Source organism: Cupressus sempervirens, chromosome 3 (genome assembly GCF_028749045.1).
Source record: "Cupressus sempervirens isolate cs-2001-9-10 chromosome 3, ASM2874904v1, whole genome shotgun sequence".
Classification (NCBI taxonomy): Eukaryota; Viridiplantae; Streptophyta; class Pinopsida; order Cupressales; family Cupressaceae; genus Cupressus; species Cupressus sempervirens.
The window spans coordinates 869,854,316-869,926,404 of record NC_143120.1 but is presented as its reverse complement, the minus strand read 5'-3'; the positions used below and the strand labels follow the sequence as shown (position 1 = coordinate 869,926,404).

Below are 72,089 nucleotides of genomic sequence, written 5' to 3'. Positions count from 1 at the left end.
GCCTATCATGAAATCCTTATGACCAATCACTAAATCCATAGCCATAACACAACCACAAGAGGAAATAAAACCCTCCATATCACTTTTTAAAAAAAAAGCTACATCTATTGCTTTTAGAAGAGGCTCAAAATCATGGCAAAAGGCTTACCCATAAATGCCATTTTTTCCAAGATTCATGAATTTTCCATTTAATAGAAGTTCTACAGGATAAATATATAGAAATGACAATAGAACTTAAAGAAAATTTTATTTGCAAAGATCCCAGATACAACCACACAAAAGTCATGACATGGGATTCAAATATTGAAAAATGAATTTGTAAAGAAAGTGCACTTTATCTATCAAAATGCATACCATTTTGTCAATGAGAAAGCTATAGTAGAGGAAAATCAAGAACCAACAACTAAACATGAGTAGAGGAAAACCAACAAAAAAATGCGAGCATAGGAAAACCAACAAGAAAACGTGAGTAGGGGCAACAAATGAATATGTTTGTAGAGCAACATGATGAACCAATTAGGTCAAGCAAACATCATTTAAAAAAAAAATCAATTAATTATCCAATGCTCATTTTTGTCAAATTGGAGTTAGAATGGGAATTTGATCAATTCCACCTATTTACATGGAAGATCATATTCTTGTTTTGGGGGGTAAATGGGGATACCAAATTCTATTTTTTCTAGATTCCAATTATGATTTTGTGCCCCCAAAAATTGGATTAGAAAATTTTCCAAATTACAAATGCTAATTCTCGTCCAATTTTAACAACAAAATGAGCCCTTATATACAAGAATGCTTCTATAGATAGGTGTATATGTTTAGTGTGTGTGATAGCATTTGGGTTAGTTGGTCTCTTAGTGTTTCACATGTGGGTTAGCTATGGTAAAAACTACCACCTTAATATCTTTTCTATGCATTTGTCATGCCTAGGGTTATATGAGGAATTGAGTGCTCACCTATGCTTAGTCCCTTACATTCTTCTTTTTCTCATAACTTGGGTGACTATTATGATATACAACTAACCTATGGTTATAACTTCTTTCTTTGCAGTTGCATTCATGGTGGGCCCCGTGTTATAAGCATCCAACACAATATTCTTTTTTTTTTGCATCTATTGCACCCAGTGTTATATGAGGAATTGAGTTTTCACTTGTGTGTATGCCTTAAAAGGGAAGATATTTTTCTTTTTTTGATAACTTAGGAAAATAGAGACAATATTCAACAAACAAGATACTAATGAAATGATCTTTTTGTCAACTTCACGTTGGTGCAAAAATCTTTTAGTAATTTTTTGTTACATGTTATTTTTTGCACTTTGAAGATAAATCTTGGTTTGTGTGATATCATTTTGTTCATCTCAAATTATGATCTAAGAAGTGTATCACTAATGTAACCATGAGTCTTTTAATTTATTTAGAGAACGGGAAACATAAGAAATTGAGTAATCTAATTCTTGCTCATCTTAGTGAGCAATATCTATTTCCCTATTTGTATAATAAAGTTTCATGTCCTTGTGATGTTTTGGGGGCATGAATTTGGAAAAGGCTTCATGCTATGGTTTATTATGTCATTTTTGAACATGTTGGTGATGATTTATGGAGTCACTTGTTGACATTTGGGACCTCCACATTTTTCAGCAGTGCATTTGAGAAGTATATGGAGATCGCATTTTTTTTCCATCTCTTATTACTCCTCTTTCCAATTCCAACACTCGTCCTTATGTTTTAGAAGTGATAACCCATGACTGTGATCCTTCAAAGGAGATTGCATATGCTTCAAAGGTTCTTGATTCTTTAGTGAAATACACATTCATTTTTTGTTGATGATTCTAATGAGTCAATACAAGAGATTGTTGGAAAGATAAGGTATGCTAGATTACTGAGAGGGGAGGGGTGAATCAAGAACCAATAAAACTTTAACTCACTTCACCAATTAATCATTCATATATTATTTTGATCTAATTGCATGCATGAAAGAATGAAAGCAATAAAACATTCATAACACTTTGACACAAGATATGGTGACCCAAAAGCTTTCCAAATAGAAAGTAAAACTAGGGTGAGAATGATACTCACAAGCTTTAATACTGCAATATAAAGTTAACTTGTTAAGGCTTACAATTGATCACTTCTGGTGATCTGCTATATTAGGAGCAATAAGGACTATGAGGTCCACCTTGTTAAAGGATTTACAAACATACAATGAAGTATGCACTCGATTAAGAGATTTAGCAAAAGACTGTTAAGTCCACGTGGTTAAAGGATTTGACTGATGCACCTATTAGGATGAATCAATGGTTGATCTCTAATTTGCTAAATGAGATTCCTTGTATTGCAATGATCACCTAGCTGTGATAGATAAATCTTTGATGTCCCTTATACTACTTGTAGCATTCTTTAATTTGCACTCATACACTTCTTATTCTATTCTTCTTCACATTATTATTTGGATATGATACAATGCATTACATATGTACCAATCCAATTCATTACCTTTTAGAGTCGAGTACTATACCAAATTCATCATAATTCACAAAGTCAGCCTAACTATTGCAACTCGGATTTTGAAGAAAAACTTGGTGATGTTTTGATACTCGACAAACACTATCAATGCTTGGAAAACTTTGGCACTTAGTTGAAGTCGAAGCTCAATCCATATTGATCACTTTCAAGTAGCTCAAACTCAATCAACACTGTGTGACTTGGTGAACACTGAGAAACTCGATAGCAACTGAATCACTCAGTTGACATTGCATGACTCAGTCAACACTAGATTCACCATGTTAACATTGTGAGCTCAGTTAACACTAGAATCTTCATCACTTCTACTAGATAGCTTGGTAGACACTATTGCGCCTGGGCTATACTTCAAACTGTCTTTGATGCTCAGTAGATACTGTGTAGCTCTGTATGAATTGCAAACTAACTGTTTAGCTTGGTAGCAACTAAGACACTTAGTTAACACTGTTGGATGAATGATAAGCTCGGTAGCAACTATAGAGCTCGATAGCAATGTAACCATTTGACTAAGTGTTGAGTCACTAATAGACAAATTGACCTTAATGTCAACAATCTCCCCCTTCGGCATTACTAACAAAAACACTTATCATACCAAAATTTGAATTCTCAAAATTACAAGTCAAAAGTTTCTTTATCAACATTCTATGTCTTCAACTAGGTTTTGACTTCCTGCTATTGTAGCTCAGTAAAATACTCTGTTTTTCTAATTTTTTCAAAATTACTTTTGTAAAGATATTTTCTGCTTATGTACATGTATTTGCATATTACTATAGTACTCCCCCATACATATAACTCTCCTATATACATACATCCAGAGTATAGTATTCTTCTCCTCCTTTATCAATAATATTCTATATAGATAATATTCTTATCTTCTTCCCCTTTGCATATTTACTTCTCCCCCTTTTTGACATAAATGCCAAAGGTCTATAATATCTACAAGTTAATACCAAAATGTGACAAGAAATCAGAATGTACCTTCAAGATTATTACCATGGCCTTGTCCCAATTTTCTTGCAATACCTTACTTGCATGTAAGGCTATATGTACTTCTGCTGAAAATTCCATCATGTGGTCAACTATGGAGAAGTTGTTATCATGGATGAGAGTCTTAGCATGTTCAATGTGATTTTGTAGTGCATCCATGTTTGGAAGAATCATGCCCTAAATTTCTACAAGTGTGGCCCTAATTCTAGCTTCTTCCCTCAATATTTGTCAGATATCTAATCCTTGTAAAGTGTGCAAAACTATAACTCAGATCAAGTAACAGCTGGTGTGCACTTCCCTTCATATCCTCATCTATCTTGGACAATTTATCCTTGATCTCCTTTGTGAAGATAGATGTGTCATTTAGTTTGACAAATAAGGAAACAATATTACTGACAGATGTTTCCAATGTAGCAAGAATGTTAGATAGTTCTATGTGATCTATAACAATCTTTAGTGCTACTTGCTCCAACACTCTATTTTCAAATTTCCTTTTAGCTTTTTGCAACACTTTTTCCTATCCATTCAATTCTTCTTTGTACTTATGGACAATATCAGCCAACTGATCCAAAATAGGTTGTTTGCTATCAACCTCAATATTCAGGGCATCAACAAATATGCTCTTTATGTCCTCAAGGACTTGATTTTTCTTCTTCTACTCTTCTTTAATCTTTTATTGCTTAGCTCTTTTCTTCAAAAGTTCTCCTAGGGTATCCATTTCATTAGGAGTGAGGTTAGAGATATCCCAATTTAGAATAACAATGTCCTCATCCAGATCAATTGCTTCCTCTTTACCCTTTTCTTTTGAAATTATTGATGAAATAGTTTCTTTTACTTTATTTAAAACTTCGGTGCTCAGTTGAGACTGATTCTCAATTGCCATTGCACTAGCTATGGATACCCTCAATATTGAAACAATTGTAGAAATAGATGGAATAGAAATAAATGTAGAAATAGAACTAACAACGGGAATACCTTGATGTTACTCGATCAAGCCTGATGTTGGAAGAACTAGTTACTTGGCAGATGAAGTGCTAGGCACTCCAATCAATGAAACACTCAGCAGTATAGATTCAAACATTGGTTGTGTGCTTGGTGTAGTAGTTTTGACCTCAACCAATTTGTTAAAAGCCTTCTTTGAGCCTGATTTCACTAAGGCTTTGCTTGGAGAGTGAGGAAATGAAGTCATAACTAATGTTGTAATTTTATCTACATCAGTTTCTTCAATGCTCTAAATTTATGGAAGACTTTCCTCAGTGACTTCCTAACCTTCCTCATCATCAATATCAACATCATCTATCTCATTATCCTTTATTTCTATTTCTTCTGCATCCTCATCTTCGCCATATTTTTCATCAACATGCACAACAAAGTCACTAGGTTTGTGCAACCTATAGATGTTTTTCCATGTGGTAGTAGTAGATTGCACCACATATTCAATGTCTTTAAGCAATATAAAACATGTGTTGAATTTGAGAGTGAGCTTCTTCCTATTCTTCTTCAATGATTCCTTCACTTCTTTCTCACTAAGACTCGACATAAGCTATCTCAAAGTTTTTTCATAGATGTTCTTAGCAATCTTCATTGCACTGTCCCATCTAGATTTAACTACTTTCAAAAGTTCATCAAAAATTTGTTGTGAAAGCTCATAAGGTGAGTATTTCTACTTACTGAATTTTGCCATAAGGTATCCTCAATTTTCTTTTTCTCTTCTTCACTTCTAGTCTCATACTTAAGAGACTTAAAACATGCCATGCCTGCTCCTTCTTCCATCTTTTTCAATTTTTCTTAAAGTGTAGGTGCAGGCTTTTTAAAGATAATTTGTTCAACTTCATCTTCACCCAACTTCAACTTCTTCTTAGACTTTGTTGTTATTCTTGTAAACATTGTAGGGGAGGACTTAGCAGGTTTGGTTATAATAAACTTCCCCTTCTTCTTGGGAGGCTCTTCTTTCTCAGATTCAATTTCCTCTGCTTCATCTTCTACATTATCTCCTTTACCCTCGATAATCATAAGAGGAGAACTTGATGACTTGGTATTCTTGATTATCTTCTCTATACTCTTCCTTCATATGTTCACTGCTTGAGGTAGCTTTATCTCAAGCTCAATTCTGGCCTTGGCTTCATCATATGCTCCAAAATAAGTGACTTTAGGATCTACATGCTCATTCAGTAGAGCTTCAACGATATCCTTAGTGTCATCAATGTTAACCTCATATTCCAAAGGCTTAACCCATACCACTCTAGGTTTGCCTGCTTGAATGTAAACCTTGTCACAGTCAACCATGAAATAAATATCTTGTTCATAATCTTCCACAAGCTTCCTGGGTATCCTAAATCTACTCTTCATTCTGTCCTTTAAAGTTTCAAAATAGTTGCCCATAATACTGCTAAAATTCTCACCCATTTATGCTATGAATTCATTTATTTGATATAGTATTGGAATGCCTTTCCTCCATACTACAAATCCTTTAGAAGGGAAAAACTTATGAATGTAGTAAAATAGACATGTCAAGAGAGAACCAAATTTACATAGATTGTTCTTTGACACTCATATGCTTTCCATGTTCTTTTTGAGTTGAATCATGAACAACTTGGCAAGGTCAAAAGATAGATTGTTCTTCACAACCTTGTAAGCCAGGTCAACTACTTCACATGACACATTGTTCAACCTACTTCAACCTACTTGAGCTATAGATTTTATGAGCAATTACATGGATCCTAAACTTCAACTCCATGTTTGTCACACCACTTAGCTTCATGCCTCTTCCGTCCCATTTGACAAGAGTTCACTTTGTTAATTCTGCCTGACCTAGGGTTTTAGTGGTCTTTTCTTTATTCAACATGGGCAATCCGGTGATCTTATGTATCATCTTTTTGGTTATTGGAATAGGATGATCTAGCCATAATTTTTCATTGTGAACACATCTCAGGATAAATTTGATCCATTTCACTTGAAAATCCTTTGGCACATGTAGTATATGTGTCAAACTCTGTCTCCAAATATTTGTGCTCAAGTTTGAGAATGCCATCCACACAAAGTTCATTATACGCCTCATTCATCTCTAGCTTTCCAAGCTCTTGGATAGAACAGTAGTAGAAAAAATGAATGTCATGGACAAGAAGTACCTTAGGTGAAATTTGTAATTATGCTCCAATGGGGTCCAATGTCTCTGCAATTGCTAGACTTAGTTTGAATGTGGGAGCCTTGCAATCCACTCCATGAACTAACATTTCTGAACCTTTCTTGACTTTGCTACTTGAAGATGCCATCGCTTGGTAGGGTTTTGAATATGGGAGAATCTTCAACAACAATTGCTTAGATCTCTTGGAGGCTCTGAATTCACTCTTCATTCTATGCTCTATAAAATTTGCAATGAAATAATACAATTGATTTCTTCCTTTTAATGAAATTATTCTTTTCGATCGCCATTAATGCTTTGTACATATACTCACTTGGTGATAGATTGTCCTCCACTTAGTTTGGTCTTTAATGCTCGGAAGACACCTTCAACTGTAATGTCCCCTCTTTAGTTCGACATGACATTGATCATGGATTTTGCCTATTCCAGACTCTCGTAGGCAAATGGTGTGGAGAGAGAGTCAATTCTGCGGATCAGATGGTCATATCTTGCTCTTGAAGAAGTGTTAAGAGGTTATATTTTATTATTATGTGTTATTGGGGCCTACATGTTATAATTTTAAGTTGAGTTGCACTTTTTATTTTATAAAATTACTTAATTATAAAAAGTGCATTATAATGAGATTTTATAAAGGATGTTTCTAGAAGTTCTAGCAACTTCTTAGAAAAGTGAATAAATAGAGGGCTGGGCCTCTCATTTTGGACATGCTTGGATTTGAGATTTCTTCTACTTCTTCCATTTTTGGAGCAAATTTGTAGTCTCTTGGGTCTGCAAATTATTATTTGATCTTTGGGAACAAATTACTCCCTTGGATTGGCGACTTTGAGGGTGTGAAATATCACCTGAATTGTTGCATTTGAGGAGTTGGTAATTCAACCATCTCTTTTGGACTTCATTGAGATTCAGTTATAAGGGTTTACTTTGGTTGGAATAAGGGTTTCAGTTGTGCCCTAGCATTTGTGGATTGATTGACAGGGTTTGAAGACACAATTGTGCATTATTTTCAGACTGCCAGTCCAGGGTTTGGACCCGCGTTTTTGCTCATAACTCCTAATTGGCTTGACGGATGAATTTCATATTTTAGGGGGTTATTCAACAACCCTAGGCGCCCAAATTTATTGCTTTTGGAGTGACAAAAAAATGCTGCAATATTTTTATCTAGCAGCTGTACCAGGCCATACCCTGTCAGTTGGGCAGCAGCAGCAATTTTGTGAGTCGGTTTGGGGCAGATTGTGAGGTCTTCGTGTGGCATTAATTTAGCATTCATATTCGGCAAAATTGGAGCTATTCTAGGTGCACAAACTGAAGTTTTGATTGCCAAAATATTGCATGTTATGGATTAGAACAGTTAGCACTGTCATTGCATAAATAGTTATTTCCAGTCATTAATCACTGTTGTAAAAGTTTCGTCATTTGCATTCCAAATCTGAACTGGGTTATTGTTCATGTCATAACATTGCATTGTCAAGAGCTTGATGTATTAGAAGTGCATAGTTGTGACAATCTCTCATTGTAATCAGTTCTATTTGCTGTCATAAAAATTAGAATTGCATTGGACTTCATATTTGAGTTTCATATTGTCATCTATCTCTTAGATTGGTAGTGTTATAATCTGGAATTGTTGTTCATACATTATTGGCATCATATATTGAGGTTTCATTGTACAACAATTAGTAATATTGCAGCCTTATTCGGTTACATGCCAACTGTTTGACAAAATTCCTAAGTCCAGTTTGAGGGTTCCAGTGGCCTTTATAGTAAGGGTCATTACAGTGGTATCAGAGCTATAAGTCCTGCCATCCTGTGGAGGTCTTATAGGGAATTTGGAATAGTTGGATAGAAGGGAAAGTTTTTGACGAAATGTCAAAACACTAAAATCAGAACATTTATGTTTGAGCATGCGACAGAGGCTTTATAATTTCCGCAATACCAAAGCAAGACAAGATAGGATTTCAGACCTGCAGAGCGAACAGTCTAGCTCATCTGTATAGGTGGACATAGAATCCAGTTATACAGACACAGGGGAGGTATTCTTTGATCAAGACTACAACTACAATATGGATAGAGGTGGGAATGCCAGTCCAGATCAGCGAGAGGAAAGATTTTTACAGTTATTAGACACCTTGGCACAGGGACAACGATTAGCCGAACAAAGAGCACAGGAACAGAATCAGAGAATGGAGCTTATGATGCAGATGATGGCTCGTCAAATGGGGTTGAATGCTAACATAGGTGGAGGAAATAATCAGAATGGTAACAATCAGAATGGGAATAATCAGGATGGGATACATAATGGAGGCGAACAAATTGGGAACAATTTCGGTCATGCACCCCAGCAAGCTAGGACAGTGAGTTCAAGACCTATGATTCCCACGTTCCTTCCTAGAGCTCCAGAGTAGCCAGTACCAGAACCCCAGATCACTGACATATAGGATCAGCTGAGGAGAGATTGGGAAGCAGGAGGTCCAGATTTTACAGCTGCAATCACCTTTAGAGAGTATATGGATGTGCAGATGAAGCATATGCCCCGTGGACATGATAGGACTTAGAGCTATGAGCTACGAAAGAAAGTAGGGAAACTCTAGTTACCTTATTATGATGGCTCGGGGAAGTCTACAGCAAGAGCTTGGGTTCAAAAACTTGACACATACTTTCAATTGAACCCTATGTCTGAGGAAGAAGCTATTAAGTATGCAACAATTCACCTGGATGGGTTAGCACACGAGTGGTGGCATCATGGTATGATCACTATGGGTCATGCACACATTACCTCATATGTGGAGTTTACGGAGAGACTGATTGAACGTTTTGATAAGAAGGATCCAGAACTCCATTTCAAGGAGTTAGCTCAGATTAAACAATGGGGATCATTGGAAACATACATTTCAAAATTTTAGAAACTTGCAATGTTAGTAACAGATGTATCTGAACGGTGGCTACTGGTTTTATTTATGGATGGGCTAGTTGATCCGTTGAGAGGGTGGATTAAAGCTCTCAACCCTCCCACTTTGCAGGAAGCCATTAAGAAAGCTCGTGACATGGATTCCTCTTCAGCTTCTAAAAATAAATTCCAGGCAAAGAGTTTCCCTTCAGGAAAAGATAGGGATAGGAAACCCTTTCATAGAGAGGCACAACTACCTAAGGAAGAAAGTAAGAGGTTGGACAAGGAGACACTTAATGACTTGCGTAGGAAGAAGCTATGCTTCTATTGCAAAGGCCCGTATGAGTATGGCCATCACTGTCCTATGAGGCCAAAAGGGAAGACCAACCGAGCAATGTGGGCTTATTACGAAGGCTCAGATTCAGATAGTTCAGAACATCATGATGAGGATCCTGATGAAGCAGAGGGAGAGCAGGAGATAGACAGTGCAGGGCAACAGCAGGGAACAGAGCTACATTTACAGGAAGCACGATTGTCTAGTATCTAGAGAGAGGGATCTTTCAGACTTCGGGGAGTTTTGGCTGGGCAGAAGGTTATTACATTATTGGACACAGGTGCAACACATAATTTCATTGATGCACGATTCGTGGAGAAGTGTGGACTCATTACAGAGGAGTTCGTGGGACTAAGAGTCAAGGTAGCTGATGGATACACTCTTTGTTGTGACAGGATGGTACGAGACCTACCTTTGCGCCTGAACAACTATGAGTTTAAGGTAGACTATCATGTGGTCAACATGGGTGACATGGATATAGTACTTGGAATACAATGGCTACATTCATTGAAGGTGGTTACCCTGAGACTAGAGGATATGGAGATACAATTCGAAGTGAATGGTAGGACTCATGTGATTAAGGCTATCTGTAATGGACACTTCAGGACTATCTCATTTAGGCAGCTGGAGAGATTAACTAGGCATAATGATATAGAGTGGGCAGTAGTTTGTACTTTGACACCTACACAGGAGGAGCAACATAAGATGGAATATCATCCTGATATTCAGAAATTGAGGATTAAGTACGAAAAGGTATTCAGTGAGATTCCACCAGGCAGGCCACCGAACAGAGGCATTGAGCATATTATTGAGCTAGAGGAAGGTGCTAAGCCTATCATGATCACACCATATCGACACCCAAAGTGACTCAAGGATGAGATCGAAAGGACCATCGAGGAGTTGCTAGCTATGGGGCACATCCGACCAAGTAAGTCACCTTTTGCATCTTCTGTTGTTTTGGTAAAAAAGAAGGATGGAACTCTTCGGATGTGTGTTGATTACAGGGAATTAAATAAGAGAACCATTAAGAATAGGTATCCCATTCCTCGCATTGATGAGTTGATAGATGAATTGCATGGGGCTTGTTATTTCACGAAAATTGATTTGAGATTAGGATATCACCAAATCAGAGTCCGTGAACGGGATATTGAGAAAACTGCTTTCAGATGTCATTGTGGGCACTTTGAGTTTGTAGTCATGCCTTTCAGCCTGACCAATGCACCTGTCACTTTCCAGTCCACTATGAATAGAGTTTTCCACCATCAGTTGAGGAAATTCGTGCTGGTGTTTTTTTATGACATTTTGATCTATAGCCGATCATGGCAGGAGCATCTAGAGCATTTGGAGACAGTGTTGAGCATTTTACAAAAGGAGTCCTTGTATGCAAAAGAGTCCAAATGTGACTTAGGGATGACCGAGGTGTTATATTTGGGACACATTATTAGTGCAGATGGAGTGCGGATGGATCCTGAAAAGATTCGCGCTATTGTTGATTGGCCTCCACCAGAGAACCTTACACAGTTGAGGGGGTTCCTTGGTTTATGTGGTTTCTATCGTAGGTTTGTCAGTGGCTACTCACGACATGCAACTCCCATGACAAATCTACTGAAAAAAGGGGAATTTGTGTGGACTCAAAAGGCACAGGACTGTTTTATGAGATTTAAGGAGATAATGACTACGTGCCCAGTTCTAGCATTACCTGATTTCACGAAGCCATTTGAGCTTCAATGTGATGCATCTGGAGAGGGAGTAGGTGCTGTACTTATGCAGAATAAGCACCCCATAGCTTATGAGAGCAGGAAGCTCAGAGGCCCCGAGCGTTCATTCAGTATATATGATAAGGAGATGTTGGCCATCATGCATGCTTTGGCCAAATTCAGACAATATCTTGTGGGTAGCAAGTTTTGTATTAAAACTGATCATAACAGTTTGAGGCATTTCTTGGGACAGCGGGACCTGAATGATCGCCAGCAAAAGTAGGTAAGTAAGTTGCAGGCATATGATTTTGACATCTCATATGTCAAGGGAACTCAGAATGTTGTTGCAGATGCTCTTTCTCGAAGGCCACACCTCACTCTTATGGTTCAGATATCAGAGGATTGGCGACACTTGATTATAGCAGAGTATGCCAGGGATACATGGGCCTCCGATATAGTGGAGGGAACAGTGATTGATACCAGATACACACTTGTAGATGATTTAATCATTTACAAGAATAGGATTTACCTAGTCCCAGGATCGAAGGTTAAGCAACTGATTTTGAGAGCATTTCACGACTCACCGACAGCAGGCCATCCCGGGTACTTCAAGACTTACAGGTCAGTTCGAGAGTGGTTCACTTGGAAGGGGCTGAAAGCTGATGTTTTGCAGTACGTTCGAGAGTGTCTTGTTTGCCAGCAAAACAAATAAGAACACACCTATCCGGCAGGGTTCCTACAGCCACTTCCGATCCCTGACAGGAAGTGGGAGTGCATCTCCATGGACTTTATCACAGGTTTGCCCAAGGTACAAGGACGGGATTGTATTTATGTGGTGGTAGATAGATTAACAAAATATGCTCATTTCTTTCCTATCACCACTACCCACTCAGCAGCTCAGGTGGCAGAGGTTTTCTTTCGGGAGGTTTTCAAATTGCACGGATTGCCTCAAAACATTGTGAGTGACAGGGATAGCCGTTTCATGAGTCATTTTTGGTAGGAGGTATTCCGGTTATGTGGCACGGAGCTTACACCCAGCACTAGCTATCACCCACAAACCGATGGTCAGACGAAGATTGTGAACAAATGGGTGGAAGGGTATTTAAGGAATTATGTGGCAGCTCAGCAGCGAGCCTGGGTCAGATGGATATATCTCTGCGAGTATTGTTACAATACTACATATCACATCACTATACAGATGACACCCTTCATGGCACTTTACGGTTATGAAGCACCTAGTTTCTTGGATTTGTTGTTGGGCGACAACCGGGTACCCAGTGCAGGAGAATTATTATAGGAGAGTAAGGATATAGTTGCTACTCTCAAAGATAATATTGCGAGAGCTCAGAACCAGCAGAAGCAGTATGCAGACCAAAAGAGGACTGAGCGTAGTTTTGAGGTGGATGATATGGTTTACCTCATGTTGCAGCCATACATGCAATCTACTCTTAAGAAGAGTGGTGCAGAGAAACTCAAGCCATGCTATTACGGACCATTCAGGGTTATCAGGCGAATTGGTGAGGTGGCTTATGAGTTGGAGCTTCCGGCAGACAGCAGGGTGCACAATGTGTTTCATGTGTCCCGCCTCAAGAAGGCGTTGGGTCAGAATGTGGTGCCTTCCGCAGTATTACCTCCTTTAGACGATGAGGGAAAATTGATTTTAGTGCCAGAATCCATCCTGGAGAGTAGAGAAAAGCAGCTTCGCAGAAGAGTGATCAGAGAATACTTGGTTAAGTGGAAAGATCTACCTGTTGAGGATGCTACTTGGGAGGGGGAAGCTATTTTGCAGCACCCGGCGTTGAGATTGCTTGAGGCCAAGCAATTTCAGGAGGGGCGGACTGTAATGTCCCCTCTTTAGTTCGACATGACATTGATCATGGATTTTGCCTATTCTAGACTCTCGTAGGCAAATGGTGTGGAGAGAGAGTCTATTCTGCGGATCAGATGGTCATATCTTGCTCTTGGAGAAGTGTTAAGAGGTCATATTTTATTATTATGTGTTATTGGGGCCTACATGTTATAATTTTAAGTTGAGTTGCACTTTTTATTTTATAAAATTACTTAATTATAAAAAGTGCATTATAATGAGATTTTATAAAGGATGTTTCTAGAAGTTCTAGAAAAAGTGCATTATAATGAGATTTTATAAAGGATGTTTCTAGAAGTTCTAGCAAATTCTTAGAAAAGTGAATAAATAGAGGGCTGGGCCTCTCATTTTGGACATGCTTGGATTTGAGATTTCTTCTACTTCTTCCATTTGTGGAGCAAATTTGTAGTCTCTTGGGTCTGCAAATTATTATTTGATCTTTGGGAATGAATCACTCCCTTGGATTGGCGACTTTGAGGGTGTGAAATATCACCTAAATTGTTGCATTTGAGGAGTTGGTAATTCAGCCATCTCATTTGGACTTCATTGAGATTCAGTTATAATGGTTTACTTTGGTTGGAATAAGGGTTTCAGTTGTGCCCTAGCATTTGTGGATTGATTAACAGGGTTTGAAGACACAATTGTGCATTATTTTCAGACTGCCAGTCCAAGGTTTGGACCCGCGTTTTTGCTCATAACTCCTAATTGGCTTGACGGATGAATTTCATATTTTAGGGGGTTATTCAGCAACCCTAGGCGCCCAGATTTATTGCTTTTGGAGTGACAAAAAAATGCTGCAATATTTTTATCTAGCAACCGTACCAGGCCGTACCTGTACGGCCCTGTCAGTTGGGCAGTAGCAGCAATTTTGTGAGTCGGTTTGGGGCAGATTGTGAGGTCTTCGTGTGGCATTAATTCAGCATTCATATCCGGCAAAATTGGAGCTATTCCAGGTGCACAAACTGAAGTTTTGATTGCCAAAAAATTGCATGTTATGGATTAGAACAGTCAGCACTGTCATTGCATAAATAGTTATTTCCATTCATTAATCACTGTTGTAAAAGTTTCGTCATTTGCATTCCAAATCTAAACTGGGTTATTGTTCATGTCATAACATTGCATTGTCAAGAGCTTGATGTATTAGAAGTGCATAGTTGTGACAGTCTCTCATTGTAATCAGTTCTATTTGCTGTCATAAAAATCAGAATTGCATTGGACTTCATATTTGAGTTTCATATTGTCATCTATCTCTTAGATTGGTAGTGTTATAATCTGGAATTGTTGTTCATACATTATTGGCATCATATATTGAGGTTTCGTTGTACAACAATTAGTAATATTGCAGCCTTATTCGGTTACATGCCAACTGTTTGACAAAATTCCTAAGTCCAGTTTGAGGGTTCCAGTGGCCTTTATAGTAAGGGTCATTACATCAACTAAGTAAGGTCTTCTAAGTTAGTAGGAACTACCAACTTGACATTTGCATCCTTAATAGATATGCAACTTAACCTTTCCAAGTAAGGTCTCGTGACCCAACCTTGCTTAGTAAGGTCTTGAGTTTCCATCATTACTTGGTGATCCTTTTGCATCTTGAATGTTGATATGGATCTTTTTGCTTGCTAGCTGGAACTGATGTTAGGTGACTTCTTTTGAATCATAGTTCCAATGATCTCCATAGGGAACTAACTTGAAATGGTTGGGCCACCCAACTCATTGATGTAGGTGTCAATAATTTCAAGACTTTGGCTTGCATTCTCTAGAGATTTCTACACCCATTGATGCCTCGTCTATTATATGCTATTGTCAGCTTTGGCTTTCTTTTCATCTTCAATTCTTCCAGTGTTCATACAATTCTTGGCAAGATGTCCACATTCTATACAAATAAAACATCTCTTTGTAGTATTTCTTTTCCTCATGTGATGTTTCACATAGTTTGCTTCAATGTGCCCAAACTCACCACAATAGTGACATCTGCATCATGTGTTGTAATCCCATCCAAATATTGCTTTTGCAATTTGTTCTGCTAGGTTCCACTTTTTGGTCTTGCACTTTGAAGATTTGTGTCCTTGTTTAATACAATTGTGACACTTTCCTTCAAACTTAGGTTTCTCTCTGCATTCACTTTCTCTATGTCCATGCTTATTGCAACTATAACACTTTCTATTGAATTTTGCTTTGCCATTGCTCCAACATTTGTTTGATGTATGACCTATCTTACCACGCTAATTGCAAGTAGATCTTCTGTTCTTTTGAGCTCCTTGTTGAGATGATTCACCTTATTCTGTATATCCTAATCTGGCTTTTCCTTTGTGTCTATACTAATTTTTCTCATTTAATTGATTCATGCTTTCCTGAGATTTCATAATTCTCTCATTGGTTTTCTTTTCAATACTAAGATCATTCTGTAGTCTTTCATTCTTTGTCCTTAGATTGATAAGCTCTTGATTTGCATCACTAAGTTCATCAATAAAGTTTGCTTGCTAAAGGGATAGTTGTTGAATTTCATTGTCCTTTTCTTCTATCACTTCTTTGGCTTTGTCTTTTCCTTCCATAACTTCACATAATCTAACTGATTGGATTTCTTTCTCTCTTTTTAGCTTTTTGACTTCTTCTTGAAGATTGGAATTCTTCTCTAATAGGTCTTTGATTGTTGCATCAACTTCATCTAAATTTCTTTCTAAACATAAGTCTTTAATTCTTTCTTCAACGTAGAGATTGTCATCCATTTGTGCTACAAGATATTTCCTTCTTTTCAATGCTTGAAAGAGTTTCTTCTTTGCTTTCTTGAGTTGTCCAATGACCAATTCTAGATCTAACTTTTCATTCTCAATAGCCTTATCTATCCTGTATAGCTCCATTGCCTCTAATCTTATCTCAAGCAATTAAACTTCTTTTGTGAGAACCAAAATGCTCTGATACCAATTGTTGGAAAGATAAGGTAGGCTAGGTTACTAAGAGGGGAGAGGTGAATCAAGAACCAATAAAACTTTAACTCACTTCACCAATTAATCCTTTATAGATTATTATGATCTAATTGCATGCATGAAAAAATGAAAGCAATAAAATATTCATAACACTTTGACACAAGATATGGTGACCCAAAAACCTTCCAAATATAAAGTAAAATTGGGGTGGGGATGATACTCACACGTTTTAGTGCTACAGTATAAAGTTAACCTGTTAAGGCTTATAATTGATCACTTATGGTGATCTACCATATTAGGAGCAATAAGAATTGTGAGTTCCACCTTGTTAAAGGATTTACAAACATACAATGAAGTATGCATTCAGTTAAGAAATTTAGCAAAAGATTGTTAAGTCCACCTAGTTAAAGGATTTGACTAATGCACTTGTTAGGATGAATCAGTGGTTGATCTTTGATCTGCAACTCTGATTTGCTGAATGAGATTTCTTGTATTGCAATGATCACCTGGCTGCAATAGATAAATCTCTACTGTCCCTTATACTATTTGTAGCCTTCTTTAATACACACTCATACACTTCTTATTCTTCTTCACATTCTTATTTGGATATGATACAATACATTACATGTGTGCCAATCCAATTCATTTCCTTATATAGTTGCCTACAATACCAAATTCATCATAATTCACAAAGTCAACCCAACTATTGTAACTCGAGTTCTGAAGACAAACTCGATGATGTTCTAATACTCGACAAACACTATCAACACTCAACAAACTTTGGCACTTGGTTGAAGTTGAAGCTCGGTCCATATTGATCACTTTTGAGTAGCTCAAACTCAGTCAGCACTATGTGACTCGGTGAACACTAAGAAACTCGGTAGCAACTGAATCACTTGGTTGACACTGCATGACTTGGTCAACACTGCAAGCTTGGTTAATACTGGAGTCTTCATCACTTCTACTAGATAGCTCGATAGACACTGCTACACTCGGGCTAAACTATAAATTATTGTCTTTGATGCTCGATAGATACTGTGTAGCTTGGTATGAACTACAAACTGGCTGTTTAGCTCAATAGCAACTTAGACACTTGGTTAACATTGCTGGATGAATGATAAGCTCGGTAACAACTGTAGAGCTTGGTAGTAATGTAACCATTTGACTAAGTATTTAGTCATTGATAGACAAATTGACCTTAATGTCAACAGAGATATCTATTTGTCTTCTTGATTGAGATTCCTATTTTAAATTTTGGTGCATTATTTGTCGAGTCTCACATTTTAGATTTGGGGACATACTCGAGGGTTTTTAAATTTTCTTAGGTGATAACTTCATCACAGTTAGAGAATGTTCTACATTGTCTTTGGAGATTGATATTCACAAGTCTCTTCCTTTACTTGATATGCCATATTTCTTGGTTTAGTTTGATCATGCTTATGTGATGGAGATCGACATTCAATTTTCATAGGCATCACAATTTGATGATAGTTCTGCCAATAATATCTTTGGAGCTTATTCACCATCAATTTCCATTGGTCCTTATTTGTCATCTTCTATTATGATTGAGTATGTTCTTGATTGGTTTGTGGCATCTTTATTATCCAAGTAAATGACAACACATGAGTAGATTTTAGAGACAACATCATCATACTATATTTGGATTTCACTTCCTAGTTCCTATCCATAATGGGAAGCATCACTTCATTTATACTTGATATATCTTCTTCCCTAAGGGAGACATGTTGTTTGTAGGCATTGAACTATGTTTTGTCTTCAAACACTCGCCAATTTTGCAAAAGATTGTTCATTATGGGGGGATATTATGTCTCCTTCTTTCCTTCGTATGAGGGGATAACTGATTGTATATACATTATGTATGTAGTTCTAGGGGGGTCGTCATTCCTCCATCTATGTATACTATTTATTTCATCTCTCTCTTGGAGGGGAGTTTTGTTTCATGAGAGTTTTTCCCTTTCTCCACTTTATGAGAGATTATATTTCATTGCATATTGTATATAGGACCCAAAATGGCCTAGTTGTCGAGACCCATCTTGCATTGTGAGGTTAATTGTATTTTCCTACATAGTGCTTCAGTGAGGGTGTTAGCACAATTAATTAGTTCTAATTACACTTTACTTAAGCTTACTTAAGATAATGCATCACTTAGGAGTATGTGATCGAGACACTTAGGAATTTGTGCATGGTATAGGAAAGATTTCACTTTATGTGTGAGGCCACCTTTAGTTCTCTTATTACATTATCATCCTCAACATGTTGTACATAATTCATTGCATAATGGAGGACAATCCACTTGTGATGAACATACATTTCCACCTTGTATGGACCATTACTTATCTTCTCATCATCATATTCTCTTATGATATTTCTTATATAAGTACATTTTATTCATGCTCATTAGCAACATCTTGTTGTAGTTGTCTTGTCATTCTCTTATAGAAGTTATTTTGGTCTTTCATTTGATTCTGGGGTGTTGTAGAGTAATCTAAAACTCTAACATCTATCTTTCCCTCTCTTTTACACATCCCTCTCCTTTCCCCACCTCTATTTTTATCCCCTATCTTTATCTCCTTACCATACTTGTTGTCTCTCTCCCCCCTCCCTCTCTCTCGCCCCCCCTTCTCGCTCCCCTCTCCCCTCCTCTCTCCCTCCTTCCCTACTACAAACATAAAATAAGTATGTTGGTTTTGAAACTTATTATCTTCCTAAATTGGAAGTTGTATTTTAGTTTTCTTTAGATCTTTATGAATAGATACACAGATGATTTAAATCTATTATTTTTTCACTAAAACCTTTTTTTTTTAAAATGAACATTAAATAAATATGTTGATTATGAAATTCAATTATCTTCTTAAATATAATAAATATGTTTGATAATTTTTTAAATTATTTTCCTAAATAAAAAGACTTTATTTTAGTTTTCCTTAGATCCTTCTAAATAAATGCATAATTAATTTGAGTCTATTACATTTTATTAAGGCCTTTGTTACACAACAACAAACATTATTATTTCCCAAATTACCTGCCATGGTGTCATTGCTAGTTTTAAACCACATTGGCGTGCGCCTTCTTTTCGCTGGTTAATTTTTCCACAAAGCAGCAATTAGCGCGATCAAATCAATCGATCTCATACATTCTGCCATACTTCGTGTGAATAATGACAGCAAACGTTCATTGATTTGCCGAGGGCAGCGAGGAAGAAAATGGAGATGAGCATCGTGGTCTGGTTGCTCGCGGCGGCTCTCGCTGCAGTCTTCTTCTTTATAAACAAAGGTAACTGCTTTCTCCTTCGTGGTCCTTTATTCCCTGTCATGATGCGGACGAATTATGAAATGAGCTTTTTTTCTATCCGATTAGTGCAGGGCGTAATGGATCTGCCACAGGAACCGTCACTGTAAACAATTTCAGTGTATGTCATTCTTTAAGGTGAATTAGAATTAGATATTTGAACAGTACTTTCTTTCTGTTGGTTTTTTGTACTGTGACGATTATTTGTCAACCTGAATATCTCGCATTTTTGTCTGTATTGTTTCTGTTTTTGGGTTTAACATTTTTCCTTGAAACAAATTTGGGATATCTGATTTTCTTTCCTGCAATGTGGAAGCCAAACATTATCCATCCCACAGCTTCGGCCCATTGTTTCTTCCGTAAACTCAGATTAAGTGTTTATGTTTATCATAATACAATATTACTGAGCTTTTCAACTCATTAACTCTGTACGCCTCCACTGGATTGTTGAATCACCAAGAATGAATATTTGTTCTTTTTGTGCACCTAGCTGCATTAGCATGTGTTATTGTTGGCAACAGTTGCTCCGCTTTTCTGCTTTACACAGTGGACCGGCATTCTAACACCTTTGCTTTCCATGAATCTTGTTGTCTAAGTCATTGATATGATTAACTAGCCGAAAACTAGCTTCTCACCAGTCTTATTAGACCAGAGGAAAAAAAAAATGGTATTTAGTATAATATTTAGAGTTATATTTCTCCCGAGGGATCGAGAAAATTGCACACTTTTTTTTTTAAGGTATTCATAAGGGAATTTGATGCCTCAAGTCCAATGCAATTATGGTAGATCAAAATGCATATCACTGTAATAGTAAAATATACATGGTTTATTAGAATGCACCTTTCTAATTATTAAATACCATTTTCATTTCTGGATTTTCTAAGCACCCTTTTTGTGTGATATTTAATACCCTTTTTACTTGTGCTTCTTTATTTCTGATATAATAGTTGGTATTTTCAAATCATTGAATTATGCCCCTGCTGAAAACCTTTTTCAAAGTAATCTCAAAATCCAGAGGATCACAAGCCGTCAACACACCAAAGCTAGTGTCTCTCTTCCTTTTCTATTTGCATCTTTCACCCTAATCAAAGTCGTTGCATCTCCTCTTTCAATCCTCCATTCCCTAACTGCTCGTGCTCACCTCCTTCTGCTGAACCTTGTCACCCTTCACTTCCCTCTCACACTCCAATTATCACAGTACTTGTAAAATTGCCAACCTAGTTGTTTAATGAATATTCAAGGGCTTAAGTTATACAGAATACTCAATGGCCACTAAAGTAATGGATGGATTTTGTCATCTGTTCTTCGTAAATTTTGATTATTTTTTCCATGTATTCAAACTCATGTTCTTTGAAATATGCTATTTGACTCTTCAAATATTCAAGATTTTAAGCTTAGAAACTAGCAACTTGGATTGGGTGGATGGTAATCAACAGCTGACTTATTATATGACACGGAATCCTCCTCTAAGAATTGTAGTACAAAAGGATGTGTAGAACCAATGAAACACGAGGATGCATCTCTGCGTTTGAGGTGCTATCTAGGACACCTTTGGCATGGAGATGAAATTTGCTCTCTGTCCCAAAAGTAGGAAAATACGAAGGACATCCCATAGGGATTTTATTTTTTAATTGTTTGTTTTGAAATGTCTGGGAATGGCTTTCCATCATTGGGACATCTGCAAACATTGCGGGGATGTCTAGATGCGCTTATGTTCACTAAAATAGTTTTAAAAGCACTTGCCAAAATTAATATATGGTGTTAACTTATTATATGCTTTTTGTAATTCATGCTGATACACAAACACAATTACTTTTATCACACCTTGACTAGAAGCAGTCACTAGTGCCTTTGTTGTATTCAAGTGTGAAATATTGTTTTAACATTTTGTTTCAAAAGAACTCCCTGTTTCTAATGATTAATTCAATAGTTGAACTGATACCTTTTTTGGGAGACCTCATTGCTCTGATTTATGTTTTAATTGAAGCATTATCAGCTCCTATTTCCTATTTTGTTTAGCCATCCTTCCAAGCTCTTGTAGTATTCCTTTTTTGAGCAATGCTACTTAATACATTTTATAAAAATGAGTGAATCCTCTATAGCATCATCTTCATCCGATACTGACCTTAAATAGTACCATTATGAAAAATAATTACCTCCAAAAGAAGGATTACAGAATTAAGCATTTCAACAAAAAATGCAGTAGAAGATATCATTTATTTGTTTGTAGAAGATATCATTTACTTGTAGAATATATTAATATATGCTTTATTTTATCTGTAGTTTAATATATAGAAAATTTTCTCTGTTGTATTTATTATTCATTCAAGAATCAATATCATTCAAACTTATTACTCAACTCTGCTGGTTTAAAACCTTATTTTTTTCTTCTATTGAGTATAAGATATCAGCAAAATTAGAACATCTGCATCCTAACAGTTTTAAGATCGCCATAATCAACAGTATCAGAGTTACTATGCAGGAACAATTGTACAAAATTTTGCAAAATTGATATACATCTCGTAACGTTTAACTACTACACCAAAGTTAGACTTTGAATCTAAAACAGCATCTCTAGAGACTACAGCTGTCCATCCTTGGGGTCCTGGACTGGTAACTTTGACCATGGCTGGTGGAAGAACGGCAAGCGGGGCTACAGCAGCTGGGGGTCTCCTGTTTTCTCTCATCAGCTGTTTAGTTCTTCCCAGCGCTTGATCTAAGGTAGGAGGTGTATCTGGATTCTGCTCAGCAATGTACCCAAATGTAACCTCTCTTTTCAGCATAATAGCAGCATCCTCACTCAGCAGTTCTTTGGATTTCTTTTCATCAACCTACAAAACAAGAGTAACCTGCTTCGATATATTAAAGTATATGAGTTTCCTTTGAGACCCAGTAAGATTCCTAGCAATACCAGCAAAGATGTTATCATTTCTTTTTTTCCACAAAAGCCATAAAATTTCAACTGATATCACAGACCAAAAGATATTGCAGCTATTCTTGGTATTTAGAATCTTCCATGTTATAATATCGTTCAGGTTGTAATTCTGATATTAATGAAACCCAAACATGGCCCATATTTCTCTAGCAAATATACACTCAAAGAAAATATGAATGATGATTTCAGGCTTCCTACAATATGAACAAATGTTAATGTCTCCGTCTGGTTTGAAAATAGACAGCTTGTGCAGATGGAGGTGCCAAAGGAAGCAGAGCTTCTTAGGTTCTATAGGTCTGTGCCAAAGATTATCAAGTATAGACTCCCGCTCATTGCTGCTATACAAAAAGTTCCAGCTTAAATTGAGATGGCAATAAATGTCCTCATTGGCAGTGAGCAGATTGTAAACTAGTTTGGCCTTAGTACAGGGGAGAGGGGTCCCATCACTGGTGGAGTAGGCTGAGGGTCTGCTGGTATTAACCACAAAGGTTCTGGGAAGCATCAAGGGCTCACATGCATTTTTTCATAAGGTTGAAGTTTCTCTTTTGAATGGGAGGCACATTAAATTAAGAGCTGGGAGATTCCCAACTAGCAAGGCACCCATCCTCCAAAATATCATCAAATGTACTGATGCCCATAGAGTCCCATATTTTGGCAGAACACCCTTGGGTGTGTGCAAGTGGTTTTTCTCCGTGCCTAAGATTCCACCACATAGACCTTTCTCCACAGATTTCCATATCATTATTAATTACTCCATTATTGCTGATATACATTGTAACATTTTCCCAACATCTCCATATCGCTTTGAACACAATGGAGCCTTTAACTCTAACTGCAAACTTGCCTGATAGAAGGTCACTAATATTTAATCTTTTCCAGTAGGAGGCCTTAACCAGATGACCCCTTATGATGTTATTCCTTATCAAAAATTTCCATGGCTCATTGCCCTTTGTGGCTTTTGCAATCCATTTCACTGCTAAGGATATACGTTACATTTTAAGATCTTTGATTCCCAAACCTCCCAAGGATTTTCTCATCATACACCACTGCCGTTTTACTGCATGAGGCTTTTTATTGCCCTTTCCATTTGACCATAGGAAGTCTCTAACCAGTTTTTGGAAATAATTGATCCGACTTTGATTAAACATCCAGGCTGAAGCATAGTATATAGTTAATGAGGAGAGAATCATGTGACAAATCTGTACCCTTCCTGCTAATGAAAAGAACCTGTTGTTCCATTTGTTAAACTTCTTATCAAGCTTACTTTTCACCCAGCTCCACATATCTCCTAGTATAGGGCACACAGAGAAGGGGATTCCTAAGTATTTGACAATGTGATTGGGTCCTCCCCAGGCCAGGCCAAATTGCTCACACCATGGAGGGGAAGTTTTTTGCCATCCCAGCATTATGGATTTGGGGAGAGAGACCTTGCTGCCAGATGCTCTGCAAAAAAGGCCTAGCTTTACCATAAGATTCTGAATATTCCTTTCTTCCATTGTTATAGGTTTATAGCTGTATCATCTGCAAATTGAATGTTGTAGACTTCTTCACCATTAGGAAGGAAAATACCTCTCACTCTAGGTGAGATGCTATTATCTCCGAGGATATATCCAAGAGCATCAACTGCTATTACAAATAAGGCAGGTGCTCGGGGGCAACCTTGTCTAATAGATCTGGTGAGCAAAAAGGGTTTAGATCTGCACCCGTTAATCTCTATATAAGAATTAGCATCTTTGAATAATGTTTGCACCATGCAACAATAGAATTCCAGAAACCCCAACTGTTTCATTATCATGGTTACAAATCCCCATCCAATCCTGTCGTAAGCCTTTTCATAGTCTAATAATACCATACATGCTTGTTAGTTAGATTCCTTGACCTAGTCCAATGCTTATGTCATAAGCCCAAATTTATAAAAATATTTCATGTATTAATCAATTAAAACAAATAGATTTTATAGATTTTAATGTACAAATTCATATCATCATTAAGTATCCAAATGATATTTATGTTGACAAATGTTTATAGATAAATGATAAAGTAAAACTTCTAATTGAATTTATTACATAATAATAATAAGCAATGATTCTAATTTCTAAGTCACTAATAAACAATATTAACATTAAGGGAAATCAATCTTATTTAATTTTTAATAGGGGTCCAAAACCTATGGGTCGCAATCCATACCCTTGGAAACATATAAATAAAGATACATAATAACGCAATATCCATATGGCATACCAAGGAAGGTTGGGAAAAGTACATTCAAAACATCATAACCTATTTTTAAGAGTACCACGTTAGTGACAGGAAAGGTTGTACCCCTATTCAAGGAAAATATTAAAACCATCATCGAGCAACATGCTTTCAAGCCGGTCATCGAGCAAGTTGGATGACAGAGATTTGAGACAGGTGGTCAACCCCCCAAATATCACCCAAGAACCTTATAATTCTGCCATTGTGGAGTGGTGACCCCAACTCACCTTATTCTGCTCGAGCCGTGTGTAAGAGGGAATAATTAATAAGGGGTTTAATTCTAAATATTGGATAGGGCCCACCTTAAAGAAAAGGTAAGTAGATACAATACTTGAGGTAAGCCACTTAGAGAAAGTAATTATGTTCTTATCAATATAATAATAATTAGGAAGATAGTAATTTTACGTATATATGTGTTCTTCAAAATAATATATAGGGACTAATTGGATAAATAATAATGATAAGGTTCTAATAAGATCATGGAACTAAATATAAATTGGATTGGAATATTAAGTCAAGAATTGTAAGAAATAGTGATTTACTTTAATATGAGAATTGTACTGGGTTTGATAGACAGACCTAGTAGACCTTAAACGATACTCTCTTCAATGAGATGGCTAAACTAATTGAGGGTTGTCCTATGGAGCATTGAGGGTCTTCAAAGAGGATTATGGAGCTAGACTTGAAAGGTAGTTTAAGGAAGAAGGCCGAATAATTGAGGACCGTTAGTTAGGACATAAAGGATCCTCCCAAAGGGTTAGAAAGCTTGATTGAAGGAATCTTTAAGGACGTGTGGAAATAATGGCATTCCTAGATATAAATCATGAGAATTGATCTTAATAATCTATTGTTGTTAATAACTTCTATAGGTAAAGTTGTCCTAAGGAGTGGGGACATTACAAGAGAGTTTACAAACAAGTTATTAGGTTCTCTAGGATATACCTTCCTTTTAGTTAATGATTTTTGGTAATACATTTTCCATCCTGGTTGCCAAGATCTAACCCAATATTTTGTAAGAGACATTAAGGAGGGTGATTGGCCTCCAGTTTTTTATCATGCTTTTATCTCCCTCTTTAGGAATCAATTCTATGACTCCAACATTTTTGTTTTCTGCAAGGGAGCTCTTTGTAAATGCTTAATTGTATACCTTCAGTAGTTTTTTCCCAATCCACTTGCTATTATGTTTGTAGATCTCAATAGGTAGGCCATCAAGGCTAGGCGCTTTATCATTGTTGATGCTCTGAATAGCTTTATGTATTTCTGCCTCTGAGGTGGCTAAGTCTAGTATATCTCCTTGTTTCTACTTTTTTTGGAATTAGTGTTGCTATACATGACCTAGCACTTTCCACACTGTCCCCTAAATCCTCGTAGGTGAACAAATTTTTATAAAAGTTTGCAAAAGCCTGGAGGATATCATTTTGATTCTCCCACTCCTTATTATCTTCTCTAATATAGTCAATTATTGCCCTAGCTTCTTTCTTCTTCAGAATATTGAAGAAGTATTTAGTGCCCCTATCTCCTAGGCCGACCCAACTGAGTCTTGCTCTAGTTTTGCACCTTGAATAGGGTGGTGTTGAAATTTTCTAAGAGTGTCTTTTGCATAGATAACTCTTTCATTCAAGATGTAATACCCCCATTTTTAGTAGGTTCCTGTAGTTGGCTAGATTAGGTCACCATCGTGACCCTGGTGAATTGATAGTGGGATTTGAAGATCTCATTTGTGGGGTTATGGGCTTTCTAGCAGCCCATGGTGTGTTTTGGCTCTGTTTGAGGGACTTACATTTATAGTAAGTCAATAGTTGGTTCCAATGAGCTTAGTTGAGTTAGAGGAGTTGGTTCCAATGAGCTCAGTTGACTTACAAATTTATTATGGTAGGTACTACTCCATTCACTGTGGAGCCAACTTCACCATTATGGAGGCATGTGAACATTTTAGAGCATGTTCCTGGTGGAGGGACATGTATTTGGATATGCCCTGGGTGTGATGTGCAATATACAAGTTCCTACAACCGAAGGGAAAGGGCAGTTGTGTGCAATACTTGGAAGGGAATCGAAGCTTGTCTAGGAAAAGATAATTTACCTATACCAGTTTCTAAAGTAGTAGCATATATTAAGGATCAAAAGGAAGCAAATGCAAGGGGTGGAAGTGGGTATTGGCACTTATTGCTTAAATACAAAGCAAGGGGCTCACAAAAGTCACATGCTTCATCATCTCATAGTCATACAGCTAGTGCTTTTCTTGACATTGTGGTAGAAAGCCATCCAGATATGAGGAGAAATGTAGATGAGGCTAGTAATTCGAAGAGAGCAAGAGGACTATTGGAGATAGCATTTTATAATGATGCTAGAGATATTGCTGATGAAGCGATTGCTAGGTGCCTCTATGCCAACAGTTTATCATTCAATGTTGTTAGATCACCCTATTGGCAAGACGCAGTAAGAAAAATAAATGAAACTCCAAAGGGGTACACAGACTCCGGTTATGAGAAGGTTCGTACCACTTTATTGACAAAGGAGCTCAAACATATAGGAACTTCATTAGCTCCTATTAAGGCCTCTTGGAAAGAAATTGGTGCGTCCATTATTTCTGATTGGTGGAAGGATGCACAAAATATTGCAATGTCCCCTAAAGGGGAAATGTTTCTAAAAGTTGTTGATTGTGAGGGCTAAGTGAAGGATGTTGGAAATACAATTGGAACAATTGTTATGTTGTCATTGCTGTCAAACCTTATTGGTGAGACATTTGCTAATAGTGTAGAGGGCCATATTATTTGATTGATGAAGAGGATTTGAAAAGAGAGATAACAAGATAAATTAGTAAAGTTGTTGAGTAAAGAGGAGTAAGTATGATGGAACTACAAAGGGTACTTGGTCAGTTAGTATTTGATAAGATAATATGTTGTTGGATCATTGTATTAAGTGTAGAAGAAAGATGAGTTGAAGTGTAGAAGAGATGATTGATAGAAGTCAAGAAGTTAAGTAAAACACTAGTTTGACCGAGCAATAGATTACTAGGTCAATAAAAAAGTTAAGCATTACCGAGCAGAGGATTAAGGAACTTAAATGTTAGTCGAGTGATGGTAATGACCGAGCAAGATGATGGAAATTGAAGTAATGACCGAGCACAATGATGGCCGAGCAAGCCAATGCAAGCCGAGTGAGATAGATCAGTAGTGACTGAGCTACCTAGTGATGACTGAGTTAAAGAACATAGTGATGACCGAGTGTCATCATTTTAACAATTTGTGAAAGAATCAAGATCTGAGGCTGATTCAGTTGAATATACGAAATATTTAAAACCTGTCTATTTAAGGAGGCATGTGAGATGTTTTACATATTAGTTGCTTGTGAATTTGTGAAGAACTAGAGTTGTAGAGGAAGAGTAAAAAGTTGGTGAAAGAGAGATTGCTTGAGGTGTTGCCAAGCAAATCAGAGATGGAGAATGTGATGAAGTCCAATCAATGAATTAGGAATGAGCTAAATGAAGTTTTGAACATGCAAAGTGATTTGTATTTTATTAGATCAACCTAGTTGTTACTTTCTAACAATTATGATAGTAAAATCCTTTAATCAAGGTTGACCTAACAGTCATATTATAAATCCTCCAATCAAGGTAACATTCTGATGGGATGTTTTAAAGACCTCTAACAAGGTTACTCCCAATAGGGTGATTAAATCCTTTAACAGGGTCACACCTAACAGTGTGCTTTGTAACCTTTGACAGGGCTGGCTCTTAACTGAGCTCACTTCAGAAGAGTGAAAAAGTGGTAGCATGTTACTTGGTGGTTTTTCCCAATTCAGGTTTCCACGTTAAATCCTGGTGTCATACTTGTGTGAATGTTGTTTTCATGTGCTATGCTATTTACTGTTATATGTTTTTATAATTCAACTTAGACTAAACAAAGAACTAAATGTTGATATGAACAAGTTGAGTTACTGATGATTTTCTATATTGACTGAGTGGATTTACGAGTTTGATTAAGTTGTTAAAAGTTGAATTGGTATATCTAGACCCGAGGATAATTGATTCGCCCCCCTCTTAGTTATTCTAATCATTCTAACAAAGGATGCACAATTCATGGCTGACATTCTCGTACAATGCATTAATGAAGTAGGTCCTCAAAATGCTGTCCAAGTTATAACGGACAATGCAAAGAACTGTAGAGCAGTTGGTATGTTGAGACACAATTCCCACATATATTTTGGACACCTTGTATCGTGCATTCGCTCAACCTCACGCTACAAAAGTTGGGTACCAAAATAGTTTGAATTAAACAAGTTTATGATGAAGCTCAAGAGATCCAAATGTTCATAACAAATTGCTTCTCGCAAGCTATTTTTAGATCATTCTCGTGGTTAGAGCTACTGAAGGTAATTCAAAATTTAAATACTACATTTTAATGTTTTACTTTAGTGATTAATTTTGACAAAATTATACACACACACACACACACACATTCTTTATTTTTATTTACTTGTTTTTAATTTTCCAATAGGTTGCTAAGACTAGATTTGCATCGAATACTGTAAGAATTTGCCCAAGGCAAAGAATGAAAATGCCAAGATCAGCTCAATTCATAGCACAAGAGAGACAAAATGATGTGATCAAATGAATAGCTCAATATTAATCAAATGAATAGATAATCAGATACAATGCATGTAGATGTGCCTGAATATATAGGCAATGCAAGATAACTAGGAGTCATGCAAGTGATTAGTACAAATAAGCACATTTCTACCAAAGGTGGATTATCCTCCATTGTGCATGAAAGCATGTGCAACAATGAGAGGATAAGAGCACAAAGGTGTACCACACAAAGAGAGGTCTGAGACATGTGCTCAAATAAAGTGCAAACTGCTATGTGTCTACATGATAACTAATATGAAATGCATTGTCCTAAGTAAAGTGTAATTAGTAATTTTTAATTACACCAACACCCCCCCTTAAGTGCAACTTAGGGGAACACACTTAAACTTACAAAGCTAGATGACAATGCAAGATGGGTCCCGACTACTAGGCCATGTTAGGTACCCATGTACAATATGCAAGAGCAATGCAATCTCTCATAAAGCGGACAAAGAGGGAAAATCTCATGGGAAAAATCCTCCCCCAAAAAGAGAGATGAAAAGAAAAACAAGATGCATGAATGGATTGAGTAATTAAGACCCCCCTATTATGATGTACATAATGCATATACAATAAAGAATTTCCATATAGGAGAGAAGAAGCGAAAGAGAGACCAAGTAGCCCCCTCCAATGTAGAATGTACACTTGTGGTAGATGCTCCAGGCTGGATGTAGAAATTGCCATATGAGTGTAGAACAACATTCTTCCCCTTAGGAAGAAACCAAAACAAAGGTGCATCAATGAAGCCTCCCTCATATGTAGGAAGAAACCTCAAAGTGTATGGAATTTGTGAAACTTGCTCAAGTGTCCCCATGTCAATACTGAAAGACGCCTCCTCCAAATCATGTGTACTATGCCACTTTGTTGAAAAAGACAAATCAAGATCAATTGAGGATGAATGTAGAACATGTCTCATAGACTCAAGGGTCTCCTTTGAAGAGAAAGTGAGCTCCAATTGTTGTATCAAAGGATTTACCATCATTTCAACCTTAAAAGAATGATCAAGTAGAGAATAAAGATGAGGGTCAACATGCTCCCTTGCAACAACTAAAGAAGGAGCATTTTCACCAAAGAGAAGATGAATGCCATCAATAATATCTCCCATGTTTGCAATGCAGGACTCCACAAACAAACCTGCAATGTTTGTCAAGTAGTCATCCCATGGAACTGAGTCTGGAAGACAATAAATATTCTGTTGTATAGAATCACCTGAATCCATGGCTATGTGAATACAAGTATAATCAGGAACAATAGTAGGTGCAATCTCAATAGGAGGAGAAGAAATGGATGACTCAAGAACTTGATCACATGTGAGAATACCCAAGTTCAGGTAGTCAAGTCCTCATCAAAAATTGAATCAACACTGAAAGTGTGATCAAAATCTGTTGAAGAATCATTGTTATCATCATGAGAAAAGTTTGAGAAGTAGTATAGCCGAGATGCATGATCAACCACACCTGTAGCAAGAATCTCTCTAGTCTCCAAGTCTCTGATAAAAACTGAATAGGTGTAAATTCCAGTCCTTGTGTCCCCATGAGTGAGTTGATATATTGAAAGAAGATTATGACTTAGGTGAGGTATGCACAACACATCTTTGAAGTATCCCTCCTCCTCATCAATAATTCCTTTCCCAATCACATTCATGTAGCCGTGATTGCTCATCAAAATAGGTGAAGTATGACAAGGATCAAATAATGAAAACATAGACCGTGAAGATGCCATATGATGTGAACCCCGAGAATCCAGAGCCCATATCCCTGAATCATGGCTTGAAGTAGCAACTAATGCTTGACCTTTGCCCATGTGATCCTTTCCTTTATTTGAATGTGAAGAAGCGGATGAAGTGGTCATTCTTGAAGGTAGACTAATTTGATTCTTCTTAAGAGGATTCTTGAGTTGGTTGATTTCCCAATGATGTTCTCCATGTCCATTCTTCTTTACAATATGCACAAGTGAGAAACTCCCTCTTGGATGATTTTCCCATGTTGTTGGAGTTGTCTTGTGGTGAGGAGGTTGAGAGTTCTTTCTCATGTTGTGTCTTGTGTTTCCACTTGTTCTTCTTTTTTCCCTAATTCCCTTGATTAGCTACTAATGCCTTAGAAATTGAAGACTTGAGAATTCCCATTCTCATCAATTTTGATTGTTCCAACATCAGCATCTTGCCAAATGACTCAAATGAAGGTGTAGTGAATGCACTTCCCGTGGTCAACTTGTGAGTGTTGTAGCTTGAAACAAAGGCTGCATATTCTGAAGAAAGATTTTCCATCATATGATGAATTAATTGGGAATCTTTGATGGTAATACCACAGTCCATAAGTTGTACTGTCAACTGATTAGCCTTGTTGATGAAATCTTGGATTGTGTCAAAGTTCTTAGGCTCTAATTTGAGAAGCATTGCTTGAATTGTGAATCCCTTATCTTCATCCACTTTACCATACAAACTTTAAAGTTTTTCCCAAGCTTCCTTGGAACTACTTAAGGGTGTAATGTGAAATAAAAGATCTCCAGTGATTGAATCTCTAATGATTCGTAAAGCCTTAGAGTCTTCATTTTTCTATGCAATTATGTCCTTAGTATCCACATCAAGACCAGAGGGAATCAGAATGTTCCATTTACAAAGAGAATCAAACCTTTTTTCATTATTCTAGTCCATACATTTTCTTTCCATGTGGCATAGCTATGAGGAGTTAATTTTGAAAGTGAAGAAGAATTCATAATGCAAAATGAAAGAACACAAGAGAAGGAGAAGCAAAATCACTTAAGACACCCCTAGATTACTCAATCAAAGAACCCTCCCAAAATAGATGCTTTGGCATTTTATAATTAGTGTGTGTACAATTGCCACTTGTCAAAATGGACCAAAGTGGACTTCTAATTTTGATGATTACAACAAAAAATATGAAGCTATAGTAGACTCAAGAAGATAAAACATAAGATAATTCAAGGATCTTATCAATTACAAGTGCCAAAGTAGGCCAAAATTGACCAGATGTTGAAAGTACTACGCTCACTCAAAATTACTCCAAACTAATTTGAAATCTGGAAAGTAGACGAAAAATCATGCACTTTAAAAAATAACGGCACCTGAAAATGTGTCCATATGAGCCTGAACAAAGCATTTGAAGTTGCCAAAACCAGGATTGGATAGGTACAATCACCAAAATTTGCAAATAGTGAAAAATCTATCCACCAAAACCAGAAAACAGCTGCACCAATGGAAAATTCAGGAAATATAGGCCAAAATCAAATAAAAATTGTGCTCAATTTGGAGCTCAGATGACTAAGTTATGGTCTCCGAAAGTCGAGCTGCCAAATCAAAAAAACTTATGAAGAGGGGTCTCAATTTCAAATAACTGATGACGTTAGGAATCCTCTGGGCTTAAATGTGACGTTCAGATGAACTTTGAAGCAAACATAATAATTGGCCAGAGAAGGGCAATACAAACATCAAATTTGGGATAATGAAAAATTGTATAAAATGCAAATAAAATTATCAACATGTAGCTTTGCACGTGGGCTATAGTGCTTAATCGGAGGTTGTCGCAACCTCAGTACCTTACATTATAAAAAATTCCACCATAGAAGGCAACGTTCGTTGGCTCGACTCGACAATCAACAATTTGGCTTGCTGCCAACAAAATCTCTGAAGTCCCTCTCAATACAACGAGAACAATGTCAATGGAATATCGTGATTGACAATGTCTCTGCATGAACCCAAGTTGGGCATGAACCAATGACAGATCAGATCGAGCTTCCAAATGTCATATCAAGCTTGATGTCAACATAAGATTTCGTTGCATGTATTAATTTGTGGGAAAATGGCTCAAATTGCTGAAAGATGCCGATGACAGATCGGGATTGAATGGATCGGGGTAGATCTATGTTGGTCTTCAATGTGTGAAAGATGAGCACAAACTTGGCAGTGCTGGTCAAACCTCGAAAATGTCTGATTGTGAATTCTCAAGTTGCAAGTCCTTTGCTTCTCGGATCTAAATCACAGTTATAAATCCTCCATTGGGTGTGTTTGGATACTGTTAGAGATGCCAAGTTGGATTTTTGCACTTATCGATGAGTGTGGGCCTTTGGTGTCGTGGATCTAGATGATGCCTAGATGGTGCTCACATGTCTCTAAATTGCATGCCTATTTGACCAGGCTATGATAGTGGAGGGATATGCAGTTATCTCATGAGAGGGAGTGACTCGACTCGACATTGGGGTTTTAGGATTACTATTGGTGTTTAGAGACAAAGAGAAGGGCTCGCAATGCAATGCTCAAGCTTTGGCCAAGGAAAAACGATCTCAAACCTAGAGAATGGATGACCCAAAAAAAAATTGCAACAAGCAAGAGATGAATGTGTGCACCATTCGGTGTGGGAGTTGTGATCAGTGATGTGTACGTGTCCCTCTAACAAAGTCTTGCGGCAATGTCCCAAACAAAAAAAATTGCACAAAAAAGTAATGTCTACTGCTCCGAGAAACAATAATGCTGAATATTAAAAAAATTGCAAAAAATAATTACCCAATTTTGCAAAGTGGGTTGCTAAGTCTGATTTGCAAATTTTTGTGCCTCAATTTTGACTTTTATCAAACATAGGGCAAATTTATAGTCAAAATTCTTGGAAATGGCTTATCGGATGCAATGGCGAGGTCAAATCCTACTGTAGACGCTCCCAATAACTGTTAATATCTTGGATCTGAAGCATGGCCCTCCAAAATGTGAAGCAAATGATGCTCTCCAATGGCTAGCTAATGGGCGCTTCTTCGGCTCTAATACCAATAAGAATTTGCCTAAGGCAAAGAATGAAAATGCCAAGATCTAGAAGCCCGGTTAATAGCACAAGAGAGACAGAATGATGTGATCAAATGAATAGCTCAATATTAATCAAATGAATAGATAATTATATACAATGCATGTAGATGTGCTTGAGATATATATAGGCAATGAAGGATAACTAAGAGTCATGCAAGTGATAAGCACAACATCTAGGCACATGTCCACCAATGGTGGATTATTGTCCATTGTGCATGAAAGTATGTGCAACAATGAGAGGATAAGAACACAAAGGTGTATCACACAAAGAGAGTTGTGAGACAACATGTGCTCAAATAATGTGCAAACTTCTATGTGTCTGCATGGCAACTAATATGAAAATGCATAATCCTAAGTAAACTTAAATAAAATGTAATTAGTAATATTTAATTACCCAACAAATACAATTGTCTTGAGGCGGTTGCTGAATGATTGGGAGGCACTTTCTGGTATGATGGTCAGCCAACACTAGAACATATGGAGGTAGTCCAGTAATGAGAGGGTAACAAATGTCAAGCAAAGGATTTTGAATGACACTTGGTGGGATTGTGCATAATACTTTCTTAGTTTCACAGAGCCCATCCTAGGTATGATACACTTTATTGACATGGATAAGCTATGCTTGAGGGAGGCTTATGATGGAATAAACTCAATGATTGAGAATATGAGATCCATCATAAATGCAAAAGAGCAAGACCTTGAAGAAAGCTTCTTCAAAGAGGTGTAATCAATGTGTGTTGAGCAATGGAACAAAATGACCACCTTGCTCCATCTTCTTATCTTCTCATTGAGTCCCAAATATTATAGTGAAAAGATTCTTGCTTTGCCAACAAGGGTGCCACCATATTATGATGCAAAAGTAGGTGAATGGTTTCGGAAAGCTATTGCTAAACTCTTCCCTGATATTGAAATGGAAGATGCAGTTACAAGTGAGTTTGCTGATTTTGTATCATCCAATGGTCATAGTCCTGCTGTTATTCGTGACAAGTATAGGAAGGATGCTCACTCTTGGTTGTACCTCAATGGCCACAAATCACCAAACCTCCAAATTCTAGCAATCAAAGTTTTGATAAGTAGGAGATAATTTCCATAGCAAGTCAAATTGTGATATTGCTATCAGGATTTAACTATGTGATTTTTGAGTCAAACTCGTCAATGAGTTTGACTCAAAAATCACACAGTTAAATCCTAGTAGCAATATCACAATCAAATTTTTATCACAAGTAAGTTTATGAATTTGTAGACACTCTAAATCTGGTTGTCATTTTGCAATTAACAAATTGATTTGACACCAATGAGATCTTCCTTTGCTTCACTAGGTTGCTAGTTCATCCTCAGCTGAACGAAATCGGAGTATATACTCCTTCATCCATTCAGTGAAGCGCAATCGGTTGGCATCAAGCAAAGCTGAGGATTTAGTATATGTGCATTCAAATTTGCGCCTTCTTACTCAAAAAAATGATGAGTACAAGGAAGGGGCAGCAAAGTTGTGGGATGCAGAACCGGAGCGTACTCATTTGGATCTTTCTATTGCTGCACAAACTTTACCAATGGAGGATCTAAGTAGCCAGCATGCTTTTAGTGCAAGTACCAGTGGGATTCAATAATCTAATGTCAATGTTGACGACAATCTTGATATTGATGATGACCCATATGGTTCTGATTAGTTAGCTGACCAGTGATTTATATTATTATTTCTATTTCAAACAATGACTATATTTCATGACACTAGTCTGATCTTTTTGATATCGAAAACTGAATTTCAAATTAAATTACTTATGTTTCAAAATCTGAAATTCGTAATGGTTTTGTTTAGCTGCTAGGATATGTATTGGTATGTGAATTCTAAGTTTAATTTTTTTTGACATTGGTATGTTTTATAGAAGCATACACACACACACATATATATAATTTTGTATATAAATGTGGATGTACCTGTACCTGTACCCAACACCCTAAAAAAATTTCAGCATCATGAATTGTGATCATGCCATCACATATTTCAAGTTCAACATCAAAGATTCGAAATATTAAAATTAAATCATGATTCATAACATTAAGATGAGCCTGTCACTTACACTTTTTAGGGTTAAGGAAGTCAAAAGTAAAACATTATAAATTTGCAAAACAAATGCACCTTTTGGCCTCCGTGGGGCCTAGTTTAGCCAAGTTCGACCTTGATTCGATCTGGGCAAATCAAATTTGCCCGGGTTTGAACAGCAGAGACAAGTTTTGAACTGGGGGTCAGATTTTTTAAACCTGACCAGACCACTGGGCAAACTGTACCTGGACCAGGTACCAGCTTGAACCCAGGCCTGGTCTGGAGGGTGTTTAGGCGAACCAGGGTAACTAAGGTCTCACAGATAAAATATTTTCCATGTTAATATGCACCTAGTATTTCTGGTAAAATAATCTTCTTAACTATCTCCCAAACCATTTTACATCTGAGTGAAAGTGTTTTACTCTGCTGCTTGCATGCTATAATCACCAAGTGTTTCTTCTGAAGAATATTTTATGCCTGCGGTTGAAAATATTCATCGTGCAACTGTATTTCCACTCATTTATTTTTTGTAGTGAAACCATTTTCACCTTTGAATGAAAATAATTTCATTTACTCTTTTTTGTCATCCACCCATTTTACCCCTTTCCTTTAATTGTTTCTTAAGCTCCCCATAGACAAAGATTTAATGATTTATGAAATATCATTATATCGTCAACTTTAATACTCTGCACATAGAATTAATTATCATATTCACTGTTCCTTGTACTTGGTGCATTTGCAAATTTTGGAGAGTACCCAAGCCATTCTGTAACTCCACCTAAAATAAGTCTTTCTCACTCTACATACAGTAGTAGCCACTGTGCCATTTGCATATAGGGCAACAGTACAATCACCAAGAATAATTACTCCAAACACAGGCCAGTGTCTTTGACTAAGAACTTTGCAAACAACAATTCCATTTTCTAACTGCATCCAAAAATCAAGCAGCTCCTCTTTGTCAATTTAGACTAGGTTTAAACTGCTTTGCTGGATACAAAGACCCATTGCTCCATCTATGCACAGACAGGGAGAAGACTGGCAAATGTTGTGGAAGTTGATTTTATATCTGGGCATTGTATTTACATCTTCTGCGTGCATTAGCCTGAAAGGTTTCTGACAATTTTCAACAAATCTATTATTTGCCTATCCTGCAATCAAGCCATTCCATGAGACAGTATCTTTGAGGCATTCTGAAATTAATTACCATAGTCATACACTGTTTCTAATTGCTGCATTTGAGGCAGAGAGGCCGACAGCTATTCATAATCTTCTCAACATCTTTAATGAGCACTACTCTTTGTCAATTTCAACATCTTCAGCAAATCAATGCATGTTCAGACCCGTATAGCATGTCTATTTTTCCCTTTCATTGAACAGATCAGAAATAGGCTTTTCACAGGGCTCTCTTTATGTCCACCACAGATCCAACTGGTGCCTTAGCAGCAGCATTTAGGGCATCTACAAGATAGACAGCATGAGCATAGAAATTTAGCCTGTGATTGAAATATACACAGACACAACAGCAAACCCATGATCAATGCTTTGATTGCTACTGGCTGTAAATGCATTGGGTTTCTAAGCGTTTTCAATTAATCCATTTTACTGCATATCCTGCATCGCCACAGGCCATGAGACCACATTTCTTTGTGTGTTTCTGTGAAGAACAGCATTTGTGCTCTGTTATGCTCAATGGTTTGAATGATGTCCAGACGCTGCTCCAAAACATCATTCGTGCAGGTCTCAAGGAGTGCAAAATATCGTGTTCCATAGCACCTGTTCTGGCATGGGCGTGAGGAGATAGGCAATGGTTTGACAAAAAGTAACAAACCCTATTACTTTTTCTTTATTCCACAGCTCTGCATAGTAACATGAAAATACAACGGATGCTGTAGGGTCTATCCTCGCATGCCTGCACGAGATTTCACCCTTTTCCTTTTTTTGAGCAGGGGTGGGGGGATACCCTGCCACCCTGCACATTTCAAGCTTCCTGCACAATTATTTTTGTGTGTATGCGAGCTTCTTTTGTTTCCAGTCTTTTTTTTTCTATCATTCAATGAGTAATGTCTTGGTTTTCAAAGCTACAAAGCATATAATGGGCCTCACCTGCCTTCTATCAACAAAAACTCTTTTGCATTGTGTAAACAAAATTTAAGGAGCCACATTTGCAAATGGAAATGTTAGATTGTTTTAAAATAATTTAAAGGAATTTTACCCTTTCTATATATTTACCCCAAAAAAATCATCGCTCTTATAATGATGAAGGACCACACCACCCTACCAACTCACAACCAAAAATGCAAAATCTACTATCAAATCACAACTCTTTATTCATAAAATAACTGTTACATGCAATGTGCTGGGTTGTAAGGCCTTCCCCGTTACGGCCAAATACAATAGCAATTACAATAACATTTTTGCAAGATCTCTCAAGATCCAATCCAAACCCAAGCTAGTCCAGATCCACACTCTGGTAGAAACCTCCAAGAGCTCAACTTGTGCTCGCAAGCCACCAAGCAACCTCCTTGTTTCTAAACTGCAGCCACTAGCTCTTCTCACAAACTCGCAACTCCATCACAATCCTGCTGTAAATTGCCTCACATTCGGCGCTCTGGCCATAGACTCAGGAAAACTCGCTCCTCTTCTCCCTCCTTCTCCAAGCTTCTACTAATAAGAGACCACACCTTCCAGCTTCACACCTTCAAGCTTTCACACTTTCCAGCTTTCACCCCTTGAAGCTTGACCTTCCAAAGCTTTCACATCTTGAAGCTTTTCCTTCCAAAGCTTCACCTTCCAAGCTTGATTAGAAATGCTCATATGCCTTGCTTAAATAGGCACTTACCACCCCATGCATGACTTATCCACAACCTTCTAGAATTCCACAATATCCACAACCTTCTACAATATCCACAACTTTCTAGAATTCCACCTACAACTAAGCACCACCATGTGGCCCAATTAGAAAATTACATTTCCTTTATGGATCACAACAAATTTTAAATGCATGATTTAAGGAACTTTCCACAAACTTCTAAGATGCCACCTACACACTTCGATAAATGGAATGACAACTATTTTTTTTATTTTTCTATTTACGCCACCTATGCACCTTGAAAATAGAAATTTTTCTTTTCCTCTTTTTTCTATTTTCTATTTTCATCACTCTCTCCAGATTTTTTTTTAATTTTTAATTTTGCTTTCAACATGTCCCCTTTTATTTTTGATGCTAGATGCTCCTGCATCAGACTCCCCCGGTAGATAGAAAAGTGTGTCCCACACTTTGACGCCAAAAAAAAAGATCTTCAACCATCTTTATCTTCACCAAAGGCTTCCACCTCAACAGGGACAAGAAAACCAATTTGCACATCATCCACATCTGCATCCATATGTCAAACACTAGAATCTCAATCATTCAATCATCATGCTCACTCTTAGGAACAAATTGAACATAATACTTCATCAACAAACCCTCATCCACATCAACAAAGTGAATCCATACCAGCAATAACAAACTCCGCATCAGTAGCAACATGTAGATCTCCATCAACACATTCCAAACTCACAACACCAGTAGTCTCATTGCTCACAACAAGATGCTCTGTAACATACAAGCCACCACCAACAACAACTGGATCATCCACGACCGAGTGCTCTGTAATCTCCATGTCAGACTCAACCAACTGATCATGAAAACCAATCTCCATCCCAACATCAACAAGGTTAGGAATATCTTCAGCAACAACTTCCAACTGCTCTGCAAGTTCTGTATCAAACTCCACAATCTGATCAACAAAACCAACTTCTTCCACTTCAACCTTGCGATGCCATCTTCTCTCTCAAACGTCCTTAACTTGATCAGCCAAGCTAGCTTCAAGCCGAGTAGACATCTTAGAAAAATTCCTCTCCACTATATCATGGAGTTTTGCAATCATCTCAGGGTCCAATCCTCTCGGAGCCATCTTCCAAGATCTTCGTAAACCCTTTGCAACAAATCCTTCCTACGCTCCTTGTGACAACCTTGAATTGTTTGCAAGTCAGATCGCAACCTGCCACCTCACATGAACAATTAGGAACCACATCACAAATCTAGGACCACAGATCTGTAATCCACAAGCTCTCTACAATCATGCTTCAACAAGATCAATTTTCCATCTTTGCATCCATCAATCAATCTGCAAGCCCTTTGCAATTGTAAGTCAGAACCAGAATTTCCCACTTCGCAACCAAGAGATCTAGGATTCTAGAAAGAAAATCCACCACCAGATCAAGATCAACTCAGATCTACTTCTCCAACCCAAGTCCTGGTGCAAACTGCCTTAGCTTCGGCAATCTGTTTGCACGCTCAGGAACTCTCGCTCTGATACCACTTGATGAAGGGCCACACCACCCTACCAACTCACAACCAAAAATGCAAGATCTGCTATCAAATCACAACTCTTTATTCATAAAATAATTGTTACATGCAATGTGTTGGGTTGTAAGGCCTTCCCTGTTACAGCCAAATACAATAGCAATTTCAATAACATTTTTGCAAGATCTCTCAAGATTCAATCCCAACCCAAGCTAGTCCAGATCCACACTCTGGTAGAAACCTCCAAGATCTCAACTTGTGCTCGCAAGCCACCAAGCAACCTCTTTGTTTCTAAACTGCAACCACTAGCGCTTCTCACAAACTTGTAACTCCATCACAATCCTATTGTAAACTGCCTCACATTTGGCGCTCTGTCCACAGATTCAAGAAAACTCGCTCCTCTTCTTCCTCCTTCTCCAAGCTTCTACTAATAAGAAACCACACCTTGAAGCTTCACACCTTGAAGCTTGACCTTCCAAAGCTTTCACACCTTGAAGCTTTTCCTTCCAAAGCTTCACCTTCCAAGCTTGATTAAAAATGCTCATATGCCTTGCTTAAATAGGCACTTACCACCCCATGCATGACTTATCCACAACCTTCTAGAATTTCACAATATCCACAGCCTTCTACAATATCCACAACTTTTTAGAATTCCACCTACAACTAAGCACCACCATGTGGCCCAATTAGAAAATTACATTTCTTTTATGGATCACAACAAATATTAAATGCATGATTTAAGGAACTTTCCACAAGCTTCTAAGATGCCACCTACACACTTCGATAAATGGAATGACAACTATTTTTCTTATTTTTCTATTTACGCCACCTATGCACCTTGAAAATAGAAATTCTTCTTTTCCTCTTTTCTCTATTTTCTATTTTTTTCTTTCTATTTTCATCACTCTCTCTCCTCCAGATTTTTTTTTAAAATTTTAAATTTTGCTTTCAACATGTCCCCTTTTATTTTTGATGCTAGATGCTCCTGCATTAGACTCCCCCGGTAGATAGAAAAGTGTGTACCACACTTTGACTCCAAAAAGAAAGATCTTCAACCATCTTTATCTTCACCAAAGGCTTCCACCTCAATAGGGACAAGAAAACCAATCTGCACATCATCCACATTTGCATCCATATGTCAAACACTAGAATCTCAATCATCCAATCAGCATGCTCACTCTTAGGAACAAATTGAACATAATACTTCATCAACAAACCCTCTTCCACATCAGCAACTAGTGAATCCATACCAGCAATAACAAACTCCGCATCAGTAGCAACATGTAGATCTCTATCAACACATTCCAAACTCACAACACCAGTAGTCTCATTGCTCACAACAAGATGCTCTGTAACATACAAGCCACCATCAACAACAATTGGATCATCCACGATTGAGTGCTCTGTAATCTCCATGTCAGACTCAACCAACTGATCATGAAAACCAATCTCCATCCCAACATCAACAAGGTTAGGAATATCTTCAGCAACAACCTCCAGCTGCTCTACAAGTTTTGTATCAAACTCCACAATTTGATCAACAAAACCAACTTCTTCCACCGCAACCTTGCGATGCCATCTTCTCTCTCGAACGTCCTTAACTTGATCAGCCAAGCTAGCTTCAAGCCGAATAGACATCTTAGAAAAATTCCTCTCCACTATATCATGGAGTTTTGCAATCATCTAAGGGTCCAATCCTCTGGGAGCCATCTTCCAAGATCTTCGTAAACCCTCTGCAACAAATCCTTCCTACACTCCTTGTGACAACCTTGAATTGTTTGCAAGTCAGATCGCAACCGGCCACCTCGCATGAACAATCAAGAACCACATCACAAGTCCAGGACCACGGATCTGTAATCCACAAGCTCTCTACAATCATGCTTCAACAAGATCAATCTTCCATCTTTGCATTCATCAATCAATCTGCAAGCCCTTTGCAATTGTAAGTCAGAACCACGATTTGCCACCTCGCAACCAAGAGATCTAGGATTCTAGAAAGAAAATCCACCACCAGATCAAAATCAACTCAGATCTACTTCTCCAACCCAAGTCCTGGCGCAAACTGCCTCAACTTCGGCGATCTGTCTGCATGCTTAGGAACTCCCGCTCTAATACCACTTGATGAAGGGCCACACCACCCTACCAACTCACAACCAAAAATGCAAGATCTGCTATCAAATCACAACTCTTTATTCGTAAAATAACTGTTACATGCAATGTGTTGGGTTGTAAGGCCTTCCCCATTACAGCCAAATACAATAGCAATTTCAATAACATTTTTTCAAGATCTCTCAAGATCCAATCCCAACCCAAGCTAGTTCAGATCCACACTCTGGTAGAAACCTCCAAGATCTCAACTTGTGCTCGCAAGCCACCAAGCAACCTCCTTGTTTCTAAACTGCAGCCACTAGCGCTTCTTACAAACTCGCAACTCCATCACAATCCTACTGTAAACTGCCTCACATTTGGCGCTCTGTCCACAGACTCAGGAAAACTTGCTCCTCTTCTTCCTCCTTCTCCAAGCTTCTACTAATAAGAGACCACACCTTCAAGCTTCACACCTTGAAGCTTGACCTTCCAAAGCTTTCACACCTTGAAGCTTTTCCTTCCAAAGCTTCACCTTCCAAGCTTGATTAGAAATGCTCATATGCCTTGCTTAAATAGGCACTTACCACCCCATGCATGACTTATCCACAACCTTCTAGAATTCCACAATATCCACAACCTTCTACAATATCCACAACTTTCTAGAATTTCACCTACAACTAAGCACCATCATGTGGCCCAATTAGAAAATTACATTTCCTTTATGGATCACAACAAATATTAAATGCATGATTTAAGGAACTTTCCACAAGCTTCTAAGATGCCACCTACACACTTCGATAAATGGAATGACAACTATTTTTCTTATTTTTCTATTTACGCCACCTATGCACCTTGAAAATAGAAATTCTTCTTTTCCTCTTTTCTCTATTTTCTATTTTTTTCTTTCTATTTTCATCACTCTCTCTCCAGATTTTTTTTTTTAAATTTTAAATTTTGCTTTCAACATGTCCTCTTTTATTTTTGATGCTAGATGCTCCTGCATTAGACTCCCCCGGTAGATAGAAAAGTGTGTCCCACACTTTGACGCCAAAAAGAAAGATCTTCAACCATCTTCATCTTCACCAAAGGCTTCCACCTCAACAGGGACAAGAAAACCAATCTGCACATCATCCACATCTGCATCCATATGTCAAACACTAGAATCTCAATCATCCAATCAGCATGCTCACTCTCAGGAACAAATTGAACATAATACTTCATCAACAAACCCTCATCAACATCAGCAACTAGTGAATCCATACCAACAATAACAAACTCTGCATCAGTAGCAACATGTAGATCTCCATCAACACATTCCAAACTCACAACACCAGCAGTCTCATTGCTCACAACAAGATGCTCTGTAACATACAAGCCACCATCAACAACAACTGGATCATCCACGACCGAGTGCTCTGTAATCTCCATGTCAGACTCAACCAACTGATCATGAAAACAAATCTCCATCCCAACATCAACAAGGTTAGGAATATCTTCAGCAACAACCTCCAGCTGCTCTACAAGTTCTGTATCAAACTCCACAATCTGATCAACAAAACCAACTTCTTCCACCTCAACTTTGCGATGCCATCTTCTCTCTCGAACGTCCTTAACTTGATCAGCCAAGCTAGCTTCAAGCCAAGTAGACATCTTAGAAAAATTCCTCTCCACTATATCATGGAGTTTTGCAATCATCTCAGGGTCCAATCCTCTTGGAGCCATCTTCCAAGATCTTCGTAAACCCTCTGTAACAAATCCTTCCTACGCTCCTTGTGACAACTTTGAATTGTTTGCAAGTCAGATCGCAACCTGCCACCTCGCATGAACAATCAAGAACCACATCACAAGTCCAGGATCACGGATCTGTAATCCACAAGCTCTCTACAATCATGCTTCAACAAGATCAATCTTCCATCTTTGCATCCATCAATCAATCTGCAAGCCCTTTGCAATTGTAAGTCAGAACCACGATTTGCCACCTTGCAACCAAGAGATCTAGGACTCTAGAAAGAAAATCCACCACCAGATCAAGATCAACTCAAATCTACTTCTCCAACCCAAGTCCTGGTGCAAACTGCCTCAGCTTCGGTGATCTGTCTGCACGCTCAAGAACTCCCGCTCTGATACCACTTAATGAAGGGCCACACCACCTACCAACTCACAACCAAACATGCAAGATCTGCTATCAAATCACAACTCTTTATTCATAAAATAACTGTTACATGCAATGTGTTGGGTTGTAAGGCCTTCCCCGTTACAGCCAAATACAATAGCAATTACAATAACATTTTTTCAAGATCTCTCAAGATCCAATCCAAACCTAAGCTAGTCCAGATCCACACTCTGGTAAAAACCTCCAAGAGCTCAACTTGTGCTCGCAAGCCACCAAGCAACCTCCTTGTTTCTAAACTGCAGCCACTAGCTCTTCTCACAAACTCGCAACTCCATCACAATCCTGCTATAACTGCCTCACATTTGGTGCTTTGTCCACAGACTTAGGAAAACTCACACCTCTTCTTCCTCCTTCTCCACGCTTCCACTAATAAGAGACCACACCTTCAAGCTTCACACCTTCAAGCTTGACCTTCCAAAGCTTTCACACCTTGAAGCTTTTTCTTCCAAAGCTTCACCTTCCAAGCTTGATTAGAAATGCTCATATGCCTTGCTTAAATAGGCACTTACCACCCCATGCATGACTTATCCACAACCTTCTAGAATTCCACAATATCCACAACCTTCTACAATATCCACAACTTTCTAGAATTCCACCTACAACTAAGCATCACTATGTGGCCCAATTAGAAAATTACATTTCCTTTATGGATCACAACTAAATGCATGATTTAAGGAACTTTCCACAAGCTTCTAAGATGCCACCTACACACTTCGATAAATAGAATGACAACTATTTTTCTTATTTTTCTATTTACGCCACCTATGCACCTTGAAAATAGAAATTCTTCTTTTCCTCTTTTCTCTATTTTCTATTTTTTTCTTTCTATTTTCATCACTTTCTCTCTCCTCCAGATTTTTTTTTTTAAATTTTAAATTTTGCTTTCAACATGCCTCCTTTTATTTTTGATGCTAGATGCTCCTGCATCATATGATACCTTAAAATCATTTAATATAAATTTCCATGTGCTTGGTATAATTCACTCTCCATTGTGAGAAAGCACACTTAAAGCTAGCATGCCCTGAGCACATTATTAATTGAAATCAAAATGATTTAAATAATAAAATATTTATGTCTATTTGAGGCAACTGCAACCTAATGAGGCAAGTTAGGTCACTTGTGGACTCAACTAATTTTTTTTATTTGAATCGATTGGCTCCATAAATTAACTATAAACCACCTCAACATGCATCTCAAATTGGAAGAGATGAAGCAGATGATCATTGACACTAATTTATTGTTTGTCTCTGAACACTGCCCAAATCAAGCAGGGAGCCTCCAAATCTGCTCTTAAAAAGTGACTAAATCACTTCATGAGACCTCAAAAATTGAAAAGCATGCAGACTTGTATCACATAGGTAATTGGTAAATACTAAATATTGAATAAATTAATGAATAAGCAAGACACTTATTTATAGTTTACAAAGATGATGTTTCTGCTATGAAGCAATTGTGTTGTTAGGAACATTCTAAAAATGAAAGAATAAGAACAATATTAGAAACATTCTAATATCAAGATTTACATTATTGACCATTAAAATAGTAATAAACAAGATATTACGGAGATATTATTCTTATCCCTTAATGGTCAATCTATCAACTACACTACGGAGGGACTTGGTGAGAATATCTCTAGTCTGGTCCGTTGTAGGAACATATTGCAAGTTGACGGATCCATCTTCAAGAAGTTGACAGATGAAGTGACAATGAAGGTCAATATGCTTGGTTCGCTCATGGAAGACTTGATGTATGTCAACTTTGAGCACTCCTTGTTCTGGAGGCTCTTCGATGTCTAAAAGCATCCTTCAAAGCTAAATTGCCTCACAAGTTGCTTTGACTATTCCTCAATATTCAACTTTTGTCAAGGAAGGAGATACAACTTGCTGCGATTTGCTGGTCTAAGTGATATCACCTGTGCCTGAAGTGAAAAAGTACCCGAAAGTTGATTTTTTGTCATTAACAAAGCCTTCCCAGTTCAAATTTGTGTACCCGATGAGACTGGGATCTTTGGTTTGCCCATAGAGGATACCAAAGACCGAAGTGCCCTTGACATAGTGCATGATTCCCTTTGCTGCAGCCTACTGTTTTGAAGTAGGAGCTGTCACGAAGCATGATATGTAGCTTATTGAGAAGCTTAGATTAGGTATAGTGGCGGTGAGATAGATTAAAGTGCCCACTACTTGCTTAAATGTGATTTCATTCTCAACTCGAGAACTAGATTTGGCTGACAAATTCAGACCAAACTCCATAGGTGTAGATGCAGGTTTGCAGTCCTCCATTCTAAATTTATCTAGCAAAGTGTGTGGATACTTAGATTGACAGATGGAGATTCAAATTGAGAGACAAAAATGCCATGTGAATGTTGCCTAACCTCAATACCTAGGTAGTAGTGTGGAAGCCCAAGGCCAGTTATGTCAAACGATTAACATAAGTTCCTTTTGAATTCTTGAAGCAAAGATGCCAAACTACCAGTGATCTGTTAGATCATCAACACAACTAACTAGAAGGATGATGTCACTCCAATAGCCTTGACATATTGATTTGAGTCTAAAGGACTTCTCTGAGAACCCTGATTTGTGAGGTACTAATCAATTTTCCTGTACCATGCTTGAGGAGCTTGTTTGAGGCCATAGAGTGCTTTCTCCAATTCGAATACCTAGTGTTCTTTATTGACAACCTTTAATCTAGGAGTTTGTGTAGTGCACACCTCTTGTAATTCACCATTCAGAAAGGCACTCTTGTCGCCCATTCGATGGACCTTCTAGCCACTCTGAGCTGCCATGGCTAGGCCTAATCTGATTGTGCACAACTTTGCTATTGGAGCAAAGGTCTTGTCATAATCAATTCCTTCATACTGAGAGAAGTCTTTGGCAATGAGATGAGCCTAGTACTTATCTAAAGTACCATCAACCTTGTATTTGGCTTTGTAGACCCACTTGCATTCAATGGGTCTCTTTTTTGAGAAAAAATCTGATAGAACCCAAGTGTTATATTTGAATAGACTATGATGTTCAATCTTCATTAGCTTATTCCCATTCAAGTATCCCTGTTCCCTTTGTGTATGTTTTGGGCTCCTACACACTGTGAATGTTGGTCATGAGAGGAAAGTTTACAAAATTAGAAGGTTTGCTCTTCTTACAAGCAATTCTACCCTTGATGAGCTCATCATCATGAGATTGCCAATCGTCTTTGCCCATCATTTAGGCTAAAGAGGAGAAGTGTCAACATCAGAAGCAGGAGGTGCGACAAGATCATGAACATCAAACAATAGATTGGATGAATCCTGAGGAAAATAAAGTGGTGTAGCTTCATGTTTGGGTGATCCTATAAGAGAATGAATTGGTGGAGATACAAGAATAGGAGCAGTTGGAGCCCTCAAATCAGGTGGACCTAAAGATGAATGCCCAAGTCTTGAACCTTAAGAGACTAATCCTCTCAATCCATAATTGAAGGATAGTTGAAATGGCCCTCATTCCTTGTCAAAGAATTCTTCATGACTTAGGTTGAGATGATTAGTATCGATGTCAACTAGTTGGTAGGTTTTGTGATTATCATTGTAGCCAGTTAGCATGAGTTTATGCCTCTTTGCATCCAACTTGGTACGATTAGTATTAGGGATCCAAACAAAAGCAATGGGGCCAATTTTTTTGAAATGACTGATTCTAGGCTTATGATCTGACCAAGCCTCTTTTGGAATTTATTTCTTGACAACATCTGTAGAGCGGTTGAGAAGTTAAAGAGTAGTGTGGATTGCTGGAACCGAAAATTTCTTTGGAACACTCTTGTGTCAAAGCATAGACTAGGCCATTTTGGTGATTATGTGATTTCTACGCTCAATTGCGCTGTCTTGCTAAGGGGTGTAAGGTTTTGTTAATTAGTGTTTTATGCCATATTCACAAAAATGGGAGAAGCTAGATGAACAAAATTCTCCCCCTTTGACAGTTCTAAGAGTCACAACATGTTGACCAAATTCTTTATCTACAAATGCTTTGAACGTTTGAAACAAAGCAAACACGTCTGATTTCTGATGAAGAAAATACACCCACATTTTATGACAGAAATTATCAACAAAATGTTAAAAATACTTTGCCCTAGTAACAAAAGGAGTAGCCATAGGATTACAAATATTAGCATGGATCAATTGTAATACCTTAAAGGCTCTCCAAGGTTTGCCATTTGAAAATGGAGTGCGATGTTGCTTCCCAACTTGAAATGCTCTACAAACTATAGGATTTTGGGTTTGAATCTTCGACAGTCCAATGACAAGATCTTCTCAAACAAGTTGAGAAAGATAGTGCACATTTAAGCGCCTATATTGCTAATGCGAGAGTGAATGAACAAAGGAGTGTTGGGTTGCCATAACAAGCTCCTGAGAATCACTAGAGTCAACAAGTCGATTTCGACCATAATTTTCAAGACCCACGACAAGAGTAGATTGAGTCTCTTAATCGGTTAAATTGTACTGATGTGAACTGAAGGTCACATCTAGCCAAGGAGAATGTCTTAGAATTCAATTGACTGAGAGAAGGTTGAGTTCCATTCCTGGAACATAGTAGACATTGAGGAAAATTAGTTTCCTCCCTCCAAACTAGATTTGTATATTGCTTTTTCCAACAACGGTGCACTCTTCCCTCCCTCCAAAAATATTTAATTTGAGAATGGTTGCAAATTGATGAACTAATCTTGGCGATGAATAAAGTGGGGGGAGGCACCTGAATCACTATACTAGGAAACAAATTTGACATGATCTACATGTCTTTTAGCCATGAAGGTGTAAAAGGCAGATTCACTTTGTTCAGTGTGCTCCACTACATGCGTTTTAGGCTGTGAACTAGATTACTTGGCTTGAGCAGCTAAGCATTTACACCACTCCAACTTCTTATGACCAAACTTATTCAATAGCTGTACTGAATATATTTCTTCTTCAAGCCTTCTAATAATAGACTAGAGGGATTCCGTTGAGAAATTGAGAAAAAATAGAGCTTGTGTCTTTAAAGATGAACTAGTACCACAACTGAATTGTTGTTTCCAGTGATCTTGCTATAAAAGCATTATGCAGAGACTAGAAAATGCAATATCAACATGAGTGGAAGCAATGTTGAGAGTTTCAACAAAATGCTCATTAGAAGACAATAGACACTTTGAGGTGATCACCACCATGTCTTCTTCTATTTTGTGTCCACTGGCTTCCAATTGATCTCGAATGTCCTTGATTTTATTGAGATGATCCTGCAAGGACACCTGTTCATCCACCCTAATTGTGAAGAGCATATTCCTGAAGAAAAATGCAAGACTCCTATAAGAGGTTTCATGCAAGCCTTTGAGATGCATCCAAATTTCAACAATTGATTTTTCAGAAGGAACTTGCGGTAGCTAGTCATTAGTGACTGAAAGTTTGATGAGCATAACAACTTCCCAATAGCATAATAGCTTCCCAATTTGGCTCATCAAATTTGTCGTACTCGCTTAAATCTTAATGACGAGTAGTTTTGCCCAAAACAATTTTGTCAGGACCTGTATTCAAAGATCGTCATCGTACGCTGTTTCCAAGTATTGACTCCCCTCAATTGTTAGAGATACCATTGTAGAATAGTGCGGTCAAAGCAGGTTGACCAAATGGTGGCATAGATAATAAAAAGATAAAAATGGAAAAATTGTGCTATGAACAAGACTGGGCTAGAAAAAGGAACTGATTTTGAGGTAGAATAACTGATTTTTGGGCATGGATCCTAATGTGAGTTTTTGATAGACCTAGAAAATTTTGAGAGGATCCCATAAAAGCTCTCAAAAAACCCACAAAGATTCTATAATTGAAACTTGAAATTGAGTAAAAAATAATTAAAGGGTTTGGAAGAAACCCTAGTTAGCTTTAGATTTCGAAAGAAAAAATGGTAGATTGCTATAGAGAGCAAACAAAATGGCCAGAAGGAATTGTCAACCATAGAGGGCCAAATTTTGTAGAAAACCCTAGAGGTTTGTCTGCAAACAACAAATGTGTCGTCAAAAGCAACCCAGTGAATGGAGGATGGCACACAAGTAGAAAGAAAGGGTGTTGACTTGCAAAGAGATGGCGTTGAACTAAGGAGAAATGACTTGCAGAGAGAAAATGTAGGGTTGGAAAGAAGAAATCACAAGTTGCGTCGTCATTTGTAGAGAAATCTCGTGCCCACAAAAAACCTAGGCCCAATTGATCATAGTAATGGTCATAATTCTCAGAAAATACAAAAATGGTTGTTAGCTTGCAAAAAAATGACCCAAAAACGATCAAATGAACGGAGTAGGGCTGTCAAACAGACAAATTCGAAGAATTATAGAGGCATCACATGGAAATAAATAAGAAAAACACGACCATGAGCAAGAAAAATGAGCATATCCAGAACCAGAAATTAGCATTCAACCCTGCTCAAATAGGAACAATTGCTTTTATGAAAAAAACACCACCGATTTTGTAGAAAGAATGAAACACGGGTTGTGCACAAAAGATTTGCGACAAAGAATCAGAAGTGAAAACATGATATCTTGTTTTACCAGGTTGCATGGTAAGATAAATTCATCTGCAAAAAAATTGGCCTCCAATCTTTTCAATGGCTTTTAGAAACCCTTGTTTATGTCTGAAATTTTTTTAAACCAAATAATTTCAAATATGAAATTACAATTATTTGAAAAAAAATATCAACCGTTCTCTGATACCATGTTACATAGGTAATTGGTAAAATATTGGATAAATTAATGAATGAGCAAGACATTCATTTATAGTTTACAAAGATGATGTTTCTATCATAGATGGAAAACTCGCCGAGTTTCCTAGCTCGGCGAGTTTTTAACCAGTTAACTCGCCGATTTAAAAACTCGGCAATCTGGTAAAAACTCGCCGAGTAATCGGCGAGTAGTCGGCAAAAACTCGGCGAGTTTTTCCTAAAAACTCGCGATTTACTGGTGAACGCGGCCTGTGAGGATTTAAGCGGCAGTGAGTGTGTTTTTTCTCATTCTTTCTTGTATTTGCATTGTTTAGAACCTTGAGGAGTGAAGAGAAGAAGGTTTGGAGGCATTCTTGGCTGATTGCAAGTGATTCAAGGCGGATTTGAGTGGATTGTAGAGGATTCTAACCGATTTTAGAAGACAAATTTCTTTCCAGGTATGTTCATCTTATCATAGTTTGAAAACTTTTTATAGTTTTATAACAAATGTTCTTTTGTTTTTGTTGTTTTTTGTAAATGTTTTCAAATCATTTAAAATCATTTTGAATCATTTGAAACCCTAGCTTCTAAGGATATGGTTGAAGTTTGTTGTTTGCTAAGGATATGGTTCAAGTTTGAAGTTTGAATCATTTGAAACCCTAGCTTCTAAGTTCTAACTTTGTTTATTCATTTCTCTATATATTTATGTGTAGGGCAGCGGTCAACCATTAAAAAAATGACAAACCCACAAGAAGAGTGGCCACAAACACCATGCCCATCTGGATATATAGGCACTCGGCCTAAAAATGCAAGAGATAAGGCATGGCGGTATGCCTATGAAGCTCCAAATCCAAATGATATTGGGAAGGTGATATGCATTCTCTGTGAGAGAATTATTTTTGGAGGCATAAACCGCCTCAAATACCACCTTGCAGGCATAAAGAAACATGACTCAAATCCTTGTCTCAAGGTAACTGATGAAGAAAAAAGATTCATCCATGCCCTACTTGCAGCTGCTGAAGAGAAAAAATTGAATAGGGAGAGGGCAAAAATAGCTATGAGGGCAGCCATAGCTGAATCTGAAGGAGCTCCTTTTGATATGCAAGAGGAAGAAGAAGCACTTGAGAACATACCAGGATCTCTTCGTGGCCCACGGATCCGCAAACAAAATTTCTCTTTTACCGGTTCCACTTCTTCTACATCTCCTACTTCTTCATCATCACCATCCAGATCCCCATCAGGGATAGGTGGTTATTTTGTGCCCAGGAACACACCTGGAGCACAACCATCATTAGAGGGCACTGCATGGTTTAAGGAGGTGCATGAGCAAACTGATATTGCAGCAGCTGATTTTTGGTTTTTCAACAATATCTCAATGAATGCCGCTGATAGTCCCTATTGGGTCAATATGGTGAATGCAATGACAATATCAGGCAAAGGGTACAAGCCGCCTAATCGCAAGGATATGAGTGGAAGGTTAGTATTTTACTATTTAGTAATTGTAAATAATTGAGATTCACTTTAGTTCATTGTTATATTTTAAATCTTAATTGTTATAACTTATTTCCTAATTTTTTACTAACACTTACACTTTATTTAATATTACACTTAAATTTTGTAGGTTGCTTGACAAAGCGGTTGGTAGGGCAAGATTGTTGATAGAAGACCAAAAGAAAGAGTGGAAGAAGTATGGCTGCACCATTTTATCTGATGGGTGGACAGATGGAAGAAGTAGAACCATTATTAACTTCTTGATTGCTTGCAAAGATGATGTGGTGTTTTGGAAATCTGTCGATGCCTCCAACAAAGTGAAAAATGCAGCCACATTGGCTTTAATGTTGGAGAATGTTGTCATGGAGGTGGGAATAGAGAATGTGGTGCAAATAATCACAGATAATGCAGCAGCATATGTGGCAGCAGGTAGATTTAATTTTTTATATTTGAATCAATATGAATCATGAATGTAATGCTATGGTATTATTCAATTTAGATTTGATGTAATTTGTAAATACTAAATATGGAAAGTTTGTTACTGATTATTGATTTTTTGCTAATCTTTTAGGTAGAATCCTCCAAGAGAGGCATCCCACACTTTTTTGGTCACCTTGTGCAGCACATGTCCTTGACCTTCTTTTGGAGGACATAGGAAAACTTGATTGGGTGAGTCCAGTTGTGGAAGATGCTAGGCGAGTCACGAAATATATCTATAATCACCCATGGGTTCTTAGTTTGATGAGAAAAGCCACTAAAGGCAAAGATTTGATGAGACCTGCTATGACAAGGTTTGCAACGGTCTTCTTGACGTTGCAAAGTATTCTTGACCACATATTGGCTTTGAAGCAAATGTTTGTGTGTGCTGATTGGGTTTCTTCACCTTACTCAAAGAAGCCCGAAGGAGAAGCTGTGGCACGAATAGTCTTTGATGATAGCTTTTTTGCAAAGGCTAAGGAGATTGTGGAGGTAACTTCATTATATTTTTAGTTTATTCAAGTTTCATTTTCAATTCATAACTTACTATGTTATTAACTAATTTGTATTTTTCAAATTTCAAATGTAGATGTCTCTGCCCCTGGTTCTAGTCTTGCGCACATGTGATGGGCAGCAATCCCCAATGGGAGGTCTTTATGAGGCCATGGATAGGGCGAAAGAGGCTGTTAGAAGTTACTATCACGGGGACAGTCTCAGATTTGACCCCATTTGGGAAATAATTGATAGGAGGTGGAACAATATGCTCCACCAACCTATTCATGCAGCAGGCTACTTCCTCAATCCCAAATTCAGGTACTATGATAATTGATTGTCCTTGAAGTTGGGATTTTAATAAGTCTTTATTTTACTTTACTTTTTAAGGTTGTGTAGTAAGACTTGATATCATTTTCTATTTGTTTTAGGGTTGATGATTCCTACTCAGATCCTAATGGAGAGGTCATGGAAGGTCTCTCTAAATGCATTGAGAGAATTATATCAAGTGAAGAGGAGAGAGACCTTATTGTGACCGAACAACAAATCTATGTGGAATCAAGGGGTCCTTTGTTCTCTTCTATGCTAGCAAAGAGAGCAAGATCTACTCAAGCACCAGGTAAAGCGTCAAACTTTAAAACTTTTGCTAATTGATAAGTTGTGCTTCTGATTTTGTTTTTTATTGCTTTATAACTTTTTAAATTTTGTTTTGCAGATGCTTGGTGGGCAAGTTGGGGTGGCAATACCCCCAATTTAAGGAAATTTGCTCTCAGAGTCCTATCCCAACCTTGTAGCTCATCCCATTGTGAGCGCAATTGGAGCTTATTTGAGTCCATCCATACAAAGAAAAGAAACAGAATGACTCAAAAACGGCTTAATGACCTTGTTTATGTGCACTATAATCTTAAGTTGCGCATAAAAAAGTCACAGCTCTTAGAACTACCTGGTCCGCTTGATCTAGATGAGATAGATCCTTATTCTGATTGGACAACACAGGAGCCAAGTCCATTTTTTACACCAGATGAGATCGCTGATTTGGAGAGGCAGGCCATGGAGGGGGAGGTTGACACTGATTTTCAGTTCACTATGGATGACATTGAGGATGAGGACGAGGATGATGATGATTCAGGCGAGGATCAGACATTACCATTAGGAGGAGATGCATCCTCTTCTAGGACGCCGAGCCAGTCAGTAGGGACGTCGAGCGAGGGGGCACAGCCACAGAGTTCACAGTCACGCAGCTCACGCCCTATCCCAGTGCGGGGCACTTCTTCTAGGACTAGACCCCCTCGCTTTCTTGCTAGTGCAAGTGGAAAGAGGAAGATGTGATTGGCATTGTCACATTGTATTGATGTATTTAGACTTTTAGTATTTACTTCTAGTTTGACAGATTGAAACTATTTAGTAATTTACTATTTTGCTTCCTACCATGAGCATTCTGCATGAGAATGCAATTTTGTACGCATTATGCATTTATATATATCTAAACTTTGTTTCTTTCTTTTGTATTGTCTTTAATTAACTTATTAGATGCATCTTCTCATTAAATTTTGCAAAATAAATGTATTTTTAATTAAATTTCAGCGGTTTTTTAGGTTCCCGAGTTTTTCCCGAGTTTTTTTTTTAAATCGCCGAGTTTTTCCCGATTAAACTTTTGGGGGGCTTGGCGAGTTTTTGCATTTGGCGAGTTTTCCAACTATGGTTTCTATTATGAAACAATTTTTGTTATTAGAAACATTCTAAAAATGAAAGAATAATGACCATATTAGAAACACACTATTATTTACAATATTTACCACTAAAATAATAATAAACATGTTTAATGGATCTCCATACATTGCCTGAGGCGAGAGATTTTAATCTCCAAATTTGACCTTTTCATTATGTTTGCAACTGGACGTGTTAGAATACACAGACTGCATTTCGTTTTGGCTTCACAAAAATATCAAATATTACACGGAGACCAAACAACTATGCCTGGGGCTTCATTCATATGTAGATAATATGGGGAACTGACTTTCAATTTTTAACCATCAATGAGATATGAAATTTCAAAGCTCAAAGCAAACCATCTGAAAAACATTTCTTTGTGCAAACTGTAGAACACAATAAATTGCAAATGGTATGGGCTCTGCAAAACTATCAAACAACCTTGTGGATTTGTACATGAGTACTTTGCATTACTGACGGTAAAGGGCAATGATTGGCTCTTCTTGATAATCAGCAGATAGTGAATATAATCCTCTACAAATGGCCATCAAACAGATGGAACATTGTGTATACTAACAATCTGAATGAATTGCACATGGATTGTCCTTAGCAAACTCATCAAATGAAGTCACCAGGCTCTCAAAACGGATATGGGGTCTGTCTGATATGTTTTCAATGCATTGAAATGATCTATTTACCATTACAATGAACTGGATGTGGAATACAAGCCTCTGAATTAGGCCACTTGGAATATTCTTTAAATGTGCGAAGTGCAGAACTGTGTTATTCTCTCAAATCAAGTGCTTAAAAACTTGACAAAACTGACCACAAGAGGCAGTAGCTTGTCAAGCACGCTTAATGATAGGAGGTGAACACATGCGCAAAGCCATTTTGTAGGACAATCATTGAGGATAGAATAATTTACCTTCAAATTGGGCCATTCAGACATATTTTTCAGGGGTGCTCTTTTATGCCTTAGCAGAATTTTAATCACGTGCACTTCAAATTTTGAAATGGGTTCAATTTAAGGTTCACAGACTTGCCAGGACTTTGAGTCCTAAGCTGTGTGACCCTAGCTGAGTCACAAGGGACCGGACATGGGCTTGTCCGCACCTTGGGCAAGACTTGCCAGAAACCATGACTGGTAGACTTGGTCTAGACCGAGCAAGTCCCAATGCTTGGACTTGAGTAGCGCACAACATAAAATCATTCAATTTGATTTTATAAGTTAAAGTTGGAAATGAGACTGATTTTTTAGTTTTTCTTATCTTAGATGGTGGCAAATGCTTGGTCCTAAAACACTATATCTATAGAAGATAGCCATTCACATTTTGAGCCAACCATGCAGTGCTTTTGCTTGAGAGTGCAATTGGAGTATGTGAGCACATACACTCTGTTGGTTCCTGATTTAACAGTGTTTAAACAACCAAGTATGCAAGGCAAGAATGCGTCTATGGGCAGCTATCTCCAATAATGAACACACTTCACCAAGAACCTGGGCCAACTATAAGGCTACACTCCTTCTACACTTCAGGCTCTGCAAAACCTAGGCGGGTATACTTATAGATTCTTTATATGGTACCAGTTATCAAAGCATACACTGAATCTAATGTAAAGCAAATAAAACCTTTATTTCTCCTAATAACTCATGAAATAACATCAATCTATGGTAGCTAAATGCAGATCTATGAATCTCAGAAGCTGAGTGAGGGTATTCTATTATAGCTCTTCAACATGAAAGGGGAAAAGCGTTTGATTATTGATGTTGAGTTTCAACAAATCCTCAAATATGCAGAAGTATAACAAGTGATCCTATAACTGATCAGTGCCTAATCCATTGGGCAATCCCATGAATTCAAAACATACATCTGTGACATCAGGACATATCTCGTATACCCAGACATCAGATCTATCTAACCACCTTGTGATTTAGACATCAGTGTTCATTCAGGTCTCATTCTCAGAAAATATCCTTCTCAAATAACCAGTAACCTTGTTTAAACATATCAAGCATTTACTTGGCCCTTTGGTCCAACAACAAAATACATCAAACATACAACTTGAAAGAGATGCAAATGGGTCTCAAATCTTTGTTCCAAAACCACATAAGACTTACAGATTGCTGAGACAGGAGACAAGAACCAGAACGAAACTAGTGAAATTGCTGCTCATATGTATTCATTTCCTTGAAATTATATATTCAGATGCATAAAATTAAAACATGAAACAACCTAACACCTCAGAACTATCTATATTATCTTTACACTTGCTGTTCACATGAGAGAAATATGCTGAAGAATGAAGGTGGAATCACAAATTTGGATCCAACAAAGTGGTCTCACAGAAGGACTGAAGATTTCCAACCCACAATGGTCTCCTAGTAACAAAAAACTAGAACCTCTACAATGAGAAAGAATGAGATTGATATAGAGGAAAGAATTCTCGAATTTAATCTGAACTTGACATCTGTCCCTTCAGGATTCCCTCTCTTAGCAACTGAACAACCTTTTTCTTCTCTCTTCCATCTTGATTTGATCTGGTTTTTTATTATTACTGTTATTGATCTGGGAAATATCTCCATTGAAATGATGAAACCTTGATGAGTCATCAAAATATCAGATTACTTATTGAAATGCTAGGTAAAATTCGAGCTTTTACTAAATGAATCTAAACAAATTCGACCCTAACTGCATTTCCATTGCCTTTTAACCATACCCAAGTCATCATCATGCTAGGAATCAATTCTGAACTTCCATACCTGAATATAGTTGCAAAAAAGGGAACCTGAGAGAAAACCTAGTATAGCTCGAACACATTGCTACCTGTGCAAAATTTGACTCCAGAAATGGAAAATTTGGATTCTCCCAGTTCCGGTGGTGTATTGGAGCGCCTATTTCAGTTGAAAATCGAGCCTCTGACAGCCCTTTGAAAAATACTCCTCTGGTAGGGAACTTAGTGTGTCTGCAACTTTTTGATTTTAAATTTTCCAAATTTAAAAATGCCTAATGTTGAAACTTTGGAAAATGACCTTTTTAAAATTAAAAAGGGTCTGACGTGCACATTTTGAAAAAATAATAAAAGACCATATTTCTTATTATTTTCCAAATTTCTCCTCTGGGTCAACCCCAGGTTTGACCAGTGCCACTTGGCGCTTCCTGATTGGATACCTGATATGAACGCCACATGTCATCTCCTGGTTTGCTTGCTCGTTGCATCTGCCACATCATCGAACACGGGACCCACTGCCACGTGTTGTCACCTCATCGACCCTCGCTATGTCGACATGTTATTGCATGAGCAACTTCTCCTTGGCGAGATAGCGAGGACCGCCGAATGTGCCACATGGCACGATCTCGTTCAACTGTTTGAATCTTGCCACACCACCTCCTGTTCGCTACCACTTGGCGCGATCTGATTCGTTGCTCTTACTGCAAGTGGGACCTACGTAACACTGTGAATCTCGCCGGATTTTGGGGTTTTCCGGTGACCTTGCTATGTCGCTAGCCGGACTTTCTGAAATTTCTCGGCTAGCGAAGTAGTGAGGTGCTAGATTTTAGTTTTCCAGCACGTTTGGAATCTGCTGACGTCATCCACCTCTATTCGCATGTTAGTTTGTTCAAAATTAGATCTTTGACTGCGTTTATATGATCGACCACTTGCTCGCCACGAAACTGCTTCCTTTCAAAAGCGTGTGGCTTATAGACATGAATACGTTGGAGTGCAATATTATTTAAATACCAAAAAATCCCTTTATGCAAGCGATGTGGGATATTGGCTTTTCAATGTCTTTAGCCCTCGTCTGCTCACACTGCGTGTTCTTTCCTTTTAATGCCGATTGCTCATTTGTGTTTAGCATCTACTGCTTTGAACTTGGCGTGGGAAACTCCTTTTGTTTATATACCTGCTCCTCTATTATCTCACGCGTGAGCTGCTCCCCTGCTCTAGCTGACTGCTCTTTGGCGTCTTACTGGCATTGATTATTTTAATTCTGTTCTGCCTCTATCCTTTCAACATGGCACGAGCATAGTTTTTAGATGCCTCCGCTCTCTCCTTAACTTGCGTTGGGTCTTCCTGAAACAACTTGGACGGCATTTTTCCTTAGTAGTGGGCTCTGGCTGCGTGGGTTCTTCTTGTGGATGTCCGTGGAGGGTCTGCATCTTTTAGTGTTGACTGTCGGCGTTCCTCACTTGCTGTGGGCGTGGCTTCTCTACTGGTGATGCCTATCTTTTCTTACCTGAAATCCATAGGCGTGGGGCTCGAATTCCTTCAAGTCATGGGCGCCTCTTTTTTTCTACTTCACATGGGCAGTTTTCTCTTCACGCTAGCTCCTCTTAAGCGCTGGTCCTCTTTGTCTTTTGACTAGGTGAGACTCCTTGTTGATGGTATCTTTGTTCTTATTTACTTGCCTTTTATTAATGGCATCCTCATGTTTAGCGCAGGGTGTTCCTCTAGTTTTAGCTGGCGACTTTCTTTTCTCTATGATCTGCTTCTCTCTATTATATGAAAGATGCTGCTGTTTTCCTTTGCACAACTTCATATTTGGAACCTGTCTGCCTAGAAAAGGAAATATTGTAGTAGCATTGATCAGACTGGCATTCATTAGCAAGGAGTAGTAAGCTGGGTGAGGTGCAAGAGATTCTTCTCTCCCTCCTTTATTCAATGGTGCATATCCATCTAACCAGCTGTAGTCATCTAGTTGGGGTTGCTCATTCCTCTAAGTCACCTTATCACCTATATTTGACGCAGCAGAACCATGTATTATATCGACCTTACTATCTAGTGGTCTTGAGGGTACAGGGCCAAAGCCAGGTGGAGGTCCAAAATGTCGAACGGGTCTACTCACGGGCCCCTTCTTAGAGCTTACTGTAGGGATGCTTGAAGCCTTCAAAGTGGCATGCCACTCCATGCACCTGCCCTCTTTGGCATGGATCTTCCTCATCAATATGGGGCTTCCTTTAAAATTATGTGAATGCTCTTACCTGTGGCTTTGGACATTCCCAAACTCACATCAAGTTTGTCGGATGACTCATTATTATAACACATCCCAAAAGCATACAAGCAGTTAGACACTTTACAGAATAACATTTCATATGACCACTTAGTTACTTTGAGCATTAGCCTATGAATGAGAACACGGGGATCCTATATATGAATGATTTGTAATTTGAACACATTCAATCTATCATCGATCTGATGTATTCAGTCGGGCCCCAAAGTGGGTCCGGCTAAAAAGAAAATTTCATTTCCGATCAACTGAACTGTCAATTTGATCCATTGACCATCTCGAATTGACTGGACACAAATTTGAGCAATAACTGATCGTTAAAAAACTCAATTTCACTTTCTGCTAACTGTCAAATTTGCGCCAAGAGCTCCTTTGACTGGCCTTAAAAACTGACCTGAACCTCTGACAAGGCTTTGAAATCTAGCACACTGAATCTTTGTTCCGCATACTTCCACCCTATCAAATCTCGTCTTATGACGAATTCCTAGTCAAAAGATATTCGCCGTCAAAGTTGCCTTCTCAGAACTGCAAGAAAACATGTCAGAAAGCAATAAACTGGTTTTGGATTCGGCTTCAAAAACTGGGCAAATGGACACTTGGGAAGACGAAACTTGGGACATTGGTTCTCTGTCACGAGGAGAATATGGATTTGCAATTTGGGCTTATGAGGAATAATTGGGCGCAAATGGCAATCAGTCAAAGTGGGCTACTCGGAATTAGTAGACTGGAAACATTGGCATAAAATCATTTTTTGCAAATGGAAATGACCTGGAAAAGTGTGCAAATGGATTCGTCAAGACATGCAAACTGGCACACTTGGAGCATTTCCAGTGAACAACATGATGGTACAATTCATTTGATTCACCAATCACGGATTAGGAGTTATAACGCCACGAAAAGAGGTACCAAACAATCTGCAAATGCGAACACCGGTAAAAAGATAGAAATTGCGTTTGGAATCGCATTTGAAAACTGATCAAATGGATTCGTCATGAGCTGAAACTTGAAACATAACAAGTCTCTGACGTCTACAATGCAACGCAACAAGAAATTCAACATTTGGGTCAACTAGGTCAAAGTTATAGCACGTCAAACAGGGCTTTCCAGAATTATATGCAATGTGCATCAGCATGACAAATTTAAAAGATCAACTTTGAGGGATTCAAAACCTAGTCAAACGGACTCGAAACGACTCGAAATCTGAAACATAGGCTCTCAAGTATGGACACTAGACACTCTTAAAGCAGTCTGTCATACAATGTTTCTGGGTGCGAGATATTCACTTGCAAACACAGCCCCCTGTCGCTGTTTGACACTCGGGTAAAATGCAAATTTGGTAAATGCTCAAACAAGACTTCACAAAATGGCTCGGAGTGTCAATTTATCATCATGAAACACTTAAACGCACTGGATGGAGGGTGTTAGACACATTAAACACCTTAATGGCTCAAAGGTACAGCCGGGTACAACCAGGTACATATGCATTTTAAAAGCGTTTAAGGGCTTGATTTTTTCAAAGGTACTCAAAATTTGGGCTACAATTTTGAGCGCCAACACACTCCAAGAGGCTCAATAGATTGTCTATGGATAGGTTGATTGATCTATTCTTGTTCATTACAACCTTTGTCTTAGATATATATACAGGTTCTTGACCACGACTTCAGTTTGATTGCACTTGAGCAGGTTGATCCACAATTTGAGTGGATCACTGAGACTACCAAACCTCTCTTTAGTGATGAGGACCTTGATTGGATCGACTAGGTACATAGAGAGATTGAGGTTGTAATTGTAGCAGAGGAGGAGGATACAACGCAATAAACACATGCTCACCTAATGTTGGTGAGCGTGTCATGGAATCAGGTAGAGATTATGGCTGTTGAATCACCCAATGCGTGCCTTGGACACCTTCATAGGAGGGATATAAGCTCGTTTGAGTCATATACTTTTAGTTTTTGTTTTCATACATGTTTGAAACATTTGATGTCATGAATTTCATATTCCATGAGTTATGTATACACTTGACAATATTTATATATCTAAGTTTGCTATTTCCTTGAGCTACAATTTGCATTTATACTTATGTGATTGATGTATACTTGTGTATGTGATCAAATTAGCTTCAATTGTGATCAAATTTTCTTGCAAATGGGGCTGCAAGCAATGTGGGTTTAGCCATGGAGGAAAGTCTATAGTTAAGTGCACTTGAGATGGAGTAGTATTGTGATGGGTTACCTCCTAGGAAGTCTTGATGCTTCACCTTTGTGAGCATCACCTATGAGCAATGAGTGCTAAGTGTTCCATTTAGAGATGGGTTCTTGTGAACCACTACTCATGAAACACTGGTCAATGAGATTGACTGAAAAATTACACACATAAATTGATTGCAATACCGCAAATTAGCTTATTTTTAATGATTTTATTGTATCTTTAAGGTTTATTTAACAAATTGTGCATGAAATAAGTTTTAAATTCTTACAAATCTCTTAATTTCTTGGGTTGTTCACTTTACCAAGTCTTGCTGATTTTTTGCAGAGTTGTTTTTGCCAAGTCTTGAGTCTCGAATCAAGAGTAGGTCACCCTTGCCAAGTCTATGTTTGAGTCTCGTTTGTATGGCCCATATGCATTTAGGAGTTTTGTATTCTATAGGGATTATCTATTAATTATAATTTTCTCAAATCTTTATAGCAATTGTGTAATTTATTTATAGAATATATCTTGTAAATAAATTGTATTGTTGGAATTGCTATTTTTGGGCAAAAATCTTGTCTTAAATTTTCAATTAAGTTTTTGTGTCCACTCACTTAAAATGATTGCTTTTTAGCCAAAAGATGTGTGCATGTTTGAGCTATCAGTTACCAGATGTGATCATAAGATGCAAAAGCTCTCATCTATGTGTGGAAGGGCTGTTGCAGCTTTTTGGTCATACTTGAGAACAAGAAGATAGGGCAGGTTAAGTTTGCTTGCACAATATGACTAAACCACAGAGAAAACTTGTGGATATTGAAAAACTGTAGATTTGTCCATAATTTATTTTTCTAGTGTTTCTCATTTAATTTTTTTCCCTTAAGGGAGCTTCCCCTTCTACCTTCTAATTTGATGAAACATTTAAACTTATATGTTCTATATTTTTTTGTTCCAAAAGGACAAAATAAAACGTTGGCACAACATTATTTGTTGACATCTATGAATTAAATAATTCTTTTGTAAGATTGTCTTGTTCATCTCAAATTCACACAAGTATAAAGGTTTCCCAGGCATTTAAATTAAATTTTACTCTAAAAGAGATCTATTAAAGTTAGTTTCAACTTTCAACTTACAGTTTTCCAGTAATAACTTTTACTTGCAGGACACTAAATAATTAGAGCCGATAATTTACAGGCGCCTTTGCTGCAGGAACCTATATTTGATAAAGATGAGCTTGTTTAAACTGCTGTACATCAGCATAAGATTTAATTTTGATATGCGTTTTTTGCATCTGAAGTAAATGAATCTGTAGGGGATCTATTTGACTGTAGTAGAAGCCTTAACATTTTAATCTTTTGAACATCTATATAAACTAACCATTTAAGGTGAGAGTCATCTCCTGGTTTGAGTTTGTTTCAACTAAAATTTGCTATAGTTTTCAGCTTATGTATAGCTTCTTAATAGGCAAAAATTCAAGTAGTGGTTGGGCTAGTATTGTGAGACACATTTTTCTTCTTACAGTCTTTCATTTTCTCTCGACAGACTCAGACAGTGTATACAAAGTCTGAAGTTGCTTCGCACAACAAAAGGACTGATTGTTGGATCATTATAAAGGACAAGGTTTGTTCTGTGTCATTTTTTTTTGTCTCAACTTCAAGCTTTGTTGTGGTGTGCTTAAGATTTGCCACAGTGATAATTCTGATGGCCAACCACAGCAGATGTTTAGGTTGTATGACTATTTACTTTTCATTGGTTGGTCTTGAGCTGAAATGTAAAAAGTGCAGGTATATGATGTAACTTCCTATGTAGAGGAACACCCAGGTGGAGATTCAATACTAGCTCATGCTGGTGATGACTCTACCGAAGGCTTTTATGGGTAAGTATAGCACTAGAAATTAATCAACATGTTTGAAATTTATTTGTAGTCTATGGATAGTTTAAAACATGGTTAGTCTATCATGCTAGTTTGGATTGATATTATAATTTATTAGCTTATTGCTGTTTCTACCATGCAGTCCACAACATGCTACAAGGGTTTTTGACATGGTGGATGAATTTTACATTGGAGATTTGAAGCAATAGGACAAAGCAAAAAAAAACTTATTCAATTTTTAAGTATGAAATTTTGTCCACAACAAGTCAAATTGTGATATTACTATCACAATTCAACTATTTAGTTTTTTGGAGCCATGTTTCATGAGTAGTAGTTCATATGAACCGATCTCTCTCAATAATGAATGGAACACTTAGCACTCATTGCATCTAGGTGATGCTCACAAAGGTGAAGCACTAGAGAATCATGCATTGTATGGGATCAAAATGACTAATATCAGACAATATACATGACTTAAGTGTTAGAATGAGATGAGTGAATATCTAACATTAATGTCTTGGATGATGATAATGTTCTTAACCAAATATGTGAGCCCTACTTATTTTGGTAACTTTGCTGGATATGATATAATTTTCTTTTGGTTTCAAATTCAATTCAAAGATGCATTATTTTTCAAATGAAAAAGTGTAGGATGTGACAAAGTAAGAAAGATAAATTAAAAAAGAAAAGACAAATATCAAGAAGGTTGCATATTCTATTTTCTAATCTTTGTAGACCTAGTTGTTGATTGTTCAAGACTGGCCATTACGTGGCTTTGCTCACAGAATCACAAGGTTGAAATTTGAGGGGGTTAGGTTGGATAAGTTTTTACAAGAGAGACAATTTCTAGGATGCTGGCTAGGCATAGGCTTAAAAACCACACGATCACCCTGTACCATCATTGATTTTTGTCCAATAATTATTCTTTATTTATTATTTACTAATGATTCATCCTCACGAGCATTCTCCACAATCTTTAGTTTAAAAATTGATGTTTAAAACACACCATAACAAAGTTGATTTGCTTAAAGTTGATTTGTTTATGCATCGCTTAATTTATTCACGATTTTCAATTGTTAGATTATGTACTCTAGTTTGCTGTGTTGCATTCCAAATCTGCAGTTATAGATTATTTATTATATTACACATTTTGTTTGGTTATAATGTGGATGCTTGTATCTAATCAACACTTTAATAACCATTAAATATACATTTTCTCATTGCTCATACTTGCAGACAATTGGCTATCACACAGTGATTGGATAACATCAATTAAACTGTACTGAGCTCTTCGTTAAAGTTGCTAGCCATATTGTAACTAAATCCTCTGAAAATTGAGGGTTATTCTCTGCTGTTCACATGGAAGTCTGTTTGGGCAGCGTTTCTCTGCAACTCACAACCAGATTTTTATGCCACTTGCTTCCAAATTTCTCTAAAAATTGCATGTTTGTTTTGTGGCCCGTTTTTACCATTTAAAAAAAAGTGGTCATTTTTTTCAATGTTTAGATGCATCTAGGGTTTTTACCAACCTCTGGTCTTGTTTCACGCTTAGAGTTTGCTGTTTTTTCTGCAAATCCACCATCATTTTGAAGCATTTTTGCAGCCAAGGCCATTTTGGTTTGAAACCCTAAGTTTATGTACCATACTAAAATATTTTTTACAGTTTTTTGGTAAGTTTTTTGAGAGCTCAATTGGGTTGTCATCCGTTTTTTTGGGTGCTTCAATATTCATTCCTTGATTTTCGAGCTAGCAGATCTAGAATCCGATAACATATTCTTTCTGGGTTTTTCGAGCTCTCCTCTAGTTACCTCTTCATTTTTTTGGGTCTTCCATTTTTTGTCTTGAAGTACGTACCTTCATAGATTTTCACACATTTTCATTGGAAAATGTGCTATGGCATCTTTGACTAATATTTTGCTCGAGGTAAATCAAAAGTTCAATAGTCGCGCAATTATGACACATGGAAACAACAGATGCTAACCATCTTGGAATATTGCAACAAGGATAAGGTGGTTCTGGTTCACAGTGATGGAGCTCAAAGTTTTACAAATTAAGAATATCCATTTTAGAAATAATGATGAAGATTCTTGAGATTGCTGAAATCCATCCATGATGTCAAAACTAAGGAATGAGCCAAAGAGTATTTTGTACTTGATGAACTATTGTCTCATCTTAGTCATTTGTACTTCAAGATTCAGGGATGAATATGATCTACATGTATATTAGATGATGCAATGGGCAACTCAGCAACAAAAAGAATACCCAACAAGTTTGCATGTTCTAATTGCGGTGGGTTAGATCATGTTGGTAGAATATTATATATTTGAAATGAAAATCCAAATGTTTATACAACTGGTAAAGTGAATACAAAATAGAAAACTGTGTCACCATTTATTTCTTTGCAGAAATATAGAGGTGTATCATCAATATTGCCTACACTTCTGGTTGGAACATTTGGATATTGCCTCCAACATATGCTTGATTTGGAGATATCTCTCCTAAGGTGGATGTTTATGCATTTTGAGTTGTTCTTTGTAAAATGGTTCCAACCAATATGAATACGTTTGAGAGGAAATTAAACTAACTGACTAGAGAAGTGAAGCTTTAGAATTTTGAACCGAGAAAGAACCAGACATATGGATGTCATAATCGTAAAAGATTATAATTAAAGAGAATCTCAACATGAAGCACATAATTTTGCAGCAATTCTAAATGTTTTAGAAGCCTACAAAAATCACAAGCTTTTTTAACTCATATCAATGTCAAAACAAGAAGTTGTGTTAGTCAAGTCTCTTGACATGTCAAATGAGGAGCTACTATAAATGACCTTTAATGATGTTGGTAGATATCCAAGTCAGCAGGTCGGGATGAGTGTCTAATACGAACATATATGCACAATAACCTCTTCTATTATCATGTCCAGTAATGATTCAGAGACATGGCAATAGGAGATTACTATTGGCATACACATAATCAAGTAAACATAAATCTGACAATAGATGTTGACCATATATGTTTGATCTCATAGATAGGGACAAATTATATTTCAGAAATAAATATGAAGAGGCTATGAAATATCATGAACTTGTATGATTATATATATAGCAAACGACTATATAAGTGATTCAAGGTTATTGGTAAAAAGGAAGACGAACGAGTACATGATTTGACATTGAAAGCCAAGGATAATAGTTATAGCAATAGAAGAATAAGTGAACCAACAAGATGCGAAAGTATGGAAGTGTGCAATGAAAGAACGATATGCGTCCTAGCATCAACAATGAATATATAATAAGTTTCAAAGTGCTTGAAGAAATTTGTGAGGGCAACGTTAAACCTTGGCTATACAAGCATCAATCAATAGCTTTGAGAATGGTAGCATCCAAATCATCACCAATCACAAACTGTGATAATGAGACAAGCTTGCAACATGAAGATAAAGTTGTGCTCATTCAGCGGGAGATATATTATGCCTCGATGGTTGGTATTTCTCAAAAAACAAAGGCTATCGAGTCGTGGTAACATGTCGTCTACAGGAGGCAAGAATTATTATTATATATTTCAAATATAAATCAACAATGGAACATATTATAAATCAACATGATAAGCAAGAAGCATCATCAACAATAACATACGCATATATATTAACATCATGGATATCCAATGGCAATGATAAAGAACTTTCAGATAACAACAAGACACAAATTTTGCAAGTTAAGAGTCTCTCGTCTATAAAAAAATTGAGAAATTCACAAATTTGTTGAAGTAGCTAAGCCACTCGGCAAGATAACGAGCTGAGTTGGAGCAATGTCGAGTTGCTCGACACCTATAGGGATTGAGTTGATTGGTTGCCAAAAGGAGCTTGACAAACAGGGGACTCGACAGAGTAGACCGTGTTCCTCGATCAATGGAAGCCGAGTTACTCGGCTCAAACAGAAGTCAAGTGTTGCGAAAGGAAATAACAACGTTCCAAAAAATGCGTAAACAAGGGTATTGTTTTCTCCTTCATTTTGCCAAAACTTACTAACATGCACAATGTATCAATGGAGACAAGATCTAAAACATAATAGAATTTGAGATGATAGACTTAGGCCTCTTGAAGTACTTTCTAGGCATAGAAGTAAAACAAATGCATGATGACATCTTTATCTCTCAAGAAAAATATGCAAATCAAATCTTGGAGAGATTCAAAATGCAAAACAGTAAGGCAGCCCCAACACCAACAACTATTCTTTGCTCCTCATAATCTTCTCCATTTGATTTCAACTAGTTTATCAAACCAAAGATCCTTGAGCTAAAGTCTGCAATGAATTTATTATCCTTCATTTGAAAGTTCTCAAACTCCTTTCGAATCATCTGTAGCTTCACTACACAGACTTTATCAGTTCCTTTGAAATTTGTCTCAAAGATATCTCATGCTTCCTTTGAATAATTAGCTGCTACTTAGGAAAAATTGTTTCTACCATGGTTGCCTCAATCAAGCTTAAAACTTTTGCATCCCTACTTCTTGACTCCGTCAACTGAGTCCTTTGATGGTTGGTGAGGGCATCATACTATGCTGGGTCGGTTACATCATTGAACCCATTTACCACAAACTCTCACAAGTCATTTGCAATCAAAATGGTTCTCATCTTCTTTGCCCAAGTGTCATAATTTTGTCCATTAAAGGATGGTGGCTATTGCCAAGTCTTTCTTGTATCTCCAGCCATGTCTCCTACACAACAATGTCAAACATGTAGAAAAAATGCCCAAACTCATAAGGATGTGGGGCCTAATAGCTCTGATACCATGTAAAAAATTCAAGAAATCCACAATTTTGCTAAAGTAGCCAAGCTATTCGACAAGATATAGAGCCTAGTTGGAGCATTGCTGAGTTGCTCAACACCTAGAGGGACCGAGTTGCTCAATCACCAAAAGGAGCTCGACAGACAGGGGACTCGACAAAGGAGATTGAGTTCCTCGGGCAATGGAAGCCAAGTTAATCGGCTCAAACAGAAGCTGAGTGTTGCGAAAGGAAAAAGCAACATTCCAAAAAATGCGTAAACAAGGTTATTGATTTCTTCATTTTTCCAAAACTTACTAACATGCACAATGAAATGTATCAATGGAGACAAGATCTAAAACACAATAGATTGGAGATGGCAAGTATACTTGCTTTCTTACTATTAATTGAATCAAACTCATATAAATCTAGAGAATAAACTATAAACCCTAGAAGAACAAAAATATCTAAAAACATAAATGAAACTTACAATAGCGTATGGTTGCATACAATAAGCCTGAAGCAATCATCGCTCATATAGGACAAAACATTACTTTCACAAAAAACTTCAGAAAGTCAATCCTACGTGTTGTTGTTGCACACTGAACTCTTTCTGCTTCTGTTGTTTTGCGGAACTTGTCTCACTTCTTCAGAATGTTTGGGATCTAACTTATAGAATGAAGGAATGTTCCCCCCTTTTTTCTTTTTCTCGCTCACAAATTTTCCCCCTCATTTTCAAAATTCTAACTCACCTACCTATATTAATTGTTATGTCTGTTGGAGCTGCAAACCATTAGACTTGGTAGGTGGGCACCCAAAAGGCTCACGGGACAACCAAAAAATTAAATATTCCAACACCATCGACACCAGATACTCATAAGAGTTAAGAAAATATTGGACAATGATTGAAATCAGCATAGATTATTATTTGAGATTATCGATGAAGGCATACACATCAATTATATATGAGGAGATCAATATGTTCGATGGTTAAATTCTTGGCTTCCACATCCTACAGGGCGTGTGATCAAAAGGAATATATGTATCTTTTTTATCACTCTTTGTCTTTAGCACAGGTATATACGCATGGAGAATTGTTACAGTAGATAGAAAACGACAAGCCCACTAATGCATTTTCTTCATCGAGAAATTCATGTGTTATTTCTACCGGAAAGAAAGAAATGATTAATTATGAGTTAGATATATTAGTTCCGAGTCATTTAGAAAGCAACCGTTTGTATTATAAATAAGGCTTAAGATATGTTGTTCAGTTATTTGTTATGAAGGGTTGTGATGCTTTGTAAGGCACTCAATATGCCTCTAAGATCTATAAATATAGAATACAAAGGGCAAAATAGGACAATTCACAATTCATATATAAATTTTTCATATCCAAGTTATTGAACATTTGATTTATTATAGTCTTTCGTTGGCCAGGATTGAGTGATTGAACAATGTTTGTGGATTTGAATTATTGGGTGAATCTTGTGCGGTCTAGATAAATTTGCAGTAGATGGATCATTTGTAAGGAGTGTCTTTATTGCGATTTTATTTTCAGTATAATTATTTATTTTAAATTACGGAGTTGAAATATTATTAAGTTGTGTCCTTTATAGTAATTTTTAAAATTCTATAAATATTTTAATATTTAGACAAGTGGATTGGATTGTTATTGTATTTTAAAATTGATAAACATAGATATTGTGAAATATGTAATTGTTTCCATATTTATGTCTAGTTTGTCTCCATTCTAGACTTTTTAAAAATTGTGTTTGTATAACTGATTCGTCGCGTCTAGATTATTAATTTGTTTATAGTTTAATTACATTGAACTTCAAAAAGTTGTATGTTTCAACTGATGATATTAACTCTATTTTCCCATTTAATTAAGCATTGGTCTTTATAGTACTCCTGATTCATAACCCATATGCTAACAATTGTTTCATATCTTTCCTTTGAAGAATTAATATATTCATTTGTTGCATTAATTCGTACTTCTTATTTAAAACACACTCATATTTTCATTTATTAGTCTAAGTTCATAATTTGCAAGTTAAAAGCTTTTTATAATCCTTTCCATTTTGAAAGCTTTCATTATATTTGTATTCTAACCAATTTTCTTTAAAGATCTTGGATCTAAGTTGTTGTCCAGGATTAGGTGCACTCACCTTGGTTTTGCATAGCCAAAAGTGGAGAGGATCTAGATCGAATTGATTGATCCTGTCAAGTTGGCCACAACCGGTTGGATATCCCAACATTGAGTTGGCAAGGCTTGTAGGATTCCAATATACGATTTTGGGAACCAAACACACATCGGTCTTCTCAGTAGAGGTCCTCCACTCCAGGTTTAGAAGGCTCCAGGAAAAAGAACATTCAATGTGACTATTTCCACAAGTATGGGCACATGAAGGTTAAATGTTAGAATTGCTTGGATGCCCTATCTAAGCAATCTAGTTCACAACCAACAGCAAATAGTGCAA

General features: G+C 37.4%; 2 protein-coding genes across 3 annotated transcripts; both read left to right on the top strand.

The window, feature by feature from the left end:
- The first annotated feature begins 19,407 nt into the window (after window positions 1-19,407).
- LOC149569549 (cytochrome B5-like protein) lies at window positions 19,408-65,418 on the top strand. Its single transcript, XM_089822227.1, has 5 exons — window positions 19,408-19,645; window positions 19,735-19,781; window positions 64,517-64,594; window positions 64,759-64,850; window positions 64,990-65,418. The coding sequence occupies exons 1-5, from the start codon at window positions 19,576-19,578 to the stop codon at window positions 65,054-65,056; spliced, it is 354 nt and encodes a 117-aa protein (XP_089678353.1). The 5' UTR covers window positions 19,408-19,575; the 3' UTR covers window positions 65,057-65,418.
- On the top strand, window positions 51,966-55,576 carry LOC149569550 (uncharacterized). 2 transcript variants are annotated; one of them, XM_089822226.1, is made up of 7 exons: window positions 51,966-52,073; window positions 52,329-53,091; window positions 53,237-53,535; window positions 53,678-54,075; window positions 54,173-54,396; window positions 54,507-54,694; window positions 54,791-55,576. In XM_089822226.1, the coding sequence occupies exons 2-7, from the start codon at window positions 52,352-52,354 to the stop codon at window positions 55,402-55,404; spliced, it is 2,463 nt and encodes an 820-aa protein (XP_089678352.1). In that variant the 5' UTR covers window positions 51,966-52,073; window positions 52,329-52,351; the 3' UTR covers window positions 55,405-55,576. The 2 variants fall into 2 exon arrangements, with proteins under 2 accessions (XP_089678352.1, XP_089678351.1); XM_089822225.1 differs by lacking the exon at window positions 51,966-52,073 and having other exon boundaries at window positions 52,201-53,091.
- Window positions 65,419-72,089: the final 6,671 nt, after the last annotated feature.

Coding starts and splice junctions, on each gene's coding strand:
- LOC149569549 (XM_089822227.1), top strand. CDS start 19,576: ATGGAGATGAGCATCGTGGTCTGGTTGCTCGCGGCGGCTCTCGCTGCA. Junction 19,646..19,734: donor CTTCTTCTTTATAAACAAAG/GTAACTGCTTTC, acceptor CGATTAGTGCAG/GGCGTAATGGATCTGCCACA. Junction 19,782..64,516: donor TCACTGTAAACAATTTCAGT/GTATGTCATTCT, acceptor TTCTCTCGACAG/ACTCAGACAGTGTATACAAA.
- LOC149569550 (XM_089822226.1), top strand. CDS start 52,352: ATGACAAACCCACAAGAAGAGTGGCCACAAACACCATGCCCATCTGGA. Junction 54,397..54,506: donor TTCCTCAATCCCAAATTCAG/GTACTATGATAA, acceptor TATTTGTTTTAG/GGTTGATGATTCCTACTCAG. Junction 54,695..54,790: donor AAGATCTACTCAAGCACCAG/GTAAAGCGTCAA, acceptor TTTGTTTTGCAG/ATGCTTGGTGGGCAAGTTGG.